Raw genomic sequence first — 72,089 nt, forward strand, 5'->3', positions numbered from 1 at the left:
TAGCACTCACACACACACTGGGATTCCTGCACTCTCCCAGTGCTGGCACCACAGGTGCACAGCCTCTTAGCCCATGGTCCTACTGCAGTTGCTGGCACTCATACCCCCATACACACACATGCACACAGGTTGTCTCTTGCCCAGGAAAAAGACAGGATAATAAGAAGACAGGACTGTCAACACTGATCAGGTCGACATGGGCAGGCAGGTAAACTGACTTGGCAGCTGTTCACCTGTGACTATTCCCTTTTATCCCATTTTGCCTCTATTTCCCACACTTGTTCCTCCCCAAACCACTTTCATCTCACCTTTTCTCCACATGCCTCCTCTCATAAGCATTTAATCCCTAAATGCTCTTCCTCTGCTTCTCATAATGCATCCCATACCCCTAGGAAGCATCCCCTCCTCCCCCTTCGTTGGCAATGTGCTTCATGGCTGAGTCATGGTGATGGGTTTCACACCTGCACACTGGGGCTGAGACTCTCCTGTAACAGCTCTGGGAGAGGCCTGGACATGGTGTCCCTTCCTCTTTTATTTTTTCTTTGTTTCTGGAGCATTGCTTGGTTTTTAATCATTTTAGATATTCTTTGATGATTTTTTCAGTAGTTTGGATATTTAAAATTATTTACACTTCATAGGTGAAATTTATCTTTTTATTTTTTGTAGGATTAAAACTAGTATAATGTCAGTAGAATTCTTAAGAATAAAAACAAATGGATAGGAAATAATGTGATTTACTTTTTTTTCCTTTAAAAGAGAAAATGCAATTAATTAATACAGAAAGAAGAAATCTTATATTATAATACATGAAGTTTGACTACCTGTCTATCATCTACTATAGAAGGAGGCAAGGTGATACATATAGCACCTCAGTCAAAATCTCTCCGGGTTTTGCTGTACAGAATTCAATGCACTTTTAGTGTTAAGTCTGCTGAGCTTCTAATCAAGAGTAGTTATTGTTTTTTTCTTGTGAGGTTTTTCTCTAGACAAACTTGATTTATGCAAACGGAAAACAGAAAAAGATCAAGTGGCAAAATTCATGTTTTGTTTTGTCTTTGAGAAATTATCAAAACATTATATTTTTACATTTCAAATTCAAAACTATTTTACCTGAGCACAGCATCTTGTGAAACTTTAGCTAATTATCATATAATTAAAACAATTAATATGGAAATAAACTATGTGGAAGATATGAAGTTTGCTTGTGTGACCTGAGGTGTTAATATTTTTCTAGATTGTATAGATTTTGATTTTCTTATTTGAGACAAAATATTTTTTCAATCTCAAAAGAGTTCGGAAACACACTTATGCTTAGCTAATGATTAATGGCAATCCCAGAGGGAAAATTAAATGTCATAAGCAAAGCAATTATAATGAAAAAGTTAGAATATACATTTTTTCCTGTTCTTATGAATTCATAAATAGAGACTTATATATCAAATTCAAGCCAGCCAAAGTCAACAGAAAGACTCTAATTAACATTAATATGCTTTGGATCAGATCCTAAATCCTTAAAACATTGATAAAATAGGCCTTAGATGACAATATGTTATCTTGCAAAGCTCCAAGGTATTCATGAGGACAAGAAACATGCTTTTTTCAGATTTTGATTAAGTTCCTTCTTCACTGTCTAAGTTTCCAAAACCAAAGATGATAAATTAAAAGATGATAAATTTTGAAAATACCAGTGAATCCAATCTTCATGAAGATTAATGAAAAGCTTCTTTTCCTTGAGAGCAATTCTTGGTTATTTTAACATGATCAAGTTTAGAATTGGTTTTGGACACACATAGAATTCTCAAACCAATGTGTTGTTTGTTTTACTTGTAACACCAAAAAAAAGGCTCTTTTTTTTTTTTTTTTTTTTTTTTTTCTAGCTATGGGGAAAATGCAACGGGGAGTTCTCTTTTCTGTGCAATGTGTTTTCAGTTGTTATTTGTTGCTTGTCACTTATATATCTTAAAAGTAGATATGTTTTAAAGTGTCATAATTTGTGTTAAACTATCCTGTGATAATCATGATTTACTTCAAAAAGTAACCTAGTGTCTCTCCTCCTCGCCTTTCAAAAAAATTCTAGTAACCCTATTACTTTGGTCCAATACTTCAAAGAGTACGAAATCTCACAACTGTGAGTGGAAAATCAAACTTGTTTTAGCTGAGTCTTATTTCTGAAGTTTCTTTAATGACCTTAGATGGCATAACTATTTGTAGAGTAAATGCATCACAGAAACCAGATGTGGTAGTCCTTAGTAGACTGATACACATCCAGTCATGGAAAGCATTTCTAGACCCATTTTAAATGCAAATTCCATTAAATGAACATAAACTATGTACCCCAACAATTTCACATTGAAGGATATTCTGTTACCCGTACTCATTTTAACTTGTGGCTTCCTTCTCAAATAATCTCAAAATAGTTAATAAAAATTCCTGCTCAGGCCTCATACAGTGCACAGGTCTGTTTTTCTGGGTAGAAGTAGAGTTTAAGCAAGGAACTGTATGGATTTCTCTCTTACAATATGAGTGTTATCTAAAATGCAAGTTCAGTTCACAATAACAATGTGAACTGAATACAAGAGTATTCAGTACAAGAGTGTATCATTTTATGTCTCATCAGATACTCCATCTGTCTGAAATTATCTGCAAAGTAGATGGTATCATAAAGACAGTCCAGACTTTTCCCCAATAAAAAAAACGTATTGTGATTATAGGAGAGTGGCCATAATCTTCCTAGCAACTGTAGAAAAGATGCTAGTGCCTGTGTAATGTTTATTAAGTAGAACAGAGTGGATGACACAGAATCCATCTTTACCAAAAACAGTTCTTTTTCTTTATTTCTTTTCTTTGTCAAACAGAAATCAAAGTAATTCTACTGAAATCAAGGTACCCAGTGCACTACTCCAGATATTCCACATGGAAGAAAGAAGCTGTGAGTTTCCCTTTGCAGACTGGTATGTATCATTACCTTTTCTTTCTTGAAACGTGTACCTCCCCATCTGCTATAACCAGCTAATGAAGGTATTTAGCCCTGTAGCTCCAGTAACATGCTTCTGTGCTGAACTCCTACGCTATTAACGCATAACAAATAGTATCACATACAACTGTGTTTTCTGATATAAAAAGTGAATTAACCATGAAAAAAATTAAAAAGTTATTAAAAAAAAAACACAACACATTTATGTGCAAGACTGAAATGGTACATTTGCAGTTGCTTACTACAGTGTTTTCATACCTTCTTCAATTTTCAAGGTGATCAACTTGAAAGACACATTCTACATTTTTTTCAAATACCATTATCTCATTTATATCACAGTAAAAACAGAATTAAGGTTTCTTACACAACAGTATAGCTAGTATTTTCTAAGCCTTTATTTTACTGGGGGAAAAAAATCTGCCTTTTGAATCATTTGAATCAGAACTTACCTTCATAAAAATACAAAAACAACAGCAAAATTACAAACAAACTAGAATTTAATCTTTTAGTAATGTTTATTTCTGAGTACCTGTTTAGGAAGGGCCCTACTGAATACATTGCAATGGCGTGCTCCTTCTGACTCAGTTTTGAATGTCCTTTTTCATTACAAGAATAGCTTAACTCAGGGATGCATCAGCTTTACTGGCAGGAAAAAAAAGTTCTTTCAAAGTTCAAAGAAATTGTGATTGTGCCTGTGCACTAGTATGGTCCTGAATGCATGCCACTTTGGAAGCAAAAACCACAAAGATAAATGTACATCTGTTAGAATTGCCCACTTTTGCATGAAAATTATGGAGAGAAAAAAAAAAAAAAAAAGCCTGCCAGTAACTTCCAGCTTCTTCATCAGTGTTTTCCTCTGAGATGGTCCTTAATTCCAAAAGAAGGTTTATTAGTGTTTATTTCAATCCAAAAAACTTCTGTTCATTTGTAGACATATATCTGAAGGGTTTAAATACTCTCCAGGCTCCCTGCCAGCAGATAACTGTGGGTAGAAAAGGTAGATTGAATCAAAAAGTAAACAATTTTTCAGCCCACTGAGAGAGATGCTTGGAGCTTGATAATAAAGACAGCAGGATTATATCCTGCCTTTTCTTCAGGGAAGGAGTATTGCACAGCTTCCTGTTGATTAATACTCTAAATCTTTTGCTTTCATGTTCACTCTTGCCATAGCCTTTGCTAGCTTCTCCAATGTTCTTTTGAGTGGGAAGTTTGATTCCCAGCAGTACCAAGATTGGGGTTCATACTGATGAATAAAATATTAAGTTCTCTGTTTACAAAAATGCAAAATTTTTGGTCTTTTGTTTGTGAGAAACTCAGAGTCACCTCCTACAGCATGTGTTTATATTCTCTGGTATGAGCCTGCAGAAGAGTAAAAAAATTAATCAAAGAAAGGACATTAAGGTAAAGAGTCCTTACATTCTTGATGTTCAATAGAAAATCACCATGAGGCAGTGATGTTACTTGATTTTCATAGAGAAATTTTCTTCTGATCCAAGCAGAAATTATTTCAAAATTGTGTGGTTTACAGAGGATTTCAGTAGAATTAATATTGCCTCACTGCATTAAAAATTTACAGTATTATTCACCCTTCATGATGATTTTGTAAGAAAACAGAAATATAAGCAATGGCTGTATTCTGAAGCTATTGTATTTGTTTTGGAAAGGTCACCTGTAGAAATTTAAGTATCCAGTCAATAACTTTGTTAATTTGCCAGTAGGTATGAAAGAGAATATTAGCTATAATAGTAATTTGCTTATTCATCCAAATTTATTTGATTTTAGTTTCCAGACCATTTCACATGCTTTCTCACCATTTCATGTTGTGGTGTCATTCTACTACACATGGAAGTTGGTTCTCATTAACATGGTTTGAACACATTTATATGGAGCGTGATTAAAGAGAGATTCTTCTTTGTTCTAACCTACTTCCAGATTCAGGATCTGGTGAAATGTGCAGTGTGATTTACAGCAACCTTTTGCTATGCTGTAATCTGCATTACCAGATAGCCTGAAGGGCTGCCTCCCAGAGCATAACTGTTCTGAGAGTGCACACAGAGTCAAGAACATGATACTGAATGACAATACTGCATGTGATATAATTTAATTTGCAGTTGGACAGGAATATAAACAATAGGAAAAATAAAATTTTCAAGAAATGATCAAAGTGATAAATTTCATCAGAATATTGCATAATTCATTTCTGATTTGTTTTCCATGTTGAAATGCTCCAGCTTCTAGATTTATCCATAAATTAAATACATGTATAGTGTTATCAAGATTTCACCTTACGTTGTATGGATAATGTAATACAAAATGAAAGCTATTTAATTTCTGTTTTGGAATGAAGACATCTGTTTTTTAATGCAAATTAGACAAAATCTTTTTTTTCTTTTTTCAATTAAATAATTCTTAGTAACAATGTTTTCTACCTTCATCAATAGATCTATGTTCAATAGCAAAAATAAAATCAGGTACAAAATAAACATATATTTGTATATGTGCTGTTTAGTTTTACTGTCTTCTATTCAAAGACATGCTTTCCAGTGATGAATAACAGTTTTTCAAAAATACAACATGGAAAGCTAAATCACTTTGTCCTGTAACTGTGCATTTATTTTTGATAATTTCAAGCAAAGTGTATTATTACAGGTGTGAATTTGTGTAGGCTTAATTTTATTTCCAATGAAAATAGCTTGCTGCCAAACTTGCAACTTTTCACTTTTTGATTATTCAGAGTGTGAAAATTTTAATTTTATGGAAGTTCTTCAGTTAGGAAACTACTCAGAATAAAATAGTAAATGTTGTTTTGTGATGTCTTGGGAAAATGAAAAAAAACAACCAACATATTTGATTTGTATAAGATGTATGTAGGAAGGAATATTTTTGAAACTGTTAATAGCTGTAAGGTAATGGATGTTCTTTGAACAAATGGTGCCGTAGGAAGCAATATATACATTACTTGTATATATATTTATACATATAAATATTAAAAGATGAGCAGAGCTTAGGCGTATTGATCTCACAATATTTCCTTTTTAAAAATGGGAAATTGTTTATTAGAATGTTTATGACTTCCCAAATCTGCAGTACCTAGTTATTAGTACAGGCAGATATTTGTCAGATTCTGAGAGAATTACTATTTCCATAGAATTCTGTTTGTGCATTTTTCTTCTGCCTGATCAGTTCTGGAGCAATGTCATTAGTTGGGAACCAACATTCATGCTGATGGAACGACTGAAAAAAATGACATATTAAGAAGTGATGCTCTGTGTCTTGCATTCAGCACTTCTTCTTTTCCATTTCAAGTTATGTGCAGCCCAGTCTTACAGAATGAGATTAGAAATCAGATATAACATTATTCTCATTTCACATTTGCTGGCTAAATCAGCATGCCTTCCATATCTATGAAGGATGACCTACCCCAAGTCATGCAGTGGAGGCATGCTACAGAGAGACAAAGAAGAAAAAAAAATCTGCAGTCAAATATAAGCTTTAAAAATTGCCAGTTCTCAAAACTGACAGGCAGAGGCTGTAAAAGATTAGGTTTGTATATTGTAGCATCTTATGCAAGTAAAGTCTGTAATATAACCCATACTGGGTAAAGTGATTCAGATTGTGATTGCTAGGAATTTTGGAGTCATTTATTTAGATGAAAAGTCGCAATATGTCTATCTATATCTGAGTTGCTAGTCTAACCAACATCATGGGTGGTCACTTCGGAATTTTTTGCTTCTATCCAATCTGATCATAATATTTAAAGATATCAGGTAGTTTCACAATAGAAAAGCAAGGCTGTTTGTATGCTTGAACTCAATACTGTGGAGATTTTATATTTCTATGCTACCAGTGTAAAGGTTTCTATTTTGTGTGTGTGTGTGTATGTGTGTGTGAGAGAGAGAGAAGTTTCTGGAGCAGTAAAATCTATTTTATATTGGTAGAATACACATGGAGAAACTATAAACAGTTGTCAGACTGAATAAGGCAGTGATTTCCTGTTGCATCACTTGACATGCTGTGTATTACCTTTTAAGTGTGAAAGTGTTGTCCGTCCACATGGGCGGCCCATTTTAAGGTGAAGATACTTAGAAATGATGTGTACTTGTGAAAGGCAATGAAGGTACATGCTAAAATATCATTCTGAAGACAGGAGGAAAACATTACATCCAAAAATCAGCACGTGCCTGTATCCAGGAGGAAGCCTTTGTCTTTGCTGGTAGATTTCTATTTGGTCTTTAAATAAAATTGCTTATGAGCTTTGCAGTACTTTAGAATCTTTTCTTTGTTATACAGGTACTTTGATATGGGTAAGTCAAGGTCTAACTATTGTTGTAGATTTTACTGCCCACCTTCTAGTCCCCTCAGCTCAACTGACATAATTTTGGGATAAAAAAAATACTGACTTACTGTCATGTATTCTGGCTGGAGAAGGACATCATTTTGATGATTATTTCTAAAACTGTGCCCCTCTATGATGACTTCTAATGCTATTGCAGATAGTTTGAAACTGTCCAGTCTGCATGGAGAGGGAACTGCAGTCTCATAAACATCTGGCAGTGTAGTTTTATGTATGCACCACAATGCGTGGAGTAGTGCAGAGCAGCAAAGGGCTCTTTCACTGGTGATGTAATTCCTGGCAGGTGTTGTGGGAAGCTGTGGACAGGTAAAAGAGGCAGCCAGCAAGCTCCACTGGGCAGGGCTGGCAGCACACCAAGAGCACACAGCCAGCCGTAAAGGCCAGTTGCCCGTTCACCTTCCTTTTCCCCTTCAAGTTCTGTACCAAGTGGAAGTCAAAGACAATGCTGCTTGAAGGACTGAGTTCTAACAGTCAATGGCATTGAATATAGATAGCTTATACTCTAATAGTTTGATTTCCACCATGTCCATTTTGACAGTATGTTACAGTATGTCCTGTATTCTCTAAGTACAACACTAGGTACTATTCTCCCCAATATTTGCACACAAGCACAAAACAGCCATTATTGCAGAAAGGTAAGTTACTGAAGGCATGTAACTGAAGACATAATACTTTCTCCTTCGTAGAACAAAAAATTGAAATGAATTGCATCTTGGCTTCCTGTTTGGGTGGGTTTGCAGGGGTTCAGCACCAGAGTGTGTGCTGGAGCCAGCCAGCCAGCCAGAGAAAGAATATGAAGTGGAACTGGTGAAATAGTTCTGCATCCTGTCCTGCTATTTTCACCCAATCACACTACTTTCCAGAGAGAAGCTCTGAAGAGGAAGCATAGCTTGAACGATACTGAGTTGCAACAGCCCTAGGATAGCATTAATGCTCACAGAAAAAAAGTGGATAAAGATTTGATTTGCACTATAACGGTGATTAATTTTAGCAGGTCTCTTTATTATTTAGAAGCAGGAGAAATGCCATGGTTAGGACATGGAGAAAAACTCCAGAAACCGTGTAGCTTTTGGGCAGAGGTTAAGATGTGTCCTGTACTTTGTTATTTCTTAAGTCTTTTAGGCTTTATGGGAGAGGGGGATGTCATGTTTAATGCAATTTAATTCCTTTTTATCTTAGTTTATATTTATGGTATATAATTCATAAATGTCTACAGATCTGTGTGATTATAGTCAGAGACTCAGTAAAGAGCCTTTTGAAAACATAGTCCTTAGCCTTTCACTTTCACGAGCACTAAAATTCAATCAGAAACTACTTTTAAAGTAAGTAAAAGCTATAGTGGCAAATCTATTAAAACGTGTTTAATCATTAACTTCTTTGATTTAACATCTGTCTAAAGCATAACATCAAAAAATGAATAATTTATCATGCAATTGCATAAAAACTCAAGTAATGTAAGGCATTAATTAAAAATTTATATGAAATTCAGAAGAAGAAAGCTGAGGAGGAACTATTTGATTACCAACTCAGTAGGTTGGCTGTAGTTACTTTGGAACAGTAATCTGCTGTATTACAAGTCTCAGATTCTTAACTATGAAAAAAACTGTAAACCCTTTCTCTGATGGTTTTCTGAAAAGCATTGGCTATAGATTACTTCAAATATTATAGTGAAATGTTTACATACACCAGTTTCCCAAGGAATTTCTCTTTCACTCTTTTACAACGTACTGGCTTCGATGTGTGTGCAAACTGCTGTGTAAACATGAGAAGTGAGTTTTCAGAACTTTCTGAACCTTGCTTCATAAACACACAGACTTCAGAAACAGATTCGAGATTTTTTTCTCAGGCTCATCTTCAGTCAGCCATAGATGAATACCAGAGGCATAGAATCAACTCTAATATTAAATACATTACAGGGAGGAATAATAAATAGCTATTACATCAACTGTGCTATCTCACTAAATAATCTATTACCTTTTACAATTTAGGCAAACTAGGGAAGTTTTAAGTTCAGCTAATAGTATTTGAAGGAGTAGCCAGTTATTTAAAAACCACCACATGTGCCAAACTGCCTATAGAATTAGAAAAAAAGAAAAGAAAAAATTGGCTCTGGAAAGAATGTATCCAGATGGATACAAAAATAAGCACAGATTTTAATCCAAACAGGTTTGTCTGTCACAAAAACCAGGCCTGTTTTACAAAGTTCTCTTAACACTTCCACCAAAGCCTATTCTCACAAATCATTCACTGTGATATATGCATGCAAATGAGTATTTATGAAACCTGGCCCTAAGTTTTGCATATATTTAAAGAAAAGTAAAGAACGAATCACCATAGTTGAAGGTACTTTCTGAACAAACATCTAGAAAAATAGGATCTTCCTTCTTATACAGAGCATAGTTATTATTTAGGCCATGATTTATAAATTTCCTGAAATACAGAATTACCTGAGAAGAGGCTTCCTTTTCTCTTCTTCCTCTTCTTTTACACTTCCTATTTATTTATTTATAATAAAATGAATTTTTTCTTCTGATTCTGCCTACTGCTGCTTAAGTCTTTTCCTACCTGCTGAGAGGATGGGATATATTTCATCTGCTTTAAGAGTGTTTTATTGTCACTCCATCTCCTTGGGAGAAATTAGTGTTCCCAGTGTTCTCAATTTGACACTGCTAGAGAAGAAAATGATCAGAATTATCACAAACAAAAATAAAATAAAAGACACACTTAAGAAAAATAATATAGAATTGACATGGTACTCAGGAACATTAATAACACTGTCAGGTTTGGATAGCTCACAAGAGACTTGAAAAGATCCATTGCTGCTGTTTTGAAAAAGCTCTTAGAAATATGTACATTTGTAATGTCAAAATATTTTAAAAAACAGAGAGTGCCCAGACTGCTGATAAGTGACCAGAGTTTTGAAGATACTTTGCAACTTTTAAAAAGCTTGGAGAGCTCTCTCTTAATAGCAGGTAAAATAAAATAAAATAAAATAAAATAAAATAAAATAAAATAAAATAAAATAAAATAAAATAAAATAAAATAAAATAAAATAAAATAAAATAAAATAAAATAAAGTAAACAAACAAGCAAAAAATCTCAGAATGTAATGTTCGAAAGATCCAGACTCAGATCTTGCACTTTAAATTGAAATTATCTGAGATGCCCAGAAGTCTTCTTAGTCTTCTTTACACTTATGTTCTGTCCTTTTGGTTTCTTGTGTTTTTGTTGTTGTGTTGTGAGTTTTTGTTTTGAGGTTTTATTTTTGTACCTTTAAAAAAGTACTACATTTTTGTTTTATAAAAAAGGTGTGGTACTTCTTGGATCTGTATGAATCACAATCATGAAAGCTCAAAGTGTTCTTTATCAACCTAATGACAAATATTTTCCTACAAAGGCAGTAGTGTATCAGGTTGTAGTGAAAGGAGCATCAACCACCTTTGATTCGCTTTTAAAGCTCTCAAAGAACAAAACTGAATAGAAAGAGTACATCCATTTTGACAAGGACTTTAAAATTAATAGAACAGTTCTACATATATTTGTATGTGACTGTGCACTGCAGTGTAGAAACATAGTCCTGTGCAAGTATGTGGACATATTTACAGACAGGATACACTTATATGTAGTGAAAGTAAAATTTCAATTTTGTAAGGAAAAGGTTTTATGACTTGAAATGAAATGAATTTATGTTAAAAATTGTAATGACAAACTAAAAAGAAATTAATTTCCCACTCAGACAGACCTGGTAGGTTCTTGAGTAGAGAGAGAGAAAGTGAAAGATAGGAAATAAATTTTTTTTTTTCTTTCTCAGCAGTTGTGCAGGGAAGGGATAAGGCAGGCAAAACAAGAGATTTCTTTTTTGGTGGCAATGCCAACTAAATGCACATGAAACTACAGCTTCATTTACCCTCCTGTCTTAGGTGAGTTTAAAACCACAATTTAATATTCTGATGGGATTGTTTTAAATTGAAGATTTATAAGATACTCCAGAATAGTACTTGCAGTATCTGCTGTACCTCCTGTACTGAAATATTAAATGGAAGAAAGATTAGCTCCTATTGCTCCACTTCTCAGAGGAATGTGCTAAACACTGAGATGACAGAGAAAGACAAAACATTCCCATTGCCGTTCTGATTTTGTGATTCAAGGGAATTTGTTGCACAGACTTATAAAAGGTGCAATTCATGTTCTGGTATCAAATCATTCCACTTCGAAGATAAATAAATAAATAAATACATACATAGAGACTTTCTACCCATTAATAGCAGCTCTAAGACCCCATTTAATCACTAACTCTTGGTTATAAGTCTTCTCATGAGCAGACTTAGTCTGGGATTCAACTGCAACTCTTGCAAAAAGGCTGAGATCCATTGCTGGCAGCAGAGAATCAAAGAGCATTTTGTGTAGTCCCATTGTGTGACATCTGTCCACAATCCTGAGATTTCTAGATGTGTGATACAAATTTTAGTACATAAATAATTAATTTATTCTGAATAAAAAGGGACAAGCAGGACAGACATTGGTCCATTAAAGGAAAGGACCAGTGATAAAATCAGTAAAAATAACTGTTTAAATAGTAATGAAAACTTGTAAAATCATTAGTTAGGAGGGTTGTGAGAGGAGAGGACTTAGCTATATTGGATTACCTAAATCCAATGCACTGTTAGTTAGTTCCAAATATCACTGAAGTTTAGGGGACTCCCTTCTTGTTCCATGTTATAGTAGTCCAAGATTAAAAAAAAAATAAAGTCATACAACTATATTTTTAAATTAACAATAAGAATGAAAAAGCAAGTAAATTCCTTCTATGAATATTTCCTGCTTACTTTCCGTGTCAACATAGATCTTTATTCCATTTCCTTTTGGGTACCGAAAAAGCCCAAAGAAATAGAGGAGAGAAGGAGAGGGACATCAGACAGAATGGTTTTTCCTTAAGAAAAACGTTCTAATGGAAGCATTCATTTTGTTTCAATGTCAGGTTTGAAATAATCTTTTTGTTTTTGTTTTTGTTTTTGTTTTTGTTTTTGTTTTGTTTTTTTTTTTCACATAAATGTTTGTCCTGTAAGCAGTTCAATCTTCTGTAGCCCACTTTGCAAAGGAAAAAAAAAAATCTGAATCTAGCTTTACTTTAATCCTCTTTCCTTCATTTATTTACAGTTCCTTTCTCTAAATATTTGTCAGCAACTATTATAAAAATAACAGATCCCTTCAGACCTTTTGACTAAAGCGTAACACGGCCTTGCACATCTGGTTTCAGAACACTTGTTGTTGCTTAGCAGCTTGACAGAAAGATACATGGGTCTCCCTCTTTTCCCCACAATCTTTTCTTCCAGAATTGGCTGGTTTACCTCTTCCAGCATTAAAGACCTGAGGTTACAGGACCTGACCTGTAACTCATATGAGCCACTAAATACCACCTGACAACTCTACACCCATACAACAGTTTCTGTCCTAGATTTTCTGTCCTAAATCTTCCCATAAGTTATGTTTTCATATATGTCTTTAAGAGATTTAGACCTTAATAAAGAAAGAAAAAAATAGATTTTACATTTTACTTAACATCAGTGTGTTAACCATGTGTATCCTGGTTTTATGCCCACCCAGCTTCTCATTGCCCCTCCACAAGAAGACATGGAGATAAAGTGAAAAAGCTCATGGATTGAGATAAAGGCAGGGAGATTGCTTACCAGTTATGGTCATGGGTAAAACTCAACCTGGAAAAAATTACATTAAAAATTACAGAAAAAATTACAACTAACAGAGTTAATTAACAGAGTGAGATGGAGAGAAACAAGGAGAAAATCCAAAACACCTTCCCCCTGCCTTGCCCACCACCTTCCCCAGCCCAGACACACTGTCCCTGGCCCCTCCACATCATGCCCCCAAGTGGCACAGGGTCTTGGACATGGGGGGATCTGTCCCTAAGAGCCCCTCTCTGCCTCCCCTTCCTCTTCACACTGTGCTCATCCTCACAGTTTGGTCAAAAAGGTGCAATATAAAATTATCACTGAAGGATCCATCAGTGACAAAAGTGGAGAAGTTTTCATCTTGCATGTTGGGCTTTTCACAGAATCACAGAATTTCTAGGTTGGAAGAGACCTCAAATACTTTTCAAAAACAGGGGAGAATTTATTAATTTCAGCTCCTTTACATTTTAAATGCAACAACCTTAAGAAAAACTTAAATATTTTAGTCTTGGATATAAAAGTATGCTGCTATTCTTGTTAGGCGCATATATTGGATATAGTTGAAGTGACAACCTATTTCTGAGACATATGTCATGGTGAAAGACTGATTATATGAAATATATCCAAGCAGGCAAACCATTCTGAGGAGGGTTTATATACGTATATATATGAGTGTTGTTTGGGGTATTTTGGCCAGTATAATCAGGGGGCAAGAGGGAGGTGAGGATTGCTTTCTGATTTCTAGCTGTTAATCTATTTGACCTAAAGTAATATTTGACAATGAAACACTGAAAAAAGGAACATTATATGATATCATTTTGTCCTCTCCTATGTAGTCAGTTGCCAGAATTTCAGGAAAAAATAAATTATTTACATCCAAATATATCTGGTCAATTGCAAATCAAGGAAACACATCTGTCCTAACACCTGTAGCTTACTCAGGATGAGCCACCGTGAAAACGACAGCAGTATACACCATCCAATTGCCTTTCCTGTATTTTTCCATATCATGTCTTTGTGTGTTGCTATGCATTTGCCAGGAAATAAGTTAAATAAAAAAATAATTTAAAAACAGAAAGTGAAAAAAGTGAGAAGTCCCAACTATTTAGATAGAAGAATATGTTTGCATGGAGATAAAGCACCCTTCGGTCTTCTTTACAGTAAGCTTCATATATTTATTTATCATTTTATAACATGTTCTTGAAACTTTTTCATCAATTGTATTTGACATTTGTCCAGGGCTTTGTTTAAACAGCCACAGAACTGGACACACTGTATCCTACCAATTCTATGTTGATATATAAAGATTTATTTTTTTCTCGTTTGCTTAAAAGTTTTCTTTGGATATCACATCTTTCTTTGGCAAAAAGACTGTGAAGAATGAAAAAGTGCATTATGTGCATTCATTAATGAAGTATAAAATGACTCATTAAGGAAATCTATACTTTTTATGCCTGAAGCTCATATAGGCTACACATTCTCATTTATTGCTAATCTCTATGGCAACCTTTTGCAGATTGAGTAGTGAAAGAGGAGGGACTGGTATTTTAACAACAACAACAACAAATTAAAAGTGTATTCCATCTGAATGCATTTACTATGTTGAAAATAAGTACAACATTTTGATAAATAAATTAGACTTGGAGAGCTCAGTTTTGTCCTCAGGTTTTTCCATACATACTGTGCATGCTGCTGTTCGGTCACATTGTAGAAACTGTTTTTCACACTGAATTCAAAATCTTATCTTCTGGAGATATTCTGAGAATAAATTAATCTGTAAAATAATCACTGGATAATTTTAGGACCTCGGTGGGACTATTCACAAGCTGAAAATTAGGTAAATACCTACATTGCTTGTTGAATTAGAGCTCACATCTCTACAGGTAGAATTTTTGCATACTGATTCACTGAAGCAACAAGACAAGACTTCTAGTGGAGAAGTCTTATAGAGGAGACATGATAATTTTATTCAAGTGGCAAGTAAAATAACTACAAGTAAAAAACAAAACAAAACAAGATTTGCAGGCACAACTAAGAAAAGTGCTGACAAATAGGGAGGGGAAGGGAACAATAGGGTTTATGCAGAAAAGATCATATTACATGGGAAAAAAAGTTATGTAAACTAGGTTGCCTCCTTGAATACGCACACTTTTAAATTCCTTCCCAGAATTTGATTTAAAATCCGATACTATAGAATTGTTCAACAAGAAGTTAATATGCACCAAAAAGAAAGGTGATATAGCTATCTGAAAAGACCATCAGTTTGGTCTGAAAGAGAATTAAAGAAAAATAAAATGGGATTAGTAGCTCTTTCTTACTTCTTTTAGAATGAAAATGTTGAAGAAAGAAAATTACTCAGAAACATACAGTTTTTTTTGTTTTGTTTTAATGCTACTCAGTCATTACATTGTCAAAATAGCATTCAAATATATATAAATTGAAAACTTTGAGATTTTAGCTGTACATAATTTTACTCTATTTATTTCAAGTATTTGTAAGCAATAATGATTTTACATTATGAAAATGTTCCTTAGAGATGGTTGATATGCAGGACTGACGTTTTATTTTGAGCCAAATAGATTTAGGTTCCTGGGCGTCTTTGCTCAGCTGAAGCCCTGGCATCACTAGAATATGTGAGGGATCTGGGTCATGACTCATTTAGAGACTTTTCAAGGTTTAGTCACTGTCACTTAATGACAAAGCTGAGTGGTTAGAAAATTGTGACTAGTTTTAGTTATCAAGGCAGAGCCAATCCAGAATGATTTGTTTTGACCTATTTCCTTAGGTAGTACTGAAGATAATCAGCAGGATCTTGCAAAATACTTCAATTGCAACGGAACTTTCTTTTCAAACAGCAAACTTCTCTATGAAATTTTTTAGTTGGGCCTACTAGCAGTACCACTGAGAGACCATGTTCTTTCACGCAGACTGCTAGGACTCATCAAACTGAGAATATAATTCTTGCATAAGTTTTACACGTGCATACTCCCACTGACTTCTGTCTCTAATTTACATCAGCATAAGCAAGATCAGACACATGCTTCAGTAGCTTTGGTAACATCTTTCATAGGAAATATGTCTGACTGCCACACAAACCAATGCACCAGAGTTATAAACTGTGTAGTGTTTACTCAAGCTGGTTAAAGCATCATCTACAAAGCTGCGTAGCCTAGTGAAACGTCCCATTTTGGAAGGTGAACCATGAACAAAAATACAGTCTGCCTTATATGAAAGGATAAAAAAGTAGTCTCTCTCAATTGGTTTCACAGAGACAACGAAATTAGAGATAGTAATGAAAATTACTGCCATGGAATAATCAGTTGATCTCCTTTATGCTGTATCTATTCTCCTTGTACAGGTAGCCCAAGTTTTGAGCAAATGAAAAACTAATTAGAGGATTTAGACAGTGTACAGACCAGCAGTCCAAAATTTCCTCTGAAGATTTCTGAGCAGTTCTGTAGCTCAACTAGTCCCAAAGAGGAATTTATTTTCAGGCCATTAGTGAACCAACAAGCATCTAAAATCAGGAACCCATCAAAACTCTGTTCTAAAGAAAGAATGCAAATTTTCCAAGGGCTTTTCAATACTGACTTTATAAGAAAACCTACTAAGAACCCCACTTTTACCTTCAAATAAAAATCAGCACCAGCTAATGAGCTAACTTTTCCCCACAAAAGCCCCTATGGGCCTCTCTTGGGATTTGAGCTGGTTCCTCTGAAGTAGCTTTCACTGTGCCCTCTTTAGAGGCCTGTTACTGTGTTCTAACTTAGTCGGCATATCTTTCCACTATACCCTGTACACATATTCAGTAGATTTGCTTTAAAAAGCTTTTTCTGTGTACTAGCCACCTCTACTACTTTAATTGTTTACAACACTTACTGAATGCTTATGAGAAATAAACACCGTATTTTCTTATTCTCTCTCCTTTCTTCCCCTCAGCATTTAAGGCTTCTGAAATTAACTCCTGCTAAAAGTTTTTAGGATGTGAGGCCTTCCAACCCCAAGAGTGTATATATACCTATTTAAATGTGCATCTATTTTCACTCATATTAGATTTTGTAAGGTGCTGTTCTATCATTATTACTTAAACACATCTACAGCTATTCAGTTAAAAAAAAAAAAAAATTCTTTTGAAAATGCAGTTTTCTGAAAACTAAAAATGAGAAAAATAAAAAAAACAAGGACACCAAATTTCAAGTAAAGTTTTTTTTTTTTTTTTTTTTTTTTTGGTGATGCTTTTCTAAATACTGCATTCCAAAATGAAGCATATTCAAAATGTGCCTTTGTGGGAAGTTCCAAATGTGTTCCGTTTCTGTACAGATACAAAAAAGTCAAGTTTTAAAATCTGTTAAAAATAGAATCATCATCTGCTGGTTGCTTTTATCTTAACTGCTGAACTCTCTGCTCTTCCTTTATTATGGAAGCACAATAGCTTCTTTGGTACTTGACCTCCCAGCTGCCATTTCCCTTCTTTTCCCCTTCTCCTCTCTCTGCTCTGCACTTTATCTCAATCTCTTAAGACCTCCCCCTTAATTTCTCCATTCTCTCTGGCATTAAATATAACCACTGAAGCTAACTGTGCCAGTCTCTCACTGCTTCTGCTTTTTCCTCATTTCTTTTCTATGTAGCTACTTTGTTATCTTTACTGATTTATTATTATTATTTTTTTTTCATTCATTGCCACTTAGATATGAGCTCATTTCATTCCACTTCATTAGACTTCCAGAAGGTCAACATAAAATATTGTAATGGGTATACATATCTGCTTTTGGTAATTTTAATGAGTCTGTCACTGTGGTATTTAGATACAGATTGGTGTACAGTATTACATTAAGCAATGGATTAAGTGATCCCCTTAAATGATTCTCAAAAGATTAACTAATCTCCACTTGGAAAAGCCTCGGTTACCCCTTACACTTCACTCACATGAAAGACAGCTAACCTAGCTTTAAATTCTCTGTGAATTATTCTTTATATTGAAAACAAAGTAAACTGTCAAAGAGGTTTTGAAGCAACACTGTAAGAGCTTGAGAGTTTCACATTAATGAAGATTCACTCCTTTTTTTTCAGGAAAAAAAAAAAAACAAGTTCAATTAGAAAAAACTATAGCTTTCAATCAGGAAGAAAAGACAGGGAAATTGCTGCAATTAAAATCTCATGAATTTTTGTTAATAAGCCAACCTCTGTCTATTCTATGTGATGGCAAATCCTAAAAACTGTGAAGTATTAGCAATGTAATATGACTGACATCAGCATAAGATGGTTAATACATAGAGAAACAACACATTTGCATCAAGGAGTGAAAGACACAAGGTTTTTGAAGCACGGTTGAGACAAAGAATGTTAAAAATGATTTTAAATTACTCCAGCTCAATGCTAGTAAATGTTTTAAATATATAAACAAGCAGAACAACCCAAATCAGCTGCAGAATTATTCATGACTATAAAACAGCTTCTAATGTGTAGGTGAAACTATGATGGGAGCTAATCCACACTTAATAATAATTAACAACAATTAGTTATAGGTATACATGACTGGATTTATGATTCTAATTATCCAGTTACCAATTTGATGAACATCTCAGTAATTTGGAAGGCAACTGTCACATTTTCAATTATGAATAATTACAGGTATAAAAATGTTATTAAATGCTAATTTAGTTTATCTCATCAGAATGTTGGTTATGTCCCTCATCTAACTGCACTTGTATGGTTATAGTTCATTCACTTTGTTCACAACATGGATAACTTACTCAATTCAGCAGTATCTGAAAAGTGAATCAAATGGTGATTAAAGCAGTTGAAGTGCTAATTAAAGTGGTGAGTCTGCCCTCTGTCTTCCACATACTTATACACAACTTAATGATGCATGCAATTCCTTTGATTTCAGTAGGCTCATTCAAAGTAGAGAAGGTAAGAGTTGTAAATATTTACAAAACTGAGACCCAGATATGGAAGCCAAATAAAATCTGCGTTCTGACAGGAGAGAAATGCAGAGAGGAAGTCAGCTAGAGGAAGCTAGTCAGAGAGGAAGCTAGAATTACAGAACTTAAAAGTTACATCTTCATTCACCATTCCATAAATTGTTGGGATTCAAAATCCAAAATGAGTAAATATGTTTGCTGTGTTAAGGTTTAGGTAGCAAAAAGCACTACCGACTTGTGAAAACCTCTGAGAAATAATAATGATTAAAAATATTTTGGAAAAAAATATGGAAAAATGTTAATGACACCTTCACCCCCCTTTCTATACTAGTGTTTCTATAGTTTTTGCTTTGGCTTGTGTAAGGGAGTAAAATAATAGCTCCAGAAAAGATGAGCTTAGATAAGGGGAAAAAAAAATTACAGATGAAGTTCAGTCACAGAATCACAGAATGGTTTGGGTTGGAAGAGACCTTAAAGATCATTTAGTTCTACCCCCCCTGCCATGGGCAGGGACACCTCCCACTAGATCAGGTTGCCCAAAACCCCATCCAGCCTGGCCTTGAACACCTCCAGGGATGGGGCATCCATAGCTTTTCTTGGCAACCTGTGCCAGTGCCTCACCACTCTCTGAGTGAAGAATTTCTTCCTAACCTCTAATCTAAATTTTCCCTCTTTTAATTGAAAGCCATTATCCCTTGTCCTGTCATTATCTGCCCATGTTAAAAAGTCACTCTCTATCTTTTTTTTATAAGCCTCCTTTAAGTATTGAAAGACTGCAAATGAGGTTTCCCTGGAGCCTTCTCTTCTCCAAGCTGAACATCCCCAGTTCTCTCAGCCATTCTTCATAGGAGAGGCGCTCCAGCCCTCTGATTGTGGCCCTGCTCTGCACCTGTTCTAAGAGCCCCACATCCTTCTTACTCTGGGGACCCCAGACCTGGATGCAGCACTCCAAGTGGGGCCTCAAGAGGGCAGAGTAGAGGGGGACAATCACCTCCCTTGACCTGCTGGCCACTCTTTTGATGCAGCTGAGGATGCAGTTGGCCTTCTGGGCTGCAAGCATGCACTACTGGCTCATGTTGAATTTTTTGTCCACCAGAACCCTCAAGTCTTTCTCTGCAGGGATGCTCTCGATGAGTTCATCTCCCAGTCTGTCCAGTTTTCTGGGATTGCCCCAACCAAGGCGCAGCACCTTACACTTGGACATGTTGAACCTTATTAGGCTGATATTTTCTTCATAGAGGCTCACACAATGCTGTTTTAGATTTTTAATTAGAAACATCTAAGTGATGATAATGTAGTGATATTTGTAATTGTTACAGAGCAGTGTTTGTGTAGAACCAAGGCCTTTTCAGCTCCTTATGCTACCCAGCAAGGGGGCTGGGGGTGCACCAGGAGCTGGGAGGAGACACAGTGATCCAGGATGGCCAAGGAGATATTCCACACCATGTTGCATCATGTTCAGCAATAAAAGCTGAGATGAAGAAGGAAGAAGGGGGTGGGGAGTGGGGGGGACATGCATCTGGAGTGATGGCATTTGTCTTCCCAAGAAAGCATTACATGGGAAGAGCCCTGCTTTCATGGACATTGCTCAACACCTGCTTGCCAATAGGAAGTAGCAAACAGATTCCTTGTTTCGTTTTGTTTGCACGCATGGCTTTTACTTTACCTAATAAACTGTCTTTGTCTCAAGTTAGATGACATCTGTGATGAGGTTTTCAGAAAAAAACAAACAAACAAACAAACAAAAAACACAGCCTGCCTGCTTGTTAAATAGCACCTTCTTCTTCTTAAACATGCCACAAAAGCCAAAAATTATTTTAATACACAAAATAGGTTATGAATATTTTATATAATGCATCTCATCTCACTGATGACTTGCAATATGGATTCTGAAAAGATTTTAAATATGTTGTATCCCAAGGATTACAGTTGTTCAAAGAATTTGGTTGCATATACGTACATTGTGGAAGAAGACTTTCAGAAGATATCCCTCATTGGTCTTTCAAAAGTGCTTGTGTCCCAAGCACTTTTTTGGAAGTATTTTTGGAAGAGTTCTATTCATACTTACTATTTACTTTCTGTCTATTTTGAATAGACTGAACTAAAGGTTCTGTTTGATGACTCAACACTGTATCTGCACAGTTTCCAACATGAATATCCCCGTCCACTTCATAAGAGTTACTTAAAAGCCATATCTTCAGTAAATGTTCCTAACAGTAAATGTGATTGCTACAGTGTAGAATGAAAGGAAACAAATGAGCACTACAAGTATACTCTGATTAAACATTTTAACAAATATTTGGAAATTATTTTGGCTGCCTTCACCACCTAATTATGACACTTCTCTTGCTCTGCAACTTCCCTGTAACAGTGCTTAATTCTGCTTATGTTATGCATACAATTTAAGCTTTTTATTTTTTTTTGTTTGATTTACCATAGAAAACAAAGAACACTTCTTGTGGAGCTAATCATGATTAGTTTAAGGATTAGCTAACCTGGATGTCTGGAGTTCTTGTTAAACATGGGAATAGCTTCATTTTGAGGTAACCTATACTTTCTTGCTTGAAAGGATGATCTGTCAAAGGGTGGAAGAGAGTCACTGGTCTGTGGAAATAAGCTAAGACCTCTGAATCTGTGAAAGACTGCCTGTCTGTTAGAATGGGTAGTATATGTAGGTAACATCGTTGAGCTGTTATCTATGGAAATGGTTAAATTATTAGGTAATGGTTCCTTTTTTGTAGATGGTTGTGTAAATGTCAATAGAAGGAATGCAGATATACATGTACTTCTATAAAAAGTTAACACTTAAACAATATTAATAGGTGTTAAAGAGGTCAGAGCAATTCCTAGCATGATATTACAAGAAGTGTGAAACTGAGGTTATAATAGCTAAACACTTTTTGTTTGTTTGTTTTAGTATTGTTTTGTTTTTCATGATTGATAATTCCAATTGATATAGCCTGGGTATAAATGTTTAGGATCTAAAAAACATTAATTCTAATCAAAGTTTAGATACAGTCCAGATAAAATTGCTTTAAGTGCCAAAGCAAGGAAAATTAAGGAATTGTGACTTTCTTTTTTACGATGATAAACAATAATTAGGATTTGAAGTTCATGTTCATTTGCTTCCTAGATTGTTTTACTCTTGTTTTCAAAGCTCAAAATTCAAATGCCCCATCTAGCTTTAAAGATGTTTTAATGGCCAGAAAACTTGTGAAATAGTAGGAAAAAAGTAATAAAAACTTGTTCGAAGTCTCCTGATAATAGGTCTTTGGGATTTTCGGTGGTGGTGGTGTTTTATTTATTTATTTTATTTTATTGTTTGTTTGTTTGTTGTGCTGTGCTTTTTTTCTTTCTTTCTTTCCTTTCTTCTTGTCCATGATGGCTGACAGAAGTGAGTTGCTTATTGTTAGGCTTAAAAGTTCTTTGCTGCAAATACTTACGTCAGCCCCATAATTAATGTTTTGATGAAACTGTCTCTTAAAAAAAATCATCATCACATATATTTTCTGAAATACCTACTAAAAGTGATATTAATAAGGTTAAATACAGCCTACTGAATTTGATCTCCCTGGATTCTCTGGCATCACTACAGAAAAGCTCCTTCAGAATATGACTGCATACAAGGTAAGTTCTCACTACAAATCACATTTTATCTTTTTATTTAAATATAGGTGGACCAGGTTAGAACAGGATGGAGCAAGATAGCTCTTAAATTTCAGGCACTCTAAAGTATTGCTAGCTTTCTTTACTATAGACATTTTAAATTATTTGGAAGACAGTATAGTTATCCGTAATATTGTTTGTTAACAGTTAAAATAATTTGATAATATAATAATTTCAAATGTATATATGAAATATTTATATTTGAAATTATATAAAATTTAATTTCAAAATTATTTTTTTTCAAAATAATTAAATTAAATTAAATCAAATTCGTTGAAAGCTTGTGCCCTGAGTTTTCAAACAAAATATAATCCGATATTTTTTTTTTCTCAATTTTTTTTTTTTCTCAACTAAGTGAAACATTAATATAGCGGTACCTTAAAAAATGTGGATGAAATTATAGATACATAACAGTTTATGCAAGGTTTAACACTGAATTCTCAGTGGCTCAGGAATTTGTTCTGAAGGACCCACATTAGTTAATGCATACTGTGAACTGTATGTGCAGTTTTGTGGTGGGTTGAACTTTTCTGTGTGCCAAATGCCAACCCAGTCACTCTCTCCCTCTCCCTCCTCAAAAGGATAAGAAAAGAAAGTAGAATTAAAAAGCTCATGGGTAAAGAAAAAGACATGGAGATCACTTACCAATTACCATCATGGGTGAAACAATAAATAATTTAATTTTAAAGAAAAAATAATTTAATATAGTGACAATAAAAAGAAAGCTCAACTGACTGGAAACACATTGTTCATGGTAGTATGTGCCTGAGATTTCCGGGGCTACATATTTTAAACCTTCATATTCTTTGACTACAGAATGGTTGCAGGCTTACAAAAGGGAAGAAACAATGATTTCTACACCAGGCAGATGAATTACAACATCCCAGAAGATACTCTCTCCTATGGGGGAGAGAGACAGAGGGAGAGAGGGAGGGAGGGAGGGAAGGAGGAGGAGAGAGGTATTAATGCCTAGAGCATAAAAAGAGAGGAAAGAAAAAATAAAATCCTAATTCTGTTGATTGTTGGGACAGTGTGCCTAATGGATGGTGGGTAGGCAATACAGAAGACTCACTATACTTGAGATGAAAAAACTTTTAGTTTATTCCTGCTAAAACATCATTGACAAACAAGGTAAAATAGGAAGTATGTTGTTGATAAGCTGCAGCTGTAAATTGCCAAAAGAATCACAAAGAATTGTATAAACTGTCGTGTTAATTAAATTATTAAATATAAAGTGAAATTATTACTCAAAAATAAAAGGCAAAAGGAAAGAAAAATAACAACAACAACAAATTATGCTGACTACATGTTGGCAACAGCTTTATTTCTCTATGTGCCAACAGCCAATTCTTGTTGTTCTTTTTTGCTGCTAGACTCTGGGAGACCTTAGCTCCTACCAAAGATTAAAGAGAGTTAACTTTTCCTGATTCCCATATACTATGGGGAGTATCACCAGGCAGTAGATAGCCATAAACAGGGCTTTTGTCAGTAAGAAGTCTGGGAAACACTGATATGTGTGAGTTACAGCTGAACAAAATCTCAGAGAATAATGGTATCTGATTCCTTCTGAGAACTAAAGGGCCTGGAAATAGATGGTGGTCCTCCTTACCCAAGTTGTAATCAATTCATTAATGTCTTGGGAAATGGAAAACACTCTTAACAGTGCACTGGGAAAGGCTATACGAATGCTGGAGTGCTGTTTGGGAATTGATAACACTTTTCTTCATTTCTTCCATGATGAAAGGTGCAAAAATCCTGAACTAAGAAAAACAATCAACTGCATAAATGCAAGGTGACAAAAAATTAAGAAGCACAGTAGAAGATTTGGGGTGTTAAAGTGAATCACAAAGACAATAATAATGCTGTATAAAAAAGACAAATTTCTTCCAAGATATATTGATGTATGTGTTATATGAAAGAAACCAGGCTATGTGTTCTACTTTACTGTTCATATGAGTTACATGGATGCATTTTAGGTTCTATATGCAGTTTACTTACCAAGCTTTCAGAAAGCTAAAGGAAGCGAGAATTATTGGCATCCTAGAGAACATAGTAAGAAAGTTTAATTGCTTAATTTACTCAATTTAAGTTGAGATGTTAGTAGTCCTTACAGAAAAAAAATCAGAGGGACAGATCTGATGAAAGATATCTGATGGTCAAAAATGAGCTTGTCTTGAAAAAGACAATTATTTTTTTTTAAAGGTCTGTGCAGGGGGGAAGTGAATTGAAATAAGGATCCTCCCCACTGACTCCCCCCACCCACCCCACAAAAATAGTATTTAAAGAAGAAAACCCAGAGGGTTTATATAGATCATGTCTTTATTAATTTCAACCTATAGAAAAACAGATTAAAACCCCAAGATTCTTAAGACCATAGTAAAAATTTTGACTGTTTCAGAAGTTGTCTTCAAGAGTCAGTGCTCTTAACAAACCATTTTTAACAAACCATTACTGTAATTATAGTGTAGATAAATGATTCTTTTTTTTCCCTCTTTGCATTGTCAATTTCAATTGAAAAAAATTATATCAGCCAGCCTGTAGGTTGGCCGACAACAAGACCTCTTACTTGATAGCTCTTAAGTCTAATTACTGTCCATGAGCCCACTTGTGTTGGATGGTCTTACTAAACCTTTTATCTTACTGTTATTATTTTATCTTTTTACCTCTAAAGACTTCATAAGGCTTAGGTTACCAGTGAACAAATACTTAAATCCTCCTATGCTATTGGCCAATTACATATGCTTAAATTAAAAGCTCCTTTCTCTTTCTTGTAACGAAAAGAAATCATTTGTGCAGTAAGTACTCTCCTTGGATTATGTGAACTAAGTTCCGGTCCAAAAAGCCCATTGATCCCACAATGTCTAAACTAGTGTTGTCTAGTTTTATGTGGATCAATTACTTTGCTTGAATGGAGCACAGGGTACCTGATCATTAAATGTATGTATTTCTACATAGCACGATTGGTTAGCTGTGAAAATGGTTAATAGAAGAGGAACTCGGAGTTTCCCCAGAGATGGTGAGCGGTAGGATGATGAAGATGTGGAGTTGGGAATGTGCAGAATATGGTGTTTAATTCAGTAAAATGACACCCACCCTCTGTATGCAAATACAGGAATAGCGCAGGGAGAAGGTACCTCCATTGTTTCCTGTTGTGTTCAGATCATGTCGCTGCCAAGACATAGAGACCAATGAGAAGTAAGAAGCATATTTATTTATTTGATTTTTACCTCCTTGTTAAAGACATCAGCTTTATAAAAAAATGTTGCAAGGTACCAGTATTAATAGAAAGACTCCTTTGAGTGCTATTCACTTTTGCAAAAAATCTTAGTTAATTGGAAAATTCTAAGATTATTGTTGATTCATTAGTAATTTGTGGAAGATAGCATTGTAAAACTCATCGATTTTGTTCTAATTTTGTATGCTAACATTCCTGTTGCTGTCTTGACTCCACTGCATTTCTTCAAAGGATTAAAATACGTGTATTTCAGACCATAGACATAAGGCTACAAGTACTAGCATTTTAAAACCTGCATCTGAGTTTATTTAAAAAAAAAAAAAAAAGTCTGGAAGGTCTCTTTTTTATTTTCTTTGTCCTTGAGGACCAAGAGGTGAAAGGCTAAGCCTCTGAATTCCTTATTCTAGGCCTTTCAGAAAGTGAGATAAGTGAGGTTTTTGCTCTCAGGTCAGGCAATGTAGTCTCTTCTTTCTTTGGCTTCCCTTGATACGTACATTTACCTGCTGCAGCTACGCGGCAGCTGCAGGAGGTTGTAGTATTGTGCCAATACGTTTGTGTTCTTCCCCAACAACTGTCTGCTGCATTTTCAAAGTGAATCGATTGCTCAATATCTGTGGATATAATTGCACCCCCTGTGGTCATGCCAGCTTGGGTACTGACAGCACTGGGGTAGTGGTGAAGAGAATTCTGGCAGCCAGATAACTTTCAAGCATTTCCAGATGTCCTGTATAGGTACTAGAAAGCTCAGGTTGCTACAGCATAGTTGGTGGTGGTACTGCAAATAGCTAAGTCTAGACTGATACTGCCTATACAGGCAGCTATCTCTGTCTAATATTAGCATCCATGATAGCACTATACACTGGATAACCTGATGAGAATTCAGACTTTCAGAAACATGGGGGCATTGCTTACTAGAGAAACTTGCTTTATTTTTTCTCACTACACCTTTATGAGTTGGAGAAGCACTTCTAAGGAGTAAACATTACAGAGGAAGATGTATGGTACCGAAGCATGAAGAATCATGTTTACCAGGGTTGGCTGGGAAGTTTTTAGTACAAAAACATTTCCAGAATCAAAGCAGAAAGCCCTAATCATTGCATTATCCACATTGTTTTTGTTTGTTTGTTTCAGTAAATCATTTCTTATAACTATAATATCAGAATCCTGTAGCTCTGTTTGCTTTTTTTTTTTTTTTTTTTTTTTTTTTTTTTTTTTGTGAGAAGGAACTTTGGGATTCATTCTCATATTTTTAGAGCTAAGCAGCAAAAGGATTTAATAAAGATTTGCCAGATAAACTTGATTGCTTCTTTGATAGAATTATAAAATTAGTGGATGAAAGAGAAGAGTAATATGATATGCATTTCCAATTAATTAAGGAAAATATTTGATACTGCGTTCTATAAAACTCTTCTCTCAAAATTAATTTAAATTGTCTTCAATATGAATGTTATCATGTGGATGAAGCACTGATTGAAGATAGTAAACAAAGGGAAATGATGAGCAGCAAACTCCTGACTTAGTAGGAAATGACTGCTGGGTTACTGCCAGAGAAGGTGGTCAGGTTATATTCTGTTCCTCTACTAATGGTTTAGAAGAGTTTCCTCTTCTAAACAACACATCAATTAAGTTACAGAGGATACTAACTTGAAAGAAAAAATAAGGGCTAAAGTGCTGTGAAGTGTACTTGTGTACTTTAATACAGGAGATCACCTTGATTTCTAAATGAAAGCTGAAAAATATCAACAGCATCTCTTATGTAAAGTTTTCCAAAATCCAACTTTTGTGAGGAAAGCTGCAGTTCAGCAGAATTCTTGTGCAGATTCTAAGCTCTCGGTGACTTCAGTAAGTATTAATCATAAGATCACATGTTGTATTAAATAATGAAGTATGGGTTTAACATTAAACTTATGCTTAAGTTCTTTGCTGAACTGGAAATGTAATTTCTATAAAGCACAAGTGAATCCTAAAAATAGAAGTATAAGAATGTTAGAAAGATATGCATGGAATCCTACATTAATAAACTTTCTACTGGATGTCCTAGGTTACTCCTGCCTAGAAAAATGACTAAGGAGAATGAAGAAAGAAAACATTATTTAATTTGCCATGATGTGAAAAACAATTAAACTTTTGTATCCTCAGACATGCTCCTTATGCACTCCCTGTCCTCTTTTTTCTTTAAAATATAATGCATAGAAAGAAATTAAATAGGTGCTTGAGAAAGCAAAGTTGTTACTGCAAGGGAGGACATTTAAGAAGAAATCATACTTTATTGAAATCAGTGGTAAAACTTCCACAGAATATAATGAGAATTATAATTTTAGCAGGACATGAGGATGGCATGTTCCCATGCAGACCTTCACCTCATGCTGTAACATTTGCAACCTCAAAATCAAGATAGTATAGGGTTTTCATTTTGGTCTATCATGAAAAAAAAAAAAAAAAAAAAAAAAAAAAAAAACCATAACCAAAAAGAACTTCCCTTTTTGAGTTGGAGAAGGGGTGAGAAGGGTATGAAAATAATTTGAGAGAATATGGGGACTGCTAACTTATGCTTCCACCTTCAAGGTATCTGTTTGAATTAAAAATAAAATAAAATAGTGGAGGAGCCCGTGAGGAATATGCGTGTGACCATGTAGCTCTTCTCTCCAGCTTCCACCCAGAAGGCTCCCAGCAAGAACTGAATGGTATCATCCTTCAGTCAGAATGCAGACAGAGAGCACATTTGAAATGCAAACAATTCACAAAAGAACAGCTGTGTGCAGCAAAGCTTGCCTGCTGTGGATCAGCACGTGAAGCTGATATTCGTGTCATGCTCCCGTTTGTGGAACAGGATGAATACTGTGAATCCCTTCCCTACCTGACACTACTTACATGCAGCCACAAATCACTTCTTGATTAAAATCATTTTTGCAGGAGGGATGCCTCTAGATTAATTTATTATTTGCAGTAGAGTTGGATACAAGGGAGAATACAAACCTGTGAATTAATTATTTTATGGCTGAAAAGGCAGGAAGGCTTCCAACAAATTCAATTTTCAAAATACTTCCAACTTGTCACCCAAGTAAGCCAGTGTGCACTTGGAGACCAATTGAAAAATGGAGGTAGATATCATCACAGAATATATAAACCAGCAGGAATGTGAATGTTAGCCAAAAGAGCTGAGAAACTACAGAACTAGACTTTACGTGAGCAAAATGCCCAGCCAGCTTCAATTTCACACATGTGATGTCCTTGGGATAGGTATTTAACATCTGACAATTGACTGCCTCCTCAGCCATGGCCAGATTTAATCTATTATTAAAGGCAAATGAAACGACAGGGATTTTACTGACAACAGAACAATTCTTTATCCAACATTATACATTTTCTGCAAAGAGACTATCTGATGCTTTCAGGTCTGCATCAGACCTGAAAAATAGTGTGAACACAATGCTGGGACATGTGCTTTGGACCCCCAGCAGAAGAACATCAGTGCTAATGGTGCTAGTTGAATATTAGGGGAACAGCGATGTAACCAAGCACGGGTTCAGAAAAGACAGAGGAAAGAGACATACGCCTCAGCAATTTCTTTCTGGTCTTAGAGGCTCTAGGGAAAAGTTAAGGCACTCGATGTGATGGGAAGAGAATTGAATGGTTTATATATTCTTGCATATTCTGGCTTTTATTCAGCATGACACAGATGAATTTTAGAAACTGATATGTGAATCTGTGAACAAAGTGCTATGCTTTTGGTTTAGTGCTTCATATCCAGCTTTCTCTGAGCATTCACTGCAGAATCTCAGTGCTGTATTAGTAGGTTCAGGCAGAAACAAGGTATGAAGAACAATAGCTGTGAGTGAGTCATGAGGACTGATGCTTGAGCCTGTGTGCTCTCTGTGCTCTCAGAAGGAGGCAAATCTATATTTCAGTGCAAAAAGAACAAGTAGGACAAAAGTAGAATGAACACCTTTTTGTACACCTTGGTTAAATAAATAAATAAATAATGTTTTTGAAGGAGTTACTCGTTAGGAGACAGATTCAGAGCACATCCAGGGTGTCTTCCCAGTGGAAGCTGACTGAAAGATGGTATAGGAAAGTGGAACAAAGGATATTACAGGCAGCTACCAACTTTTCAATATGCTATATTCTGTATGCTCAAGGAATAAATAAATAAATAAATAAATAAATCCAAAAGAATACTCAGTAAACAAAAGTACTGAGAGCTACCAAAAAATATTGATACTGATGTGTAAGCATTCCTCCTGTTGTAAAATTCTCTCATGAAGGATACTTTGGAATAAACTTAGGGAATTGTTACTTATCAGGACAACATAGTAAGGGTGGGGGAAGACACAAAAGGAGTGTTTTACTGTTGCTTTCTGGTGGCAAATACCCAGGACAAGTGTTTTCTTTTATGGGAGGTTCATTTTCCTGTGGTAGAATAGAACTGTGGAAGAGGTATTTGCAAAAGAAGATACACTAGGGGTGGTTGAGGTTCCTGGTAACAGGTACAGCAGCAGTAAGATGCTGGCAGTGGTTGGACATGTACCGTGGCAGTGAATGGCTAGTTGCTCACTAACAGCTGGAAATGGCCATGAAAGTAGAACCACTTACTCCATCCAAGTGTATAGTTCCCAAATGGGACAAGGAAATAAAATTCCAGCCTTACTGAACTTCCTCCTTCACATCTTGACCTCCCTGTGGTGGTTTGTAGTAGTAACAACAGCATGCAGCACATCCATGTTCTCTGCTGAGCACCATGTGGGTCTTTGTAGGATTAATATCTAAGAAATCTAGGAAGCAATAACAAATAAAGAAATGTCATGGTTACAATTGCAGCAAACTAACATTGAGTATGCAATGTGATATTGAAGTAAAAATAGATAAAATAATTTGGGGCTAAATTCTCACAGGTGTTTTGCCACAAAGAATATTATTTTCTGTACAGCTGCAGTGTGACTATATTCAGAATGCTGCTTTAAATGTAGGGCACCACATTGCCAGAAAAACATTGAAGAGATTTCAGAGAAGAAGATTAAAATCAATTAGGGAGGTGATCATTTAGGAGGAAAAATTAGAAGAGTTAAATGTGCATAACTTGGATGGTTGACAAAAATCTACTAATATTTGAAGGATAAGAAAACACCGGAAGATTATTTAGGGTGTTTAATGGAATAATAGAATATGATATGTCCCAATCTAAGCTCCATTATTTCAAGACACACCATATTTTACTAGACTAAATAATTCCCCTGACAGTGATGTCTATTAGGCTGTCACAAGACTGGCTTGTGCAGAAGGTTAGCTTATAAATTGCAGTACTTTTCAGAGATGTGACAATACATTTTCTTACAGAGCAGAACTTCAACAACAAATACAAACCACAAGGCTTGTCAGGGTCTACAGCAGCAGCTTTTGCCCTGCCGCTTACTTCTCTTTCACCTTCTTTTAGACATTTTTTTGTTTTGTTTTGCTGTCTGCTCTTGACAAACTGTTGGCTCCTTTGGTTCTCTGCTTCTCCAACTGGCAAACCTGGAGCAATTATGCTTTGTCTTCCAGGACCAATTGTTATCTCTTCCAACAAGTGGTTGTTTCTCACAAGCATAAATAAGTATTTGGATAACAAAAAGAAACCACAGAGACTGTAGCTATGACCAACCAGATGCAAGACAAGACAAATGTGTGTGCATGTAATTTTTGCATATATTTACTCAATATATAACAGCCCTTTTAATTTGGAGCAGACCATTCTGTGATGTGGGCTTTCAGTTTGTTTTATTATTATTATTTTTTTGGAAAATTAACAAGGTACAGATGGGGTAAAAGCCCCATTTCTAAAACTGACTAAAATAAAATCCTTGAGAATGAGCAAGATGATATTATATGTACTATTTTGTTCAATCATTTTATGTCTCTGATCCTCTTTGTTTTCCTCATTCTCCCAGCAGCTCCTATACTACTCTATTCCATAAGAAGCTGAAAGGTATTTTGCTTTCACATGCTAATTTGTCATGGTTACTCATACCTGCAGATTTGTCTAGTGAGCTGTTTAATGACGCTCAGTAGTATTGCTTGAAAATCATGAAGTTTCAGAGAAAATATTATTCTTCATCTAAGATTTCAATAGCTAAACTCCCTAGCTTTGTGGGTATGTATGTTCCTCACACACATATGATTTGTCCTATCAGATGACATTTGGCTCTTATTGCAGTGCATACTTTGTGAAAATGTAGCGGTGAGCAAACAGATCGATATGAAGCTCTCTAACAGTCTCACAAATGCAGTGTGTATATTTGAATGTGTGCTTGAGTGCCTTATATCTTAATCAAGTTTTATTTCAGGGCCAGCAGACAGAAATGCTTTTTTCTGTAAATGTCTTGGCATATCTTTATGGATACACTGCCCATAAGCAATTTTCATGAGGTTTATATTCTTGTGTTGTTTCTAAGTTCAGAAAAACTAGGTAAGAGAAATAAAACTAGACTTTTAAGAGAAAACCATAAAATCAATGGACCTGTATAATCCACTCAAAATAGCAAGAGAATATGGCCCGACTTTTATAGCTGTTATACTGAAAATAATAAAACTGACCCCAACAAGCTTCCTAGAGGAGATATATCAAGGTATTTGAGGTAAATATTTGGTTACTTTAAACACACACAACTTCAGTAACTGGGGAAGGGCACAAATCCAAACATTGTACCTGCAAATACTGGAATCCTTTAGATTATACACAGATTTATCTCCACCCAGCATTAGGGAACGTTTTTTCCCTCCCCCCATATGTCTATATACATTTTCCATTATGTGTATATGTGTTGAAAGTACACAGATCTGGGCTTTGATATCTTTCTGGAGATTAAAATAGTTTCAGTGATTATAAGTAAATAAGAGATTTTAAGTTCACTGCTAAAAATAAAAATAAAATAAAATAAAATAAAATAAAATAAAATAAAATTAAATAAAATAAAATTAAATAAAATTAAATAAAATAAATAAAATGCATACCTTCTCCAGCACAGTCAGCAGTTGCTTTCATAAGAGGGATAACACCTCACCCAGAATATACAGGCATCGTGTGTCTGGTGATGTTGAACTTCTACTTTAACTTTTGCCTTGTCTGTGGTCTAGAAACAATGCAGGTGCCTGCAGTGGTTCTGGCAGCATTTTAACCTGCTTTAGTCCAGAATTACATGTATGAAGGAAAGAAGTTTTGTCTCCCTAATCCTGATCTGATGGGCTCAGGAACAGCCTAGGACTGTTCCTTGTGTCATCAGTTCTGAACAGTCCTTTCCTGAAATATTTCTGGAGCTTTTGTGCTACTACTGGCACTGAGATTACTGAATAACTTCGGTCCTGGCCCAAGTTATTCACCTCAGCATCTGACTTCTGTGATGGAGTTTTCTCATGTCAGCAGATGGTATTTAATGAACTAAATGAGCTAAACTAAATTAAATGAGTTTGTATCCATTGCTATTCTCAAATACATTTTGTTTCCTCTTTCATTTGTTCTCTGTCAAAAGTTAGTAAAAAGTTGTATGCCTTCATATGACCGATTGTACATTTGTACAAGAATCACTTCTTTGTATTATGAAGTGTGGGCTATTGCAAATGCCACCAGGCGTGTGGTGGTCAGTGACATGATGGTACTGTTATGCTTGAGCCATCCATCTGTGCATTCCCTTTGCTGACCCGAGAAAGCACCTGCTTCACCCTCTGTGGCCTTTGTGACCATGGGAGCAGGTCTGACACTTGTGATGCAGTAAGAAAAAGAGGTCTCTCGTTGTCCTGCTCCGGTGGCAGTGGTCGTGCCCAAGGCTGCCGACAGATACCTCCAGACAGGATCAGCACATGAGTTGCATGCATTGCTATCCCTTTTTTTGTTTCTTGACATTGATTTTCACCTTCATTCCTCTTCCTCCCCCCCAGTCTCATTGCAGCTGAGCAACCTGCTGTTTATTCTTTGCCCCATTGTTCCCAGCTTTGCTGCAACCGCACTCATATTTGGTTCTCATGATACAGTTACCTTGGTAATCTCATCCTTGTATGGAATTGCTGCTATGGTTACCTGGGTGCTGCTGGCCTTGCAAGACTGCTCCTCAAAATGTGTTGTCCCCTCCATCTATCTGTGAGGTTGAGCCACTTCTCATCTAGACCTCTCTTTGCCACCTGTGCCACCCAGCTGTCCCTCACAGCAGTACCTGTAACTTTTGTCAGCTTCTCACATGGTTTTCTGTCACGTCCATCAATTTATCATGCCATGCTCTGTAGTCTTCCATGCCCTTGCCAGTTAGCTGAACCTCTCTTAGAGTTGTCATTTGCCAGCAGCCCTAACACGTTGGATTCTGTGTTATTAAAGAGTTTAGGTAGTTAAACTTGCATGAACTCAGAGATGCTGGAGGAACTGCATTTATAGTGCAGGAACGTACTATGTATTAGGCAGACAGTTGATGTTGCCACCTGTGTCTCCCAGTGAGCAAACCGTATTTCAAAAGCATGTAATGACATATCAAATACCCAGAACAGTTTTTCGTAAATATGTAAGTTGTAAGATGACACCCTCTGTTAAATTTCTTTTCACAACTAAGTGTTAGAGGAACCCCCTGAGACTTCACTGCCTTGTTGGTACCTCTTTTTCCAGTAAAGTGGGGTGGGGAGCATCCTGGCATGTAGAGGTTACTGAATGTCTCTAGGTCTAGAAATTGGCATGGGGCAGCCAAGCGCCTCCAAGCTGCAGGAGGCATCTGGCAGCATCTCCAGCTGGTGGAAGGATGCCTGTCTTGACAAGCACTAGCCATAGCCAGCCATTAAACAACAGAAAAATGGGAAGAGGGCCTGAAATTCAAGCACCTCTCTGAACATGTGGCAATTATATACAGTCTTAAAAAGAGACTGATGGAATTGCTGTAATCATATGTGACAACTGTGTAACCCCCACCAACTCTTATCCTTTAGAAAACAGAGCCATCTCTTACTACTGTTATTTATATTTTGACAAAAGAGATTCACTGTTATGAAAACAGCGTGAATGCTTAAAATAGAGTGTAAGAAATGGTGATTTTTGAAACTGTGCAAGAGGTGCAGTGCCCAGAAGCATTTTCTGTTCTCTATTATCAGGCATCATGGTGGTGTCTTTTCCCTTTAGCACAACGCATATCATTTGTTTGCTTTGGTTAAAAGTGAAAGAACTCAAGCCTTCATTATCCTTAGCAGTAGGCTTGCAGAAATATGTCTTGGTGATTTTTTTTGTGAATCTAAACTGTAATATAGTATGTAATGAAGACAATGCACTTTGCAAGAAGCAACTACTGCACAAAGCAGTGAGAGTTTTCTCAAATAATGATCCCTAGAAAAGTGTAATTTTAATTGATTCTCACATTGGTCAGAATGTCAGAAGAGGTGACAAAAAATGCACATGCGATCACTCACTAGTGTAAAAAGACAGCATTATTCAGGGTTTCAGTTTCTAGACAAAACTGGTCTAGAATTATCTGCTCAAAGAATTCTTAGAAGAAAAAGTTGGTTTGCCCCAAAATAAAATTCTATGTGGAAAAACATTTGATTTTATTATCAATAGAATTCAAAACAAAGAACTGAACTTCAAATTATCATAACTAAATCATTATTGTTTTAATTATGCAGATGCATTCATTTTGACTGTATTTAATAAAACATTAAACTGGATTTCCCTATCTCTTTTTTACAGGTGTTGCAGCTTTGCCCTTCACCTATTCTTTCCACTACACAGGGCAACCTGGAAAACCACTTCAGACACATATATTGTGTCTTCTGTCTGGCTCAGCTGCACAGAGCCTCACAAGAGTAACAGGACTGTTGGTGAGTTCTGGGAAGTAAAGTTGTTTCATAAATCTTTTTAAAGAAAATCAGATCTAGGAGTCTTCAGTCCTGGGAATTCCTAGGGATTTCTATAGGATGGCCTGAACCATCTAGGAATGGTTATTCCTTAGGCCAAAGACTCATCACAAGAAAATGGATCTGACTGAAACGACACCCCTTTACCCTCCAATAAATAAAAAGGGAAGAAGAAAATGAAATGAGATGATCATGAGTATTCAATATATAAAATAACCAACATAACATGGGATTATCTGGCATCATCTAACCAAAAGTCCATCTTGCCCAATGTCTTATCTCTAGCACTGGTTAACAATTGATGCTCTTGGAAGCAAATGAGATTGGGGCAAGTATATACAGACATTGTAAACACCTAGCTGACACAATTAGTCATGCAGAGACTTCATAAGGAAAAACTATTCTTTTATGTTTACTAGTCTTTGATATTTTAGTTTCTATTAACTGTTTAGTCACAATGTGAGTCTACATAAATTTCAGCATATGTAAAATCCTGGTGCAGTAGTTTCCATAGTTTAACCATGCATTGCTCAAAGAAATGTCCTAGTCTGCTTTCTTTTTCCTTTTAACCCATCTCTGAGTGTTTCTTTTAGTTCTTAATTGTATATATGAAACTGAGCAGCAGTCCCTTCTTTGGATTTTCCATGCCATTCATGATTTTATAGCTATCTGTCATGATTCAATTCAGCAGTCTCTTTCTAGGCATAATCAGTGAAGACTTGTACAGTAGCATGAGTACATTATTTTTTTCTCCATTCTTTCAGATGTTTGTTTTTTTTTTTCCTGTTTACAAACTGCATTGCTTTTGTAAATGCCTGATCACCTAATGTTAAGAGACACTTCTGCAGCTCTTCATAATCAGCTTTAACTTTTAATACTGTGAAAAAGTAAGTAATAGCAATTAAAAATGTAAAAATAAAACATGTTTACATTCCAAAACTTTTCACTTTTACCTTTTTCTGGAGAAAAAAAAATGATTTTGCCATTTTTTTTTTTCACAGAAAGGAAATTATGAAACTTTCTCAGCTATTATAACTAAGAAACAAAGATTATGAAATATTTTATAATATATATATGTATGTACAGGGTATAAATATTCTATATATAAATATAGGAGGCAGGAACCAAATGTTGAAGGATGACAAGAGCTATGAGGTCTGTCTGCACTATTATTTTATTGTGAACATATGCATTAACTAAAACTATCTATGAATCAAGTTAATAATGAGTAAATCTTATCTAAAAATAGTGGATTGGAGTTGTTTTTGTTTTTGTTTTTAATGGGAGTGAAGAAAGGACAAATTTAATAAATCAGAATCAGTATTTGGATATTACTTTAACTAATCATTTTGTCACATTAAAATATAAACAAAATATAAACAAAAAAGACTCAGATTAGAAATAGTAAACTATTAGAAATAGTAAACTATTTCTAATCTGTGGGTACAGATGTCAGGATACATAGTTTAAAACTCATGTTTTTTCCTGACTAGCTTGGTTAAATTTAGCTATGTAGGATTACGTAGAGATTTCTTGAGGTTCATTTCAGAAAGAGATAGCATCTAAGAGTGTATGGTTTAGTAAACAGAAGATTTACAGTCACTGGAGGACTGACATAGAACTTGGTGACTTTTTATTAATTGAAAAATAATTTCAGGAGGATCTAATCAGGAGATTCAAGAGGTCAGATGCATCTTTGTTTTGGTACTATAAGAAAGAATAGAAAGTACTGAAAATGTAAAAGCATTATTCTTTGAATTATTATAACAGAATAATTTATTTTAGAATGTTTTAAAGTATTTCATTTTTTAAACAATTCATTGTTCATTTTGAGAAAGAATTTATTATTTATATTGGTATTTTCTTATAAAGATAAAGAGACAGTTTGCTAGTCACATTTCAGATCACATAAATCATTTTGTTTTAACCTTAAAAGTTTTAAAAACACTTTTAAAACAATATTTTAGCTTTTAATTTCTTTTCTGCAGTTTAAGTTGCCCATCAAACTTAAAAATCCACTTTTCTCCAAACTTGTGTTGCAGTGCTAGCTTAGAGCTAGCATCTGATGAGTTTTAAAATAATATCTGCAGTATAAGTTTAAACATAGGTTCAGAGGAGATTTTAAATATTTGATTACAGATTTTATGCAATTTTCATGCTCTGAAGCCATGGTACAGATTTCTGTTTTCACATATTCTTTCTTTCATGCATCAGACATATCCATCCTGTCTTGTCATCAGTACTTTTCACAGATTCTTAGAATCTTTATTGATAATCACATTCAGATGCAGAAGGTTTATAGCAGAAAGTGCAGAAACTGACAGACTGCATAGTGTACTTCTCTAGATGGATAGCATATGCTGTTTGTCATTAACCAAAATAGCTGTGTTCCTTGACACCTGATGAACCACAAAGAAGATGTAGAGCTCTTCCTATATTTCATAGTCAAAAAATACCATCTTTAACATGAACAACCTTTCATTTTTATCTTTGAATAACAATTTGCCAAAAAGTATAACAATTAGCAGCTGGCTAGAATACTGCTACATGCAAGTAGAATACGAACACACAAAATTAAAATAAAATTTTAAAAAGTATAAAGTTGCTTGAGCTAAACTTCTGACAGTGTTCAGGTACATGGTAGTATTTATATCTTTCTTTTATTTCTTTCTGCAAGACCTAAAGAGGTCTATTTTAATTGCATAGAAGTACATTCTCAGAATTTTAAGAACTGTAAAACAAAGCTTGTAAGTAACAAAAAAGGGGATTTGAATGTGAAATCTTCAAAGAACATCTTTTTTTTTTTTTTTTTTTTTTATTACCTCCAAAGCTATATATTAGTAATGGATTCTAAAGACAAAGATCATATCAGTAATAAAGTCTTTAACTACTTGAGTTGCAACTCAAGTAGTTAAAGTAGTTAAATCAAGTAGATTTCCCTAAAATAATGTGTCCAAGTTTCCCATGTATTTATTAGTGTGTCATCCAACTTCAGCGCTTGAATTTCCATTCCATTTCTATCACAGACTTTATATTAAAGAAAAATTAAACAACCATAGCATGTAGAAGTCAAGGCTTTAAAGGAGGGATGGGTATAGACACTACAAAAGCAAGACCACAATTACCAACTACATAAGAATTATATAGATGGATTTAGTTTGTATATTTGGATTGGAAAATAGATACTAAATAACTAAAATTTTAAATAAGTAATGCCAAACTTTGTTGGGGAATCTAAACTTAAAAGAACATGGCTATTTGGGAGGCTACAGGGAATAGCTATATAGCTATAAGACAGTTGCCTGTAAATCAAAATTATATGTAGGATTACGGATATTGCTTATGTTTACACAGCTTCCATCTTCACAGTCCACAGAATGAATGACATTCAGCTTGGCTGCAGAGGGATGGGACTTCAAACACTTTGAACCTTTCAAAACATCTGCCTCAAATTGTAAGGTAAATTCAGATTCTGCCTTATAGCCTGGAGGTTTTTTTAAACAATTCATTGTTCATTTTGAGAAAGAATTTATTATTTATATTGGTATTTTCTTATAAAGATAAAGAGACAGTTTGCTAGTCACATTTCAGATCACATAAATCATTTTGTTTTAACCTTAAAAGTTTTAAAAACACTTTTAAAACAATATTTTAGCTTTTAATTTCTTTTCTGCAGTTTAAGTTGCAGAAAGTGATGTCCTTCTTTTCTTCCTCATTAGTTCCTGTCTGTCCATGACCCAGATTGAGAAGCTAGATTAGAGCCATTACAGCCAAACGCTGTAAGGTGCTTTTGCTCACCTGGTAGCTGAAGTTCACTGGCTGCCATCAACATTCTAAAGCAGACTTTGCAGGTTTGAACTGGATTCCCCAAAGGGGAGATGCCATATCCCTGTAAATATCTTCACTCATCAGATGACAGTAACAAAATTTTAATCGAGCAAAAAGTTTGTTATATACCTTTATTAATCCAAGGACATTTTTAGAAGTATTGATTTGCAAGAATGCTTGGGTAAATATCAAAAATATATTTTTCTCCTTGTTTCTTGAAAGTATATTGCCTTTTTTTCTTTCCAATTTGTTAACTCTGAAGTTAAAGCTGAATTAGGTATTGCATTATTGTCTTTTCCTCTGGTATTTTGGAAAATGTAATGGTGTGCACGGGCATTATTCTTCGTGGAAATTGTTTAGGTTTTTCTCTTAAACATATTTACCCAGTAAAAATATGTATTTTATATTAAAATGAAATAATGCTATTATATCTATGTATTTCAGATCATTAACTCTGTCTTACTTCACTGTTTCAAAATATGCTTTTATATTCTTTTCTTTTCCCATGTCTTTGTTTATCCAAGCAAGTAGTTTCTGCTCTTAAGTAACCAAAATACTTTTGACTTAACTTGAGAGATGTACAGTTAAAGAATATATAAGTAAATATTTTAGGGACAAAATATTCTTCTCTCTTTTTATAATGATATGAAAATCTCCCTTTTTTTCCTTAAGACAAGATGGTAGCTATATGAGTACCAAAGCTACAAATCTGGTGGTACTGCAGGTACAGATGTATGGAGTACAGAGTGCTTGTCTAATCTATAAGTTCTTCACCAACCATTTAGTTCCTGACTGTTCACTCACATCTATGCATTTTGCTGCCACTGCACTCTGGGATATGAAACATTTAACCAAGAATTAAAACTGTCTGAAAATCTCCTCTCAGAATCTATAGCACTGTAATAAATAAATAAATACCTACATAACCTGCAAAGAATGTTACATTATTATGATTTATTTTTTTTTAATTTTCCCACTGACATTTTTCTCCATGGAAGGGTTTAAAACCAAATCCTCTACAGATTAGCAGTTTTTCTGCTGTTGAAGTCTTTTTTTTTTTTTTTCCTGTATTTTAAACCATTTAATGATGGTGTATTACAATGGAACTTATCTGTTTCCTCATTCCCTAGTGTTGCATAATTGCTCATTTGTAAATTATTAGCTAACTATGCATGCAATCTGGTACATGGTAAGAAACAAGCATAACTATATTCTGTTAATGGTAATTATGTGTTTAATTTAATTTCTTACTGGCATTTCTTTTAACTGTGTAGTCTATTTTTAAATGTGTTGGAATGAAGTCCAAAAAAAAAAAAAGCTTTTGATTTGGGAATGTTAAGGGTACTAATATCCTACACTAATTACTGTGGAATTAATGGTATTAACTATTGTCATTCTATAAGATCTGGATTCTTTGTGAATTTGGTTAATAGATGAGTCTGTAGGGACAGTTCATGTGATGAGGCCCTCAGGATGTTGATGCAGAAGATCAACTTCCATATTCTGTGAAGTCCTGTAAGTGCTAGCAGAGAGGAAAGTTAAGTACATGTTTAGGTCCTTTGCTGGACTGAAATCAAAGTACTTTGTTCCCGATGTGTTGTAGAGGTCAAGGAAGACCATTTAGAACTGTGTGGCTGTACATTTACCTCCATTTCATTGAATACATTATCTAGTCCTCAAGTCCTCAATAATAATTAGAATCCTAAAAACAAAAACAAACCAACCAAACAACAACGAAAATACAAAAAAAAAAAAAAAACAAAAAAAAACAAGCAAACAAAAACTTGAAAACCAAACCAAACCAACCCTCTTCCCCCATCCCCCCAAAACCAACCTAGCTTCTGACATAGTTCATTACTGTTGTCAACACTTCATCACAGAGATCAGTGGAATGGCAATGATACCATATCCTTACAGGCAGGCTTGTGGAGCTTATGATAGAATCAGTGCTAATATCCTGCTTAACAGCAGTGTAAATAAGAACCCTATAGAAAAAAATAGCATGTTGACTAGGTTCCCTATAAAATCAGTAGTGTGCTAACTAAAAATTATAGTCAGATTTCTTGGAATGTTTGAATCAAGGAACAGATTATATAGGTTTCAATACCTTCAATTATTACTGCAACAGAAAATTGTCAGGGCTTGTTACTGACTGGATAACAACACTGATATCTTTTCAAGTGACAGGATATTTTTTACTATGAGCCAATATTTGCATCATTAAGCACATGAAAGGCTTTTACTGATTAATAAGGAAGCAATAATCTACTTTACTTGACATTGGTGAAGGAATATGTAGGAGACTGTCATTAAAATATTGGTCCAGCTGATTTTAACCTCCAGAGCATTCTCATTTAAATGAAATCAGTGTTTACTCCTAAGCCAATGATGAATTTAAGTGCTATGAGATTCATTTAGGATTTTTGCTTAAATATCATTTTGGAATAAGGATTAGAAAAGTTTACAAAGCTTAAATAATATAATGATTTGAAAGAGTAGTTGTTTAGGCTAATAATGCTTAAGGAACATTATTTAAAATAACTCTATTATGACTATTATTATTAAGTACTATTATTTTAAAGTGTAAATACTTTTTGCAAAAAATTTAGACTATCTAGCCCATATACCAAAATCAGGACAATATCCTCACACACCTTTCATGTCTTCATAAAATTAATCAGCTAAAATCAAAACCAGACAAATAATAACAATAATAATAATGGTAGCAGTGATAATAACAACAACATATTAGTTTTACAATCCATAAAGCAGCTTTTTCAGCAGTACACTTTGAAACCACAATATAGTTAAAAACATCATGTCATCTGTCATCTTTCCTGTTTTAGAAATAAATGTTTCTATAATGCCAAATATTTCTAATTAGAGAATAACTTAACAACTGAACGCCATTATTACAATGGCATAATATGTTTGAGTAAGAAGAGCCTGTCTGAAAAACATGAACTTGCTTACTCTTAGGAGACATTTTCCCAACAAAAAACAATGAGGCTGGAAAATTCAACTAACTTGACAAATTAGATTGGTCTTTGTGAAGAATGTTTTCCCTGGCTGCTTTAGATGTACTGTCAGAGTCCATTTTCTACTACAGAAATAAACAAATAGGAAAAAAAAAAAAAAGAGAAAAAAAAAAAAAAGAGAAAAAAAAAAAAAAGATAACCTGATTTTTTTTTTGTGCATGTGACAGAAAAGTAAAAAGAAAAAAGTCCATAAAGAAGCTGATCAAATTGTTATGATTTCAGACTGTAATAAAAAGGCAGGGCTGACACAACAAAAATAATTTAGATTAACAGGTACATTTGCAAAGAATCTTTGCCTTTCTTCCAAGCAGAAAGATATCTCTCAAATTCTGAAGGGACTATGCATATAGGCATGTTGACATTAGTAATTGGGTCAGTAGATACAAATATCTTTGCCCGGAATGGAAAGAGAAAATTGTGAGGCCAGTGGTCAGATACCAATATAATGTTTAATTTCTATCCAAATAAGCTAATTTGCTGAAATTCTGTGAGTAATACAATATGGTTAACTTGGGGTACAAAGAGAAGAATATAGCATGAGTGCTTGTTAAAATGATATATGTAAATGTAATGATGTATTTATCTAAACATGGCTTGAAAGAGAGAAATTTGATGGCTAGAATATGCTATTGTGTGTGTGGATGGAGTCATATGTCCCAAAGCAGCTGGCACTCAGGATTAGCTGTTCCTTAAACCTATATTTTAAATCAGTTTAGGTGTAGTCAGTTGAGATGGTCAGATGGATCTGACACACCACCAGTGACAGTGGAGGAAACAGACCCATTCTGCCCTCACTTTCCCTCTTCTCCCAGCACTCCTGGGCAGGTGCTGGAAATAATAACCTAAACTCAGGCTAGTCAGTTCATTCCACCAGCAAAAAATAACCCTACAAAGAGAAGTAATCTGTGTTTTTGTTTTGTTTTGTTTTTTGTTAATCAGATTGACAGGATTCGTTATAGGGTCATCCGTACACCAAAAGTGTTGCAAAGGAGGTGTCAGAACTATGTGGTTTGGGATTAAGCAGAACTGGAAATCCTTTGCACAGAGGCTATGGGTCCTGGTGACTCTGGATCAGTCATGAAGCTATGGTAGGCAGATGTGAAAAGAAGTGTGTTTGTTTTTTTTTGCAAATCTAGTCAAATTCCATTTGGTTTGTTCAGATATTCATGACCTATATCACCATCTTATTTCTTTGAGGATGGAATAGTTTTTTTTTAGCTGTTATTTTAGGGTAATTAACCCCCAAAAATTTAAAAAAAAAAAAAAAAAAAAAAAAAAGTTTCCACATTTGCCCAGGACTCAAAATAATCAGTATCTTGTGCATTACTGAGTAGAAGATTTGAGACAAGTTCTATCTCTCACTGAGAGTATTTCAATATGTATATAGAGAGATAGATATAAATTATATAGAGATATAGATAGATAGATATAGATATATCTTTTAAAGAGAGTGTTTTAAACACCCAGCTGTCAGATGTGCAGAGTTTGTATGAGAGAAATCTCTATCATTGAAGCCCTTGATGACTGTTTTAAAAAATAACTTTATATACTCGAATATTCTTCCAGTCTAAGTTGAATTGCTTTCATGTTTTACTCTTAGTTTTTGTTGTTATGTCTGAGTGATTGTTGTGGTTTTTTTTGTGTGTTCTTTCAAAGAGAAAAATGCAGTATGACTCTCTTATTATTCCTTAACCTAAGGATTTTTTTTTTTTAGGATTCTTCTCTGATCTCCATCAGGTACTTTCAGACTACAGTGGAACATCTCACATCCCTGATAGCCTTTACTTTGTGGTCTGTTGGCAAATGTCAAGACAGCTTGAAGGAATCAATCCCTGGCAGTGGGGATATCTGGGCCTCTTGGCAAATCACAGTGCTGTGCCTGCAGTGCCATTAGCATGGAACTGTTGCAGTGGGAAGGGACCTTTGGAGGTTTATGGTCCAGCCTCCTTTTCAAAGCTGGATCAAGACTGAATTCATGCCAAGTTTCTAAGGGCTTCAGCTAGTCAGTCTTTGAAAGTCTCTAAGGATGGAGACTGTACAGCCTCACTGGAAAACCTGTTCCAATATTTGAATATTTTAACTATAGAGAAAAGTTCTCTCTTTTCAGAACCTTCCTTTGTTCAACTTCAGCCTGCTGTGCCTTGCCCTTCCACTGTGTACCACACTGGTAGACCAGCTCTGTGGTGTTGCTTGGTAGGGGCAGGCTTCCATCAGGTCCCCTCAAAGTCATCTCCAGGCCAAACAAGGCCTGGTCCATCAGCATCTTCTCACAGGTAAAGTACTCCAGCTCTGAACATTTTCTAGTTCATTAATGCATTTCCTCTACTGGGGGTCCAAAACTGGATGCAGTATCTAGACGTGGTCCCAAAAGTGTTTAATAGAGAGGTATAATCCCTGTCCTCAGTTTCCTGACCATGTTTCTGTTGACATCTACTGGTATGTTGATACTCCATTTGAACAGAAGTCTGAAATACTCTATAAGACATCTTACAATGTCTTATTTTGTATTTTTTTTCTATATCTGTGTGCTATCCGGTTCATTTGTATGTTTTTGTTGTTGTTGTTGTTGTTGTTCATTTGTTTTGTTTTTATTGTAAACCAAAATAGCATGCTATTATTTTGCCATAAATCCAAACCACAACTTTAAATCAAACCAGACTCTTGAAAAAAAACAGTTGATCTCACCCTCTTCTGAGGTAAAAGACATCCTGTAGTTCAGTTTAACATATGCAGCCATTGTCTGATCAGAAGATGATGCTATTACAGATAGCTTATGGGAATAACATAGAAAGAAGAGCTCATACAACAGTGTGATAACTTTGTATGATATATTTCACCCTTAAGCATCTCAAAGAGCTTTACAAATTGATTTATATTCTACAGACAAGGATAATTTATTTCATCCATACATTTTTATTAGCTGTGCAGCAACATCTCAGTTTAGGACAGGAATTAAAGGCCATATCAAATCCAAAACGCAAGGTGAACATACTTATAAAGAATCCCTCACAGAGTTCACTTCAAACTGCTTTCTTTCAATGCTGCACCACCAGTAAGGCATCATTCCTGAAATATTAGGCTATTGAAGGATTTACTGTCCAGATGTGAAATTGAGAGATTTAGTGTGTTCACAAAAATAGTTGTAGCTAGTATACTTATGCAAAGAGTGAATCGGGATACTTCTTTGCAGCTTATAATTGCAATCATTTTAGAACATATGTTTCTGTTTCTGTAGTTTTCCTGGTCAGCTTTCATTTCCTGTTAATTTTCACAATGTTGTGATGTGATTGAAATGACTTACATGAGAGCATACATCAGTTAAAATTGTATTTTTCCAGTGGGATTCATTTAGATGACTTTAGAGTAGTTATCTATCTTGATGAATGATTCCAGGAAATAATCATTCAAATATTTATCCAGTTTCAACACCAAATTTATTCAAAATCTGGTTCCACCAACCATTCTTCTTACTCTATATTTCTGTTAACACACTGTTTTTATTTATTTTGAATAAAATAAATGTTGAGTGTTTTGGTATAAATACATAAATAGGGTATTATTTTGTTTGTTGTTGTTGTTTTTGATTCATAATTCAGCATCCTCTCAGATTTACACCCATATAAGAAATGTAAGAACTCTCCAGCTTTTTTCACAAATACATGTGTGGTGATTTTTTTGTGTGTGTGTATGTGTTGTTTGTTTGTTTGTTTGTTTGTTTTCTAAAATAGATGCCAGACATATGTCGTATTTCAAGGAATTTGCATTGCTTAAATCCAAAACAAGTGACTTTTTCCTAATGTCCAGCAGATAAGCTCTACTATATAGAAGACACTGTGTCCCCAATCTTTTGAATAAAAATACAGCCAGGAAGCTTTATTTTGGAGACATAACATACAGACTATATCTGTCACTAGACTGTCATTATTTTAATGTATATTTTTTTCTGATACTCAAAGGTCAAACAATAGTAGGAAGCGGAGAGAACCTGCTATCTGAGGATTGATAGCAGGATAGAATAGGGGAAAGGATGCTCTGTCAGATATTTGTCTTTACATGAGTTGAATTATCTTGTAGGAATATACAGGAAACTACAGAAAAGAAGTCTATAGTGAATTTCTGTTGACAAGTCTATAAAGAAAAGAATTTTAAAGGCAAAATTTTTAATTTGCTGTCAGATCACCATCTAGATATTTATATGAGTTTTCCTGAAACATTAAGAAATTTAATAATCCTCACCTTAAGAGTTTTTTGGGGAGTTGGGGGCAGAAAATTGTGAGAAATGTGAATTTTTTTTAGAAAATGTGAAATTTTTTTAGAAGTCAAAGATGCTGTTCAGATATTATCACATATCTTTATGTACTGTACATATCTTTGTCTTACAACTGAGATCAGAATGCTTGAACCTGAAATGAGAACAGTATCTGTGAAGTTTTTCATAAATATTTCATTAACATTTTCTTACTATAAAGAAGAAAATCAATTTTTGATGTTAGAAGAAACATGCTGATAAATTGGCAAAAATGTTATAAACAACCAATGCAGTTCTTGAATAATTATTCAATTCGTTGTCTTCAGGGAAAGAACTTCTAAAATAAATTCAAACTGGAAGGAGAAAACAAATACATCTAAAATGCAGTTTAGGAAATCACAATTTCTGTCTGCCTATTTTTTTGATGAAGTAAGCAAATTAATGTTTTAAAGTCTCTCACTGGAAAGCACTGCCAATACTCCTTTACTCTAATTTCTGTGTTCTTTCCACCTTCGTTAAAAATACAGAAACTGTATGTGGCATATACCCTATGCAGAGAAATGATTATCTCCTAATATCTATCCAGTACTCCATTGTTCATATATTAAATACAGCTGTCAATTCTGTTTCCTCCCACATCAAGTAAGAAACAACATGTAGCAGTTAATTGGCAGCAACAATTTTGAGAAAGACTGGGCTAAAGCAGGCAAGGAACCCCTCCATATGGCTCCAAAAACTCTTCCAGGAGCACTCATCAGTTCTGTAACTGTGCCCTATGCAGCTTCTTTGCTGGATGAATACTTTGATGTCAGTAGCTTGGCCCAAGTTAACCCAAATTGTTCAGGATGGATGCCTCCCTGTTTCCTGATACATCATTTTTTTTTAATCTCAACAATTTATTTTTATTTAATTTATTTTTGGTTGAAGTTTTGAATAATACCAGGTATGTTACTGCCCTTGTCAGCCACAAGGTAATTACTGCCTTCTCATGGTATTTCCTTATGATAGGTACCTTATGGGATACATTTTCAGTTACCTCTTAATCTAGGTAAAACAAGATTACCTGGGTTATGATCTATCATACCTTAATCAGAATGTCACACAACCTCAAATCTGTATGTCTATCACATCTAGACAGACCACTTAACTCTCTAAACTTTTTACCTCATCATTTCTAAGTCTAGTTGGGCTACATTCTACACCTTTTTGCCTAATTTATTTTTTTTACAGTAATAAAAACAGGCTTTGAAATGGCTTCTATTATCTTATTGGACACTTTTGAGCTAATTATTAAAGCCTTTTGTGTCAACACATTTATCTTTTGTAATTATTGACTAAATTAATGGTGAATTATTATATTATTGTTGAGTATAATCATTGTGATACTGCAGTTATGGTACAGAAATATATATAATAGAATTATTACTTCAATATTTGTGTATTTTAATCCATTTTTTGTAACATAGTACCTTCATCTAGTGCAATGTTTTTTCTAAGATTTGTATAATCCATGATGTAATTCCAGAAATACACATAGAATGGCAAACAACCTGACATCTAGAGGTCCAAGGTCCTTATCAACTTTGTATCTGTATGTTATCCTTGATATATTCTTTTGGTGGCATCTTTTTTTTCCTTTTTTTTTTTTTTTTTCACTTTTGATCTATTTAAAATTATTTTCTAACTGTCGTCATTTCACCACTTGGTTTGGATGGATTGTTTTACAATCTTGTGAAACCGTTTTATGTTTATTATGACAGAACTTGATTTCCATTCCTTGTTCTATCCAAATGTGTATTTTGTTTGTTTGTTTCTTTTTGGAATTTTTCTCAGCTATGTTACTGAATAGAACTGTCCTTTATTCACTGACATTAAACATGGTCAAATAATAGTCCTAAATCGCTCTAAGTGAACATCAGCTTTAAATCCAGTGACAAATTATGCTGTCATGGTGACCTCAGAAAATGTCTGGATAGCTTTGTTTGTTTTTTTTTGTTTGTTTGTTTTCTTTTTTTTCTGTTTTTATTTTTCCAATAAAGTATTACAGTTACTGTTGATAACACTCTTGTGTGTGTTTTTTTTTTTTTCCTTGTAGAAAGTAGAGTGTTTTTTCAAAACACTGCTTTTTCAAAACATTTATGTTCTGATGCTGTTTTGTTAATTTCAGTTGAATGCTTATATTAGAAAAAATAATTTCTACGAATCTACTTCAGGACATATTTTCTTGAGATGTTGCCGTAATTTCATAGAATCCAGAAAAGAAACACAGAAGTAAGAGGGACGATCAGTTTTACTCACTGACTCATATTTCGATTGTTTTGTGACTGCTTTGTGACATGTTGTACCAAAAACTTGCAGTGAACTGTTACCATGTTCTTTGAAGACAGCTTTACAGAATGCTTCTGGAAATCCTTGGGATAGAGCTGTGCATCAACAACAGTGTTTATTTCTCTCTCTCTCTCTCTCTCTTTTTCATTATATATGTATATGATGAAATGACTTACATGAGGTAATGCAGGTAATGATATTTTCTTTAGAAAACCAAAATTGATCCTGCCTTTAATTAAATTTGAGATTCTCACCAGATGTGGTTGCTGAAATCACTGGTTTATTGCCAGTGGTAGAGAAGGGACCTGTAGTTTCCACTCCGAAGGGTATCATTAGGAACCTTACAAACTCAGGGAAAAAAGAAACATGAGTGCTATGGGTTCCATTATGTGCTTTGACAGGATAATGTTTGTATCACATAATTCCTTTCTGATATCTTTCAGTCTGGGTTTAAAAAAAAAGGAAAATATCTGTTACTTAGAAGGTAGACATAGAAATGGAGGCTTGCTTCTGAATGGCCAACATTTATCTCACGCACCCATTAGCTCTGAAATTGTAGGCTAATTACAGCAAAGTTACTATTCTTAGTCTACAAAGTAGAATCTTTCATGTCTATGTATTTTTGAAATAGGATGCATATGCTGGTAGTTGACAAAAATAACAGCAATTTCAGTTGCTAGTATTGTCAGCAAGGCTTGTAAGCAGCCGCTTAGAGCAGGATGTGCACAGCACTGCTGAGGTCAGGTAGATACCAGAATGCAGCTGCCTGAGTTTAATCTGCCCATAGTGATAATACCCATCATTATGAACCCGCCAGAGGTTATTTAATAGTTAAGACCTTGGAGAGTCATCTAGTGTGAAATCTTCTGAAACAGGTCAGTGCTGCTTAATACGATGTGCAATAGTTCAGAGGAAAGGCAGTCCCTTGTATTCAATTCAAAAACAAACTCTTTGATCTTCTGGAAACCAGAAACTGTTTTCTTTTTGCAGGACTTCAATGTAATAATAGCAACAGTAACAGTAACAGTAACAGTAAAATAAACATAGATTAATCAAGTTTGTGTAACATCAGAATACAAGACATGACTGCACTGTAATTGTTCCTAGCATGCTAGGATACAATATCTGAAAAAAAACAGCATGCTATAACTTTTTTCTTAACAACCAGTTTTCACAGGATTAAGACAGCTAAACAAACAATAGTGAATCAAATGTAATTCATTGTCTCCTGTAAATTTTGTTTTGATGTTTTATCTAACCTTGTCTTTCTTCGGATTCATAAGATCTGTTTTGAGTTTATACTGTTGCAATGGGGAAAAAGGTGCTGTGGATTTAATTGGGTGGTTTTATAAAGGTGGGGAAAGTACAGAAATTAAAAATAACAAATCCGTGACGGTAACAAATCTGTGACAGTTAATAATTAACAACAACAACAATAACAAAAGAATAAATGATTATTTTTACTTGAGGAAAATTGGTTACCTCTTTCAGTATCTGAGTAGTCTGACTCAGCATGCTGTTAATTTAAAAAACAAACAAACAAACAAACAAAAACTTTAATTTCCTTTTAATGCTGAAGTCCTATATACCTTTGGACAACAGTGCTACTGAAAGGAAAGTCAAGAGTATACAAACATTTTCCATATTAATACAATAGTCAATTTCACCAAACTTTGCATACCAGTTTACCCTTTATCTGCAAGAAAGTTTAGGGATTGATCTGACACTTCATTTTCTGCATTTATCACCCACAAATTAAATTCCTGTAGAGAATTCAAAACTTTCCTCATTGCAAATGTTATTATCACAAAGATATAACCACAGTAAATATAAGTGGTTTTCTAATCTGCCTTAAAAAGGCAAGCAGACGGGTAGTCATCTAAGAGAGAAATATTTTATTGTTTAATGTTCAGAGCTACATTCCGTGTGTAATATCAGCAAACACTGACACAATTCCATAAACTACTAAGCTAAAAATAATGTCCATGTGCACGACTGAAAAATGTTTTATAAATTTTATTTTAATCATAGGTACAGCAGATTTTTTCCTAATATTAGTTAATAGTGATGAAACCAAATATAAATACAGCAATGATTCCTAAAAGAAAATGCATGTTATGAGCAAGACAGCTGTGCTTTTTATTAATCAGCTTCCCATCAACTCACCCCCAAAGCACCCTATATAAGCAAGTTAAATTACAATCAGGCTATCTGAAAACAGTCACTATAAATAATTCTTTTTGATTAACCTCTTTTTAAACTATAACACAACATATCACAACTAAAAACATTTTGATGAGTGTACAAGTATTTCTCATTTCTCAACCTTTGACACTTTAATAGGCTTACTTTGATATGAATTAATCACAAGACTTTTACTATAGAAGGGATATCAAGCAAAACCAGAGTTGAATATGCCTGTATGAAAGTTTCAACCTCATAAATGGTCACAATAAGAGCATTGGGGCCAGGACAGGAATATGAGTAATGGATATTGTGACCTCTGAGTATACATTAACATCATCAGGATTAATTTGATGAAGGACATAAATTTATTTTAAGCTCTTCAAGATGTCTGGAGTTGCTTTAAAGGCAATTACTTGTCTATGGTCTTAAGTGGGTTTCCACCATCAGCAATGCAAGGAAAGCTCACTTGGGCACCTGAAGCAGCCCAGCCAGAGCAGAATGCAACCTGGGATAAGCTGATTTATGTTGCATCTCAGAATAATGACACACAATCATAGAAAATAACTTTCTTCAGTGCTGACTATGGAACTTTACTGCCATAAGGAAAAAAATATAAGCATCATTCCCAATGCCACTCTGTTATGCTTTCCCTTATATCCTCATATCTTCCAGCTGCTTACTTTAAAGTACTTCTCCACTGGGAATTAAAACCAAAATATATGATCATCCTGAACAGTTTTGCTACTTATGCAGGCTATTTGTCTTTTGTTTTAATGAGCTGTTTATCTGATCACTTACATTTTTGAAGCTTTTATTAGTCTTTGGGACCTTCATCTCAAAAAATCAGTTACACTTAACAAAGTTGGTTCTTGAAACAATGTTGATCTAAGACTGCACATTGAAATTCATCTAGCCTCAGAGCTAAATCAAATAACTTTCTGTTTCTTTTGTACTAACAAACTTTTGCCAGTGTCAAGCATGTAGACTATCTACAGCTAAGGGCTCAGTAGCAACATCTGTTCTCTCATATTTCTCTCATTCAGTTTTATTAGGATTCTCTCAGAGATTGAATGTGGGGAAATGTCAGACCTTACTCTGATGGTTAAAGAAGAGAGCTGAGGGTTACATCCGGCTAGTTGTCTTTTAAACAAGGCTTCTTGAGGTTGTCAGCAATATTCTTCCAGCAGTTCACCCAGTCTTCTGAACTGAGCTTAACCCTTACATGTCACTAGCATGTCTCACACACAGGGTCCTTCCACTGTCAATTTTTCTCAGTGGTTTCTTTTGGTCTCTTGGCCACTCCTTTTCATTGTGGGTACTAGTTGTCGGAAGTAATAATCTTGAAATCACATCACATCACAAAAACAGGCAGAGCAGCCAACTGTGACTTGCTATTTCTTCTGAAATGCCCAGATAAAAAAAGATGCCTTTTAACTTGCTGAACTTTTTAATGACCTCTTGACTTGCAGCTCCGAAAAGAAGTGAAAAATCTACAGAACTACAAAGTAGTCTTTGGCAATCAAAAAGGTTTACGAAACTCAAAGAGCTATTTATCACTGTAAAATAAGTTTGCGGGTACGTGAATTTACATCACTTTTGCAATTTATGTGCTGCTATCTTCTGTTTACCATCCGCTGCTTGCTGGGTTGTGCTCCAAGACTTTGTGACTCCCCAGTGCTTCTCCCTGTTTTCAGTATGTCTTTGTGTGGGATTGTAACAAGATTGTATCATCAACTATGCTAAATCCATTTTAAGGAAGGGGGAAGGCTTTTCTTTATGAAACTAGTAATTATAAGGCTCCTTCCTTAGGGTTCTTTTATTATCCATGAAGTACTAACAGATCAGAAGCAAGTCAATTGAAGTACATGAAGAAACATACTTCCTGGTGGTATCCTTGCAACCACTGAGGAAAAAGAAAGACAGAATTTACTCTTCCTACTTTGACCCAAGTTCCACTTCTTAAATTCTATTTCACGTAGATGGGCATGTATAACTCTCATCAGGTCACTGTGCTACTGCTTTATGATATATTAACATAGAAGATAAAGGCAGAGAGGATTCTTTAGAGCTAATCGTGATCTGCCAAATTCAGGGCAGAAAATAGAATGTGAGCCTATTCCTCCTGCAAACATTTACTGGTGAGACTGCAGCATCTTGAAGAAGCTGGGAATAGATGCCATCAGGGATAGAGAAAAGTCATTTACCTTCATCTCTGTAGCATTATTTTTTTAGTTTTTATTTTCTAATTTATTTATTTATATATTTCATGGGCATAGAAATTCAATTTGCCACTGCTGTCTGTGAAAAGGTTTTGCAGAAAGGCAAACCAAGTACTCTTTCTTTATCCCTTGTCTGCTGAATAGTTTGAATCTCAGCATGTGTCAAAATAAAGCCTTGCAAGGCTTGCAAACTCAGCAAGATTGAGATAGAACACATTACCCCTGACTTGCAAATCCTTACTATTATTGCTTTTGTTTTTGTTTTGCTATTTTTATTCCTGTTGTTACTGTTACTGTTATTACTATTCTTTTCCCCTCCTATAGTTTCTTATTTCCCATACCTCCTACTGAGGAGGTGACGGATCATCTGCCTCTGAAGGTAACAACACAGCTATGCAAAACAGCTTAGCCCATGGAGGCTGCAAGGATTCCATCAGGTACATCCTGTCATACAGTTGTGATCCTCCATTCCCCAAATGTTATTTTCACTAACTTCTCTTTCATTTCAGAAATAATTAAACCTTTTAAATACATTTCTAGAAGACCTGAGTTCAATCTCATTACTTGCTCAGAGGAGAAAAAGCTGTTTTTGTAATCTTTGTGAGGAAAGGCAATTTTCACTTTGTCATTACTGAACAGTGATCAAGCTAAAAGATGAAGAAAATTTGCTAATAAATGTAGTAATGCAGCTGAGTAACTACAGTTACTCGGTTTTATCTGTTTCCATTTTAACTTTTTTTGTTATATAAATAAAAAGATGAAATGCTCTGAAAGACACTGTGCTTTTTTGTTTACTGTTATTAGCAGCAAATGTTGGATGGCAGAGAACACTTTGATTTTGTTTCCACAGTGACACATTTACAGACAGCTAGTCTCTGGAGCAAGTATGAAAGTCTTTCAAGGAAGTGATTAGGTAAAAGACAGGAACACAGAACTGTGCAGTAACTATACCATCCAAAAGTTTGTAAATGCATATATAAGATGTCTAGATTAGACAGGTCTGCAGAACACACTTTAATTCACCTTTCGCAATGATGCTAAGACATGCAGTAAAAGATCAAAATTCATAACTAAAATACTGTAGGAAAGAGACAGGAAATACCTTGGATGTTACCAACATCCCAAATTCTTGCAATGACAGGACTTTTGCCAAATAAAGCTCCTATTTGATCTCAAAAAGTGGAACAAGTCCTATGCCACAAAGGCTAAAAACTTACCATGAATCATACCTCATAGGGTTTAGAAATTCAGTTCTAAACTTATTCATTATTTTTGTATGTTTCTGTAGATTATTAAAGGATCTAATTAATCACATATTTATATTATCTTTATTTTTTACCTCAGTAATGTCAACTTCCATTTGACTAGGCTAAACAAAGCATGTTTCCAAGACATTTCCATGTCTCCTTGTGGAGTACCTAAATCATTCCCACAGTTAACCTTGGGAAACATCCTCCTCAACAATAACTTTAATAAATACCTGCTAGGTATTTTACTGTCCTTACCAATAATACTTTATTGTTTCCTTGGATAACATTGATCTGCATCACAATGGTGACTATCTGGCCAATACCTCCATACCTCTCTCACCAAGAAGGAAGATCCCTTTCCTTTTTTCTTTTTTTTTTTTTTTCATCTTTTCATAGTTCTTTTGGAGCTAGTATTATATATCGTACAATTATTCAACAGAATAAGCTGTTCTTGAGATCTTGACCTATATTCTGCTACTGATTGCCAAGATATGTGATTTTGTATCATGAATAAATATGTCACTAAAATTTGTGTAACACTGATGGATACAGCAAGAAATTAAAAAACAAAAAAAAAAAAAAGAAAAAGAGAAAAAAAAAAAAGGAAAAAAAAAGATTTTTTTCTTTACACAAACCATGAACTTAAACCTCTTATTGAATTATTTTAAAATCAGTGAACAGCAATTCTTAGCACTAATAGAACATAGCTCTGGAAGGATATCACAAAGATAGGCAAGTATAATTAACCTGTATTTGATGGTAAAGGAAAAGAAGTCAGAGAGAAAAATGATGAGTCCAGCTTTATACAGTACATCAGTGCTGAAGCTGGGCACATAATAAAGACCTTGGAAAATTGTTTCTTCATGTAAAAATGTCCTCATGGATGGTATGACAGAACACTCAAAACTTGTAATGCAGTATAATTGACACTCTGGTTTTAGAACTATTGCTGAATTAAGCAAGATTCCATTTCTAGGTCTGCGCAGCCTTCCATGAGTGTGGGAAATCAATTGCTTTCTGCCTCAGTTTCCCAACTGAAAATAATGACAGGAATTGCTTCTGGTTATGGTTCCAGGATAATTTAGAGGACACATTTGGGAGTGGGTGTCACACTGTAGAAACACATCACTTCTGGCTGGTCAACACAGTGCCCCATGGAAATGCCTGTGACCCTGGTTCAGACTATCGTCCCGTTCTGCAGTCAAGGCTCTCTGGACAGCTTTCATCTCGTGTGCTATATAACTACAACCCTCTTTTTAGGTGTTCAGATTTTGTAAAAATGGCCCTTTTGATTAAAAATGTAAAAAATGAGTTTTGACAGAAAATATGTAGGACTGCAGCTGTCAACTCAAAGTCTTTTTAAGAATTATCCTTCTTTCCATCTTAATGCCAAATTTATCTCCATCTCAATAAAGCACATCCTGAATGTAGCATGCCACAAGTCAATTAATTAATTTTTCATAGGTTCATAGGCATTCCTACAATGTCCTGTCTTGAGAAGGGAAGGTACCAATTAACTCTTTCTTACCGGCCTCTGAATGGGAAACTAAGTGATTCCATTGCAATTTTCAGTATTTCCTAGGTTATAACTAACTTGTCAATAGCAGTATTCTGCAGAGGTATTTCAAAGATTTTTAACAAATGGGTGACATATGTTCAAGGTCAAATCTTGTCATTCTAATACTGCTCTTGAAAATAAATAAATAAATACTTATTTTGAACTAAGAAATCAGCTTGACCATTGTTTAGCCAGAAGAATAAATTAATGTTTACTGATTTTACATGCTGTTTTTTAGAGGAGTAAAAGACAGCTAACGTTAAAGTAAAGGAAAAAAAATATAGTTGACAGCCTGCTAGTCTTCTATTTGTGTATTTTTTTTTTTTCTCAAGGGAATCAGCATAAAATTACTTAAGGAGGTGTTTTGCTAAAACTCATGATGTAGTAAGAGCATATTGAATACTCTGCACATTTCTATTTGTTAGGTCACTTACTGATGCAAAATAATTGACTTCATGTTGTCACTCAATCCTAGTGACTGCTCAAGTAATGATGAATAATTTTATTGTTACTATTCTCTGTGTGCCATACAAACACTGGAACGAAGTCATGGTTCAAGTTTCATTTCATTCCATTGCATTTATTCAGTTAAAATGAAGCTCTCATCTCATTTGTGAATGTAAAATAAACATTGATCATAAACTAAGTATTAAAGGAATCTTTAAGATAAAATTTTACTTTATGATTATTTCATGTAGTTTAGGCATTTGTGGGACTGATGCAAAATCTACTGCAACTAATGAACTGAATCCCATAGATATAAATGGTTTCTAGAACAGACCCTGAAAACAATTAAATTGCATCCCTTCTTAAATTCTCTAGATGTTAAATGATTTACAAGATCCATAATTTATAAATGACTACATTTTAACATTTCATATATATGTAGTTTAAGTCTACAAAGTTAAGAGAAAAATTCTGGTTACAGTGACATTCATATCACCTCCCTGCCAATCCCCATGTTTTACATAAGATTGCTCTTATTTGAAAAGCCATAATAGAGGTCATATACATTAAGTAATGCTTTTTTATTTATTAGAAATAAATAGAAACACAGAATTTATTAGAAATACAGAAATAGAAGCTTGTGGGATTAAAGCAAACAGAAATTGAAGCTAGGATTTCATTTCTTAACACTAATTAACTGCTATTCATGTAACACTTCTGATAATGAGAAATAATAAATATTACAGTTGTTATTTTAATATATATATAATTAATTCCAACGAATTCAGTCATAAAGCTGTGTAACTGTTACCTTTGCTTAAAGAAATGCAAATTGTATTTACAGAATACAGAGTGTCTGAAGGAACATGAGTATTAAGTCTAAAAGCAACTATCATTGTGGTTTAGTTGGGAGGAGGATTCACATTTAGTCATAGGATCATAGAATCATAGAATGGTTTGGGTTGGAAGGGACCTTAAAGATCATCAAATTCCAACCCCATTGCCATGGGCAGGGACACCTCCCACCAGACCAGATTGCTCAAAAGCTCCATGCAGCCTGGCCCTGAACAACTCCAGGGATGTTCAGCATACAGCTAAACATGTGCAGCATACAGCTAAACAAAAGCATCATACAATGGGTGAGCTATTGGCTGACAGGCAGGGCTCAAAGAGTTCTGCTAAATGGGGCCACATCAGGATGGCACATAGTCACTAGTGGGGTCCCCCAAGGCTCCATTTTAGGGCCAGTCCTCTTCAGAGTTTTTTATAAATTATATGGTTATAAACTAGAACGTGTTTTGAGCAAATTTGCTGATGATACTAAACTTGGAGGAGTTGTTGACTCTGTTGAGGGTGAAAAATCCTTGCAGAGAAATCTGGACAGGTTGGAGATCTGGGCAATCACCAACTGCATGAAGTTTAACAAGTGCAAGTACCGGGTCCTGCACCTGGGGTGGAGCAACCCTGGCTATACATACAGACTGGGCGACGAGACGCTGTAGAGCAGCCCCACACAGTGGGATCTGGGGGTTGTGGTTGACAGCAAGTTGAATATGAGCCAGCAGTGTATCCTGGCAGCCAGGAGGGCCAAACGTATCTTGGGGGGCATCAAGCACGGCATTGCTAGTCAGTCAAAGGAAGTGATTGTCCCACTCTGCTCTGTATTGGTGCGGCCTCACCTCGAGTACTGTGTGCAGTTCTGGGCACCACAGTGCAAAAAGGACATTAAACTGTTGGAGAGTGTACAAAGGAGGGCGACAAAGGTGGTGAAGGGCCTAGAGGGGAAGACGTATGAGGAGCGGCTGAGGTCACTGGGCCTGTTCAGCCTGGAGAAGAGGAGGCTGAGGGGAGACTTCATCACAGTCTACAGCTTCCTTGCAATGGGAAGTGGAGGGGCAGGCACTGATCTATGCTCTTCAGTGACCAGTGGTAGGACCCGCGGGAATGGTATCAAGCTGCAGCAGGGAAGGTTCAGGCTGTACATCAGGAAGAGGTTCTTCACCAAGAGGGTTGTCGCACTCTGGAACAGACTCCCCAGGGACGTAGTCATGGCACCAAGCCTGTCAGAATTCAAGAAGCATTTGGACTGTTCACTTAGTCATATGGTCTGAATTTCTGGGTAGACCTGTGTGGTGCCAGGAGTTGGACTCAATGATCCTCATGGGTCCCTTCCAACTTGAGATATTCTATGATTCTATGGGACATCCACAGCTTCTCTGGGCAGCCTATTCTGTCTGGTGCCTCACCTCCGTCTGTGTGAAGAATTTCTTCCTAATGTCTAATCTAAATCTCCTCATTTTTCATTTAAAACTATTACTGATTGTCCTATCCCTATATTCCCTGACAAAGAGTCCCTTTTGAGCCATTTACCTCAAGAGTGTGACCATCCAGCCAAATCCTTACCCATTGGGTGGTCTGTCCATCAGATCCATGTCTTTCCAATTTAGAGACAAAGATACCATGGACAATGCTTTGCACAAGTACAGGTAGATGTCAGTTGCTCTTCCCCATCCACCAATGCTGTAAACCTATGGTAGAAGGCCACCAGATTTGCCAGGCACAGTCTGTCCTTAGTGAAGCCATCTTGGTTGTCACCAATCACTTCTTTGTTTTCCGTGTGCCTTAGCATAGTTTCCAGGAGGATCTGCTCCATGATCTTGCCGGGAACAGAGGTGAGACTGAATGACCTGTAGTTCCCCTTTTCTCCCTTTCTTAAACATGGGCGTTATGTTTTCCACCTCTTCCAGTAGGTGGAAAGTCACCAGGCTGCCATGACTTCTCAAATAATAGATAGTAGCGTAGCAACTTCATTCACCAGTTCCCTCAGGACCCATGGACGTATTTCATCAGGTCCCATGGACTTGTGCACCTCCAAGTCCCTTAGATGGTCTGAAACATTCTTCTCTATTCCCTTATGTGATTCTGACCGTAAGAGAGTAGCAGGAGGCTATCACCTCCTAATCCTTTCTTCCTCTGGTAAACTTGCATATGGCTTTAACTGCTCTCTGACCTAACACATATGCAATAATTTATGTTATCAAGTTTATTTTGTTTTCTCTTCACTCTTGGAAAGAGATCTTTAATGTTCTGAAAAAAAAAAAATAAGAAAGGAAATATTATGGCCGGGAATCTGACTGTAATATTTCACAAATTAAGCTCAAATACAGGTTTTGAGGATTCTAGTGGAAATTACATCGTTGTATGTTTTATCACGCAATTTAACAAACTGAGATTAAATTTGTACAAGAGAAAGGTATTTTTAAAAAAACTTTTAAAATCTACTCTCTTTACTTTATAGGGTTACTTAAAAATCAAAGTGTGATATTATTGAAAGGCAATTTATTTCTTTTGGTCTTGTTTTGGATATTTGCCTTAGTAGAACACATGGTAGAAAAGAAAAGGTTATTGCTCATTTACAATTGTTCCTTGTAAATTGAAAGAATAAAAGAGCCTATATGTTATTCTTGACAATGACATCATTCAGAGCAAAAACTAAGTGGAGTTAATAATAGCAGCAAGTGATTTCAGGAAGTAAATCATGACTCAGAAATACGAAATATCATGAGATCAAAGTCTCAGAAGGACCTAAGAACCTCATGGTTCATTTAGCTAGAAGAAATTTGATTTTCAATGTCTCATAGGAGTGCAACTCATAAACATAGTTTGAAAGCTGATATGGTTTCACAGTCTGTGGAATTTTAACATCCTAATGGCCATTAGAATCTCTGTCATTCTGACTATATCTCAATAAGGAATAATGATGGACTTTGTGATAAACATGGGTTAAACAGATGGAGTATCAATATATTAGGGTCATATATGACTCTTTGTGTTTTGGCCTTTAATATACAGTTTTCGTAATTGTGAAAAGTTTACTACCTTCCATATAAAGGGCAAATTAAGTACTTAGGGGGCCTGTATAGATCCATGCTGCTACACCACCAAGACTAAGGAAAAGTTTTCAAAGGGAAAGCTCTGCTCAGGTGGGAGCATGATCTGTGAGAATTACAGATCTCTAGATAGTATCTTGATGAAAAATAGTCTCAGTCCTAGCCATCAAATCCATATGAAGAATGTGTATAGAGAGGGGGAAGACAGTAATGGGAATGATATACATGTATATATTTGCTGGCACCTCTGGATACCTGTATGGATATAAAGAAGCAAAGAAAAGATGAGTCAGAAAAGACTTAAAGTTTCCTAACAGTAATTATAACAGACAGTTGTCTAAAACAAGCAGCCAACCAGTGAGCATTTATATGTGAAATAAGTGGCCCAGAGCACTTCCTTGAGGAGATGCTGACACTCCTGCATTCTTCACAGATTGTGGAGAATCTGAAGTATCTCACTTCTACCCCTTTGGTCCAATATAGTTCAGCAGTAGGGACTGAACAGTGACTTCAAGGTACATCTTGTTGCATTTGAAATAGAGCTATCGTGACACACCAGCCTTCTGGACAGTGACCTGTTTCTTTTTTTTTCTATTTCAGCTATCACTACTTTTGCATAAAAAAGGTATCTCGAAAGTATGTCGCTGTGAGTCATATTCCAAATACTGGAAGAATGCTGATGGCACTAGTAAAATCCAGAACTGAAGCTGCAGTGCTCTCAAGGTAACAGCTTCATACAAATTAGGGGGATAAAATAAAAACTGGTTGGGAATTGGAGATGTGACAGGGTACTGTGCAGAGAGCAGATTGACCCTGAACCAGCAGTGGATTTCAGTTTTCTTTGGGGCAGCCTATGGACATTATTCCTGAAGGATTAATTCATTCTCTTGCATAGATAGTATATGCACCTGAAAATAATTCAGGTGAGTCTTGAGGTAGATGTGGAAGGGCAATCCCAGGTCAAAGGGCTCCTATCATAGACAAAATAAAATAGAATGGAGGAAAGAAAGGGAAGAAGAAAAGAAGGGAGGAAGAAAGAGGAGATTATGAACAAAACCATTTTCAGTAACAAGTGATATGGACTCCTCCAGAAACACCTGATGAAGAAAAGCAAACCTTTCAAACAAACATCATAGCAGAGCTTTTCTCTGAGACTTTTTCATTTTCCTAATTTTTATAATATCATTTTGCTTATGTTTTCAACATTACGAAGCAAACATCCAATATGATCATGTTTTAAATGAATATTTAAAACATTGTTTTTCATTCAGAGCCATTTGTTTCAATAAAATTTCAGAATTTTCTTGAGATATTTCATTCTCTAGTCAGCTCTTTAAAAGAATATGAAAAGGTTAAAGGACAACATCAGCTCTGCCTCCTTTAAAGTACTAAAATGCAATCCATTCATAAATATATGGTCATATAGTAAGAAGGTTTTTTTTAGTCATCTGTAAGAAGGTTTTTCTAACTCTTCTCCATGATATATACAGGCAAAAGAAAAAAAGTTACAGAAATTGTTACAGAAAATCTTCCTTTTAATTCTGGTATAGAAATCACCAGATAAGATGAAAGAAGGTCTCAAGGCTCAGTCAATAAATCTAAATTTAAACTGAGATTATTGGTACTTCAGCTGTTGGGTGAATTTTATTTATTTATTTTTTTGTTAGTTTTATTTTAAAGCAAAAGTTCCATTTTATCGTATTACATATAGGAAAATAGGTAAAAAGATTTTATTGAACAGCTATAATCCCCCTAAAAGGAACAGCATATCTGTGAATGCTGTAACAGGTATTTCTACTAAATCTTTGTGTTGACTTATTATACATGGACTTGAGTGTAGCCGAAAAAATAAACTTCCAGTAATGTCATTGTTATGATTTATTCCATTGCCTCTCTCAATGGAATACAGTTTTGAAACTGCATTGAACAGCTAATTAGTGTTGCAAATGGCACAACCAAGCCTGAGTAATGAGAATAATTATTAACAAAGGAAAACTTTTATTTATTTATTTATTTATTTTACTAAAATATAACCTCCTATTTATAAACTCAGGAACAAAAGCAGCTTGTCAGCTTCCCAATCCCACAATCAAAAATAGCAGAAGGGTTTATAGGATCATACAGTAATTGATCTGCAGAGACAATTCACTGCTTTTTATACCAGTACACAAATATGTACGTAGGCAAGGAATAATAATTAAGAGAAAGCTCCCTTACTCATATTGGGTCTCTTTCACATTGCACGTATTACTGCTAAATTTTTCTGCTTTTTTTTTTTTTTTTTTTTTTTTTTTTGCGCTTGGAGGCACAGATTACTGTTTCTTCTGTACATAACAGAACTTGACAGTAATGGGAAATACATGTAAATTCTCCTGAGTTCTACCTGCAAAAAATACAGTGGCTCTCTTCTTGCTAGCTTCAGCTGGAATTGGACATATGAGCTAATGTTGGCAAGATGTCACAAGACAAAGATACTCCTTTAATTAAGAATAAAATATATAGAAATATGTTGCTCACTACTCACAGACAAAGAGAATAAGTAGCTCAGCTGCTTCCCAGTGTGCAAAGAGTGCAATGAGATGTACCAGGAGAAAGAAGCACCAACCCAGCAATTAGAGTTAGAAGACATGTACAGAAATGGTGAACCCATTGTTATGTACTTGGCTGCATGTCTCACTAGCCCCCAGTCTTTCATGCTGTCACATCACTGAATCTTTCCTCTTGGCAAGGAGTGGTAATGTCCTTCAGCCTGGCTTTTCTGTCAGGGCTGTGTAAGCACTGCTGTTGATTTGAATGGGTGCAATAGGTATGGTGTTTCCCAGCAGTGCTTCCCAGCTTTGCTGTTTGTCACCAGATCAGCTGCTGTGCCTACCTGGTAAATCAGGTAGCAGAATCTGGCTGCATTTAAGAAGAACAAGGAACAGGCCAAAGACCTGTTTGGCTGATGTACAAATGGCCTGTTTAGGATAGGAAACACACACAAAAAAGTAAGAATTACAAATGGAAATACAATGTTGCTGTTTTTTCTTAGCCATGTAAACATATCAAATATGAAATGAAATACAGTATTTTCATTGTGTTCATCTGAAGAAAAGAGGTTGCAATACAGTGGCTCATATGAAATAAATCCGTACTCATCAGTGCATGAAATAGACTGCACTTTGCTAAAGTGGATTTTAAAAGTACTTTCAAGTAACATCCCTTTCACAAGTCCATCAATTAATTTTGTAACTGTGGAGTAACATTTTCAAATGCTTTACGATTATCTTCTTCCCTGGTAAGTTATATAGAGGAAGCAGTAAAATTTTCTGAAATATGATGCTTCAAATAAACTGAAGCACCTATCTTCAGAAGAGCTCAACCTGAATGTTCTCATTTGGAAGAACTTTACTTAACTTTACTTTAGTGAGACTGGAGGTGCAAACAGTAGTAGAAGATCAAAGTACTTCATCTGATTTTTATTTTTTTATTTTTTAAGCTGATGACATCCTTCTGGATACTGTGCTTCATTCTCCCTGTTTAAAAATGAAAAAATACATATCTTCATCACAACTTTGTTTCAAGTGTCTGGTGAGCTACACGTAAATGCAGAACATTGCAAATGATACATACAATTATTATTGTAAACTTATGCCTAGATTTCTTTACAAAGCATAAAATGTATTACACAGAAAACGAGTTATAATTTATTGTATATTTGACTTTAACAATATGAACATATCTTCTAAAATTGCATGTAAGAACCAATATTCTCCCTTTATTCAACTAGATGCTAATTTACTTGACTAATGACTCTTCAAAAGTTGGCAGATAAATGATTTTTAGACACGCTTTAAGTTAGATCTGACATTCAGTCATGAAATACCAAAACAAAACAAAACAAAGCAAAAAAATTTGAGTGGTTTCAGATCAACAGTTACTGATTTACCCGAAGTATCAGTACAGGCTGGGGGATGACCTGCTGGCTCCAAGGAGAAGGACCTGTGGGTCCTGGTGGACGACAGGTTGACCATGAGCCAGCACTGTGCCCTTGTGGCCAAGAGGGCTAATGGGATCCTGGCAGGCATTAAAAGGAGTGTGGCCAGCAGGTCAAGGGAGGTGATCCTCCCCCTCTACTCTGCCCTCCTCAGGCCTCACCTGGAGTCCTGTGTCCAGTTCTGGGCTCCCCAGTACAAGAAAGACAGGGATCTCCTGGTAAGAGTCCAGCGGAGGGCCACAAAGATGATATGGGGCCTGGAGCATCTTCCCTATGAAGAAAGGCTGAGAGACCTGGGTCTGTTCATCCTGGAGAAGAGAAGACTGAGAGGGGATCTCCTAAGTGTATATAAATATCTGAGGGGTGGGGGACAGAAGGATGTAGCCAACCTCTTCTCAGTGGTTTGTGGGGATAGGACAAGGGGCAATGGCTGCAAGCTAGAGCAGAGGAAGTTCCACACTGACATGCGAAAGAACTTCTTCATGGTGAGGGTGACAGAGCATTGGAACAGGCTGCCTAGGGAGGTTGTGGAGTCTCCTCCTCTGGGGATATTCAAGGCCTGTCTGGACGCCTACCTGGGCAGCCTGCTCTAAGGAACCTGCTTTGATAGGGGGGTTGGACCCAATGATCTTTTGAGGTCCCTTCCAACCCCTACAGATCTGTGATTCTGTGATTATCAGATAGCAAGTGAAACTTCTTCAATAAGCCAAGCTGTCCACATATGCATTTATCCATAAAATTCAAACTGTCTTAACAGATAAACCTTTCTCCATACCCATATTCATCCTGCGTTCTCAGCAAGTCTGGAAAGGAGACAGAGGCTTGATCTTTAAATTCCAACTCTTTGAATAGACCTGAGATTAGTAGTTGTCATAAGATAACATACAAAGAAATATATGATAACCAACAGAGAAATACCAATGTGAGAAAAAGATGATGTGTGCTTTTCTGTAGGTAAAAGTCAAAGGAAATAGTTTGATTCCAAAGTAGACAAAACCCACCATTTTAACATTATCTTGATCACAATAAAATAAGGTTTTATTCAGTAACTTATAAAAACTAAAGTAATTGTTATAATAGCAACTAACCCCATGCCACTAAATCTGTTCATATAGAGGATCTATTTGGAGATACTTCAAGTCTCCCTTGAAGCATCTATCCTAATGGGCAAATTCCCTAATGTTTAAAAACAATCTTCACATTCCTTTTTGAATATCTAGTATATCTTATTATTTTTCTTTGTCACCTTACTTAACATCCACATCATTCTCAGCATCTGTGTGCATTTTTTATCATTGTATCATACTGCTTTTCTTTTTTGTACCTCTATTACATAATTCTCTTATTTATTCTTTGGATTACATCAGTGACCTTAATGCTTTTTATCTGCTGAGGATGTCTCACCTGCCCCTCACCCTAGAGAGCTACTGCTTAGGCTGGTTGTGTGCACCTCCACACTTGGTGTCCCCAGTTACACACCCTTTGGATATTATTATTAGTGTTACTATTTAAAGTAACACTGTTTTCTTCTGTTGAAGGCCGAGTGTCCTTGTGATAGTCTTCTTCAGTTCTGGTGGCTTCAGGTAATATTTGGGACTCAAAAGTATAAGGGAATAAAAATTAGATTTTGGAAGGAGACACATTCTGAGAAACTCAACACCCCAGTTTAGACTAGCTCCTCCATGTCTGCCATTGCCCTGTCTGCCAACATACCCTGTCTTTGCCCTGGCTTGTTGTGGTAAGGTTTTATCTGGAAAAAAACAAAAAAAAACAAAAAAAAACAAAAAACAGGTTGATATGCTTGTGCAGTAGTAGGAAAGACAACTACCACATGTTGGAAAAACTCTGAAGCAGTTTCTGTTCAATTTTGATTGCTGGAGAACAAAAATCAACCAGAGTGTGTATACATAATGTAATCAATGAAGTGAAAACAGCGGACACCATGAAATGTTTAGTGTATTTCTTTGATTTGCGATATTACAGTTTGCCTATGCAGACAAGTTAGTGAAAATTAATGAATATAAATTAGAGCATAAATTTTCAGGGTTCTCAATACTTGGCTCTGTCTGGCTGGAAAATTCTGCTGCCTAATACAAGCTTCTTTTTTTGTGAAGCCACTTATGCCACTTGCAAAGTAAGGCATAATACCCCATGGGTAGGAAGCACCGAGTGTTTGCAGGTGAAGTTAATAATAAGTGCTGACTGTGCTATAAATTTACACCCTAGATTGCTGTAAATGGTCTTCTCTGTGTAGGAAAATCCTTGGAGAGACAGTACAATTGTCTGTTATCATCTATAGTTGCAAAATGTGTTAAAAGCTGTCATTCAAGAATTATATATGCCAAGTTTAAATTAATTAGATACAAGGCAAAGAAAATGACTGCTTCGAAAAGAGAGCATGATGAGTGACCTTTCTAAGAGGAAACAAAATTGTTTAATTGAATGTTTCAGGAAAGTTTTTTTTTTTCTTTTTTTTTTTTCTTTTTTTTTTTTTCTTTTTTTTTCCCCCTGTCAAATCACAGGAGTTATAGAGCAGCTTCAGAAGGCTGTAGTGTGTGTGGATGGAATGTCATTTCCTGATCTTTACAAAATCTAATTTTGTTCCTGTCTGTCAGAAAACACCAGAGACAGGTGGTGTGTGTGTGTGACTTATTTATTTATTAGTTTGTGTGTGTTTTTTTTTTTTTTTTTATATAGTTTCGATGAGTTATGTATTTTTACATTTGGTTTAGATGAATAAGAAGTATTTCAAAGACAAAGAGTGTCTGAATAGTTTTAAATATAGGTAGAGGAATTGTTTAAGATAAAAGAAAATAGCTAATTGCTTGGGGGAATCTAAGGCTTTTTTCATGGATTTTTCTTTTGACAATGCTTTACTCTGCCAGACAGACAAATCTTTGCCCATTGCTGGTGGATAAAAGAGACAGAGACAAAATTGTTTGAGTAGTTCTGTCTGTTCCGAGTTGTATACATTAGCAATAGTCATAAAAGATATTTTTATCCCCTTTTCTATCCCAATTTGAGTCACAAATCTGTGCTTCTTTACACAACAGACTTCTGAATATAACCTGAAAATGTCTCGGCTAGACAGATGAACCTAACTAAAGCTTCATCAACTTCCTTGAGCATTTCTCCATGGTCAGTAGGAGGTTGGAGCCTGAGGCAGAGTACTTGTACATGGAAGGAATTCCTGTAATCTTGTATCTGATTTACTATCAATTCTGTTGGGGAGTGTGTGATGTGTGGAGAAGGAAAGAAAAGGACAAATAATGAACTTCTGGTTTACATGTTGTTTTGTATTTTCAGTGTGATTCAGTAGGAATTATTCTAAACTGCAGGCTTTTAACATTACAAAAAGTTTTGATTTAGAAAAACCTTCTGCTTTTAGACACTGAAAATATGTATCAGCTTGTTCTGAGTTTAAGTTTCAACAATACATGAATTTCATAATGAAGTTAAGAGAATGGTCATGCATAGTACATGCTTCTTTTGCTTTTACTTTATCCTAATTATTTTCTAATTTTAAGTAACCAGTGACTGTCTTTCCCTGAATATCTCAATATTACTTTCATATGACATTAGTCAGCTGATGCTGACAGAACAACCCTTTTTTTTTTCTCTTTTTGTAGTAGGAACTGCTTCTTAACTTTTGGTTCTGCTTTTTTTCACTGTATGCAGTTCTGTCAGCAAGTTTAAGGTTTTCCAAGCTGAGTGGTCTGTTCAGTTGATTTATGAAGATTATAAATAAAGACCTAAATACTTAAAGAAATTCCATCTATGACACAATTCCTCGTAATAAGATTATCGTTCTTTTATCCACCTGCATAAACTGTTATGCCTGCTCTAGTGCTAAAGTATGTGTTTTTGAAGCTTATCTGGAACATACTTTTTTGCACAAGGGAGAAACTTATCACTGAAATAACATTTTATATTATAATGTCTTCCATCTGTGCAGAATATGCTTCTGTAGATCACCTGCTCACTCAGCTCGATTGAAGTGTGCTAGTCTTCAGAGGCTCCTAGAAATGAAATCTAACCTTTTTCTCACCCACTTTGTGCTGCAAAGGCTAGATGGCAGACAGCATATAAATAGCATTTGAAGAAAAAACTTAAGCTGTTGAACATTACCCAACTAGAGAGTGAATAAAGCGTGTGGTCAGATCTTTATCTTGTATTGACAGGTAGAATCCCAGTGAGACTTCTTCAGGGAAAACATTATTTCTTAATGTTAACTTGCTCACAAGTAAACTCTTATCTGCATGCAAGTGGTTTTGCAACTCCTTGCTCTTAGAGAGGTTTTTGCTGCTAAAATGATCATTCTTGCTGTTTTCAAATCTCCCTCTCCTTAAAAAATGTTGGGCAGAGAGCAAGATGCAGTCTCTCCTGACTGCAGCACCACACTTCTAAGCAGTCCTTCTCCTTCTGTTCATCTTCCGTAGCATAATGCAATGGATTGGGAAAGCCAGGGACCAAGAAGGCTGCTCTGGAGGTCCAGAGGTGAGGATATTCTTTGAGTCGTTGACACAACTATGTGATTTTCAACCTGCTTGTTTTTGGGTCTGCCATCATTTAAAAATAGGGATCCTGGGGGTATGTCTCAAGATTGAGCCATGGACTTGGTAAGCAGTGCTCACTGGGGCAAGAGGGGTCTCCGTTTGATTATGCTTCTGGAGCAAGGTGAGAGAAGAGGGCTAAATATGATTCAAATACTTCTCAGGTATGTGATTAAAATGTAGTAATAGAACGAGATCACTCACTGGATTAAAATGAACATGTTTTAGTAATGAAAACATCCTTTTGTGGAGCCCTGGATATGCTGCTTTATCCACTTTATGGCATGACTTGCTTAAAGTTAGTTCAGCTGCTGCAGGTTCCAAGTGTTTTCTGGAGTGACTTTGCAGCAGAGTAACAGTTCAGTGTTGTACCAATTATCAAAAAACTAGCCTGCAGAAATCACAGATGAAATATATGTAATTATACATAATTATATCACTAACATTTATTTCCCCTAACTACACTGTTTGATCTTCATTCAAATCATCAGTAAGTTGAAAATTTTGGAATTTCTAAGCTGAACTGAAAAGGAGAATATGTTGTGATATCTTAGCTCAGCAAAAAGATGAAGGATTGTGAGGTAATACTAGGTATTAGGCTAGGAGGTTATCATTTTCTTTCATATCCTACTTTAGATATGAAGATAAAGCCTTTTGATCCGCTCAGGGTGTTTCAATTTAAAAATAAATAAATAAATAGGAAAAACGTCCAGTTATAAACTGATCAATGTGAGAAGATTGTCTAAAAGGTAGTGCCACTTTGTAGTTGTCACATTGAGAGAATGGTAATTACAAATCTTGATTATTCATTAGGAAATAAATGTATATACTTGATAAATTAGTTTTTCTATTTCTTGCTATATCTGTGGCTTGGTAGCAAAGAAATACAACTGTATAGACCACGGTAATATAAAAAAAATGCTAATGCAATTCTGACTGCAAATCTGTGTCATCAGGAAGAATGATATCCTAAAATTCTAATTAAGCTAATTAGAGCTTCTGAGTATGGATTGAAGTAGATAAAATATAAATTAAGTGGTAATTGGACTCTGTATCATCTTAACCTAATCTAATAACTATCAGTCTTTAAAAAAAATACATAATTCTTAAAAATGTAATAATAATGTTCATAAAATAGTTGAAACTTTACACGATGCACTTCAATACTTCCTTGTTCAAGCACACAAGGACAAGACTTCTAGCCTAGTCCTTCTGAGTTAAGAGCTGAGATGTTTATCTGAATTGCATAAACCTTGTGAACTCCTGCTCTTCCAATATGCTTTGCAGCAGAAGTTTTCTAAACTCTTTGCAGCTCATAGTGATAAAATTCTCAATACTCTCCTCAGAGATAACACAACTTCATGCCTTACTTTCATTGCACCCTTTTAATTTTTTTTAATGGAATGAAGTTTGATGAATTTGGAATATGTGGATTGTGTGCAGAAATTACTTGCAATGTTGATAAACTCTACCAGGAAGATGCCTTGGTAAAAATATAACTTACATCAAGGACAGATACTTCCATATATCTGAAGTGTATGTGAGAATCAAGATCTCCCAGAGTTGTTCTCATGATTTCTTACATAAAAAGTCCTGTTTTCTTCAGGTTCATATTAAAGTAAATAATTTTCTTCTTGAGAAAGAATTCAAAATTGGAACCAATCAATACTTTCTTTTTCATCTAATGGGAAATCAACAATGAAATCTTACGTATGAGCTAACGTTCCCCAGAGTATTATCTAGGATTGGTTGTGAATTGTCAGAACACAGCGTAGATCAATGAATTGGGAATATGAATGAGGAAAATAAACATTTGTTTCTTCACTTAGCATTTTTAAAATTCATGAACTTCCCCTCCTTTTTCTGTTTTGAATTTTGTCAAGGAGTTCATGAATCAGCTGGGAGTCAGCAAAACATTAGCATTAATGAGTTCATTTCCACACAAATTGGCTCATTATCATGCTGACTTCCAGTGTTTTGTGACAGTCATGAACTCAGTTCTCCTGCAAGGAGGTCTCACTCAAAAGAATGGGAGGAGGGAAGAGGGAGTTTTAAAATAAAAATAATTTTGTTTGTTTGTTTGTTTGTTTGTTTGTTTAACAGGCATAAAATATTATCAGTTCATTGATGCAGCAAGCCCTGTGATTTCTCTATAGTTAGTTTTAAAAAACTCCAATTACAAAATGTGCTTGTTTCATTTGTCAAAATGTACTGATTCTGCCTGGTAGCCAGTGAAAACTAATATCTAGAATCTGACTTTGAAAATTACATCAAGGAGATCTAATTTCAATTTTGTAGCAATATATTTGACCCTAATTATTATAATTTAATGGAAGTACATTCAAATGAATTGTACATTCTGGGAAAAATACTTTTTGTAGTACCCAAATAACCTTCCAACAGTTCTCTCATTATCTGATGCATATTAACTTCAGAATACTTGCTGTTTTGCGTAATGCCATATTTGTGCCATTACTATCAGATTAATGATACTGCTTGTCATTCTGGCTTTATCAGAAACAATGCTTGAATGTCAAGCTGCTGGGTAATCTTTTTGAGTGAGACATTACGCTCGTTTCCCTTCAGACCACTGATTTGGTCCTTAATCCATTTGAAATTCATTGTGATTATTCCCAGCAGGTTTATGAACTGTATTACAGTCCTAGACCTGCAAGCTTCATTGTCCCATAAGGGCTGGTAGGATGAAGTAGGTATGGTTTATTCCATCATCCCAATTGGATCCTTAATGCAGATGTAGATTAGTCAGCCTCCTTCTTCATGTCAGTTCTGGAATGGTGTGAATTTATCCTCTGACCCAAGATTACAGTTGTCTCTTTATATCCTTTACCTTCACTATAGGTCAGGTCTGTGTGT

General features: G+C 35.3%; 1 long non-coding RNA gene across 2 annotated transcripts; it reads left to right on the forward strand.

Moving 5' to 3' along the window:
* The first annotated feature begins 2,915 nt into the window (after positions 1–2,915).
* Positions 2,916–39,075, forward strand: LOC309874253. 2 transcript variants are annotated; one of them, XR_014316807.1, is made up of 4 exons: positions 2,940–2,951; positions 22,535–22,566; positions 35,526–35,656; positions 39,062–39,075. It is a non-coding gene; the product is annotated as an uncharacterized lncRNA (long non-coding RNA). The 2 variants fall into 2 exon arrangements; XR_014316806.1 differs by lacking the exons at positions 22,535–22,566; positions 35,526–35,656; positions 39,062–39,075 and adding exons at positions 21,379–21,482; positions 22,332–22,467 and having other exon boundaries at positions 2,916–2,951.
* Positions 39,076–72,089: the final 33,014 nt, after the last annotated feature.

This window comes from Aythya marila (assembly GCF_965140915.1).
Source record: "Aythya marila genome assembly, chromosome: 2".
NCBI lineage: Eukaryota > Metazoa > Chordata > Aves > Anseriformes > Anatidae > Aythya > Aythya marila.